The following is a 72,089-nucleotide window of genomic DNA, read 5'->3' as shown; positions in this document are numbered from 1 at the left end:
TAATATTCATGCCACACATATGCTGTTAAAAGTCATACTTCATATTCTAAAATCGTGAATTTCTTACATCTCATACATACATATACATTTTAATCATCATAGCAGTATTTTCCCAATCGTACATTTCATTCGAAATACACAATATAGCATATATTTTTCTGAAAATAAATTTACTCATAATCAATAATAATTTGTATGAAAAATTACTGCTTTAGTTTATTCCATTACCTGACTATTGAGAAATTCCTTAGGACCCAAAATTTCACGCCCTTAACGCCCGAAATTTAATTCCTGCAATTTACATTCTTCCCCAGATTAATTAATCTATTTCTCCAAAATAATACTCATCTAGCCTTCCTTAGGCTCCATACACTTCAAATTAATATTTAAACTATTATTTAATATCCCTACTTAATTTTTCCAAATTTTACCTACGGGTCCCAAAATTACACCCGCGGCGCTCACCCGAACCCTAAATTTCAGAAATCCTATTTCAGTCGCAGATGCTTAATATTTTAGCATTTCTAAATTAATGCTAATTAATTAAAAATAAGCCCCTTAATAATAGCCGCACCCCAAATTTGGAGTTTTGGTCCGACACCCCCACGAGAATTCCGTCCCACTAGACTTGTAGAGAATCATCCCTAGATTCTCGTGGTGGTGTCCGTTCGTCAATTGGGCTTATATTTTGCAAGAAATTAAAGAAAAAAGGGAAAATGGCTTACCCTAGGGAATATGCCTACGCCGCTCCTACCATCGATCCACTCCAGTAGAAATGACGGCAGCAGCGAATGGAGTCCAGTGGTATCTTCGGATTTTCGATCGGGCGAAAATCCGTCGTGAAATCGAGGAGAGAGGGAGAGAGAACGTGAGGAGAGAGAGAGCGTTCTGAGAGTTGCAGAAGAATAAAAATAAAGAAAGGAAAAGTAAAGAAGAAGAAGAAGAAGAAGAAAGTAAAGTAAAATAAAATAAAATAAAAAAAGAATTCATTCCTTCAAGAAACGTCCTGAAGGTTTCTCTTTTTACCTATATAATTATATTATATTACATTATTTTTTTTTTTCCTTTTTACTTTAATCCTTATATATATATATATATATATATATACACACACACATATATCTTTAATATTATTTATTTAATCAATTCAATTTAATAATATTTAATTAATATTAATAATATATTTTATTAACAAAAATAGAAATAAATTTTAATTATTATTATTTTTTTCTTTTTCTTTTAAATCCGATTAATTAATTAATTAATTAATTTTAATTATTTATTTTTATTTTTTGGAATTCATTCCACTAATATTTTATATCTCTTTTTGGGGTTTTTACAATTATAAAAAATATATTAAATTTCTTCTAAATCTACACAAATTAAAACATAAGATCTGAAATTCATACTCCAAACACTACCTTTGAAGAATTTACTATTATTTTATAGAATTTTAAAATTATTAATCTATATATCAATGCATTATCAATGATCATAAATATGCATGTGAAAATTTTATTTGAAATTTAAATTGTTTCTTTTCATAATTTGCATCTTCCAATTTAAAATTGAGGAAAGAAGACACTGCCATGTGAGCCTTCATAAATTTAGGAGTTTCTTGTTCTCCAAATATTGCAAAAGGAGGAGGCTCATGCCAGCAGCTTAGCGACGATTGGTAGGGAGAGTTTCTTCTTATCTTCAAGGTGTGTTTAATATTTGTGAATACTTTTTTTAATGATTAGGAACATTGAATTCAAGCTTTTAATTTGAATTGTGTGAATTTTAAAGTAATATATGATTTTAATAAATTAATTTTTAAATTCAATACATTAACAACGATCATGAATATGTGCATAAAAAAATTTTTTCACATTTATTTCTTTTTATAATTTGCTTTTTGCAATTATAAAACCAAAGAAAAAGACATGCACATGAGGTAATTAAAGAAAAAAAACAAATTTTTTTCTTCCTCTACTTGTGTGAAGAAGGCAAATGTTAATTGGATCCTTCCCCCCTATATACTAACAACCTTCTTCTACTTCTATATAAAGCTCTAAATATACCCAACAATACATCCATCACATCTCACAACGTTGTAGTCCAACATAGTTATATTAATATATACTTTAGTTTGAGCTTATGGATTCTTTTCTACAAGGTCTCTTTGCCTATATCCTTGTCTTTGGCGGCCAAGCAAGTTGCACTGGTAATGATACCTTCAATCCTCTTTCTAATCTTAGTAAGTTTGGAAACAACTATCTAATCGAATATGGTCAACCTCATACAACTCTCTCTAACAATGGATTGCAAATCCAACTTTTAGAAGATCGAAATGGAGGTCTCTCCCTCTCTCTCACACACACACACACACAACCAAGCACTTTATTTATATTTAGTTTGATTTTAAGAATTGACAGTTTGGTAACAATTTTAAAATTTTATCAATGAAACCATTGAGTTTGGATTGTGGTTCAGCCCATGTGAAAGCCGATCCAAAATATTAAACTAGGATGCATACATAATTTTATATTTTATGCTACAACTTTTTTAGCTATTATGTATATATATATATACTCATTCACACTAAAATTTTAAAATCTCAAACATTAAATTTAGGTTCATGATTTTAGTATCATTATATATATGTGGTCCTCGGTGTTGTCATAATCATTAAGTCAATATTTAATGAGACGTTGTACGAATGTACAGTTCAAGTTTTGCGGTAACCCATTAAAATTTAACTTTAATTTATAAAATATTTGATGAAAATCAAGTTTAAACAATTCACATATAACTTGGCAAGTTTATGGTTCAATTACGATTTGCAATTTCCCCAAATTACATGATTTTGTTTTACTTTAATCCAACACATGCTTGACCATAGCTTTTGAGCCTTCATTTAATATTTAAGTTTTGTAGGTCTGTAGTTCTTGAATAGGTTATGCTTTATCAATCTATAAACATCTCGAGTTTGATTTCTAGAACCTATGTTTTGTTTGTATTTTCAAACTCAATGACAATAAGCCATTGTTATAAAATATCTTGAAGTTTTACAAAGGCAAATTAAAATTTTATATGAAAATTAATTTTAAAACTAGGGAGTCTTCCTATATTCTTAAAATGTAAGACAAGACAATAGCCTGTGGGATTTGCATTAGTATTATTATCTAACACATTTACTGAGTAAGTTTTTTTTTTTTTTTGTATATTTAAGGGGTTAGGTTCAGATCAATAAACATGTATGGTTCCGGATTCTTTGCTATGAAGTTAAAGATTGTGAACACAGATAATGGAATTGTCATGGCTATCTATGTAAAGATTTCGGTCTTTTAAATTTGCTAAAAATAATTTTTCTTTTTGTAAAAAATTATTCTCCTCTTTAATTACTATTAGTTCAACTTGTGCTAATTATATAAATGCATTGTGCACAATTTCAGTTAATTTCGGTTCTTAAGAGCGATACGGATCCAGTGAATCATGATGAACTTGATTTTGAGTTCTTGGGTGGTTGGAGAAATCCTTACATTTTGCAAACTAATGTGTTCCTTGACGACTTCGGAGGAAGAGAGCAAAGGATTCCACTATGGTTTGATCCCACGAAAGATTTTCACTTGTACCAAATCCTTTGGAACCAAAAACAAGTAGTGTATACACGAATACCATGACCCCTTTTTTTGTTTATATATATATAAATACATATAGTTTATTATGATTATTACTTTTCAATCCACTAGCAGCTCCTTTGGTTAGACGAAATAGATGAAATATAGTTTAAATTTTTGGAATCGAAAGAATAGTTATTCCTTATTATGCACTTATAAAATGTCACATTGTTATTTGCTTTAATTGTAACTAACCTTCTAAAACTAATCTATTTCTGGAAATAGTCATTTCGCAAGCCAAACGTAATCTAAGGGGTCGTTTGGTTTACTATAAAAAACTAGAGAAACGAAAACCAAAAACCAAAAAGAGAAACTAAAAACTGAAAACTAGCTAGCAAGTTGTTTGGTTAACATTCATAAACTAAAACAAATTAAAAGCTTAATTAAAAATACTCATTTTCATCTTTAAATCAAATAATATTATGATAATATGATTAAAGTGATAAAATTACAAATAATACACACTAAAAATTACTATAGTAAAAATAAATTTTATTATAATTATTTCACTTAATTGTTCTATTTTCAAATTTTACTTCATAATAAAAATTTTATTACACATGACAATTGAAAAATAGTAAAAATATTTTTCTGTACATATTTTTAAAATTTCTATATATTTTTATTTTGATTATATTTAGATTCATATGATCATTTAATTCTGATTTTAAATTAAAAGTGTATTAAATGAATAATTTAATCCAAAAAAACTATTTCTAGACATCAAATTTTTTTACAATAGGTTGTCAAAATAACTGAAAATCATAAATTCTGGTTTTCAGTTTTTTAGTAAATAACTGTAAACTAGCGATAGAAACAAAAGACATACAACAAAAGGGTCTGTTTAAAATCATTGCTGTTTTCTATTTTCTAGTTTCTATTTCTCCATAGCTAAAAAGCATATTATAAAAGTGCGTTTGTTTCCTATTTTCAATTTCCTATTTCTATTGTCGATTTTTAGTTGTTTGCCAAAAAACTGAAAATGAGGTTTTTATAGTTTTCAGTTATTTTAACAACTTGCTGCAAAAAATGTTAATATCCAGAAATAGTTTTTTGAATTAAATTATTTATTTTATACACTTTTAAATTAAAATCAAAATTAAATGATCAGATGAATGTAAATATAATGAAAAGAAAAATATAAATATTTTTTAAAGAATAATAATAAAGTCAATTACAAAATGCTTTTACTATGTCTCAATTGTCATATCCAATAAATTTTTTTATTGAGTAAAATAAATTTTGTTTTATTATAAAATTTTTATTAGTTAAAATAATTATAATAAATTTTATTTTCATTATAGTAATTTTTTAAAATTTTTATTATTCGAAATTTTATTATTTTAGTCATATTTTATAATTTTTTGATTGAAATATGAAAATGAGAATTTTTTTAATTAGGTTTTTAATTTGTATCAGGTTGATCAAATAGATTGCTGGTTTATTGTTTTTAATTTCTATTTCTATTTTCGATTTTTCTTTATGACTTCCGTTTCTCTAATTTTTGAGAGTGATAACCAAGCAACCCCTAAATAAACGCATTTTTATACTCTGTTTCTTCACTGTGGAAGAACAGAAACACACAAAAAGAAAAAAAAAAAAAAAAAAAAAAACAACAACAACAATACCAAGCATGGACTAAGAGATTCATTGGGTCTTGAACTGCACACTAGTGAGAGTAATTCCTCTCCAATTTTCAATAGTGACTTCTAATCTTCTTTTAGTATTATTATTTTATTTTATTTTTCAGGTTTTTTGTGGATGGGACTCCAGTCAGAGTGATTAAGAGAAGTGGTGGATTGAGGTACCCTTCAAAACCAATGTATGTGAAAGGAAGCATATGGCAAGGACTTTGGGCATTGCCTAAAGGTACGACGACGGATTGGAGAAAAGCACCCTTCGCAGTCCAATACCAATCATTTGACATTGCTGGTTGCGTAGTCCCCCCAAATGGAAACATCAACTCTTGCCAGGCTAAGTCTAAAGGGAATTGGTGGAATCAGGATGGGTTTGGGCAGCTAAGTCCTACTCAACAAAAACTTTATAACAATGTGATGAAGAATCTGTGTTATAATTATTGTGTAGACCTGCCAAGATACAAGGGAAATGCTCCACCGGAATGCCGCGGCCAATTCAACCCAACTATTGCAAAGCCGTGGTGTTGGGTTTAGTGTCAAAATTAAAAGGATAGTTTGGAGGAGTTATGCAGTGTTATCATCATCCTGTCTTCTTCTATTGAATAAATAATGAGTAAAAGGAAAACTCATTTTCTATTATATTTTCTCTCACTATTCAATAATATTAAAGATAAAAACTTATCATTATATATATATATATAGTCATCGGTGCTGTCACAATCTCAAGCTGACATTTAGCTTTATATGTACAAAAGTATTATAATATTGTTGACAAATGGTACGCTAGCTCAAAATAAGCTAATTAAGTTGGCAATAATATTTTTCATTTTTTGCATGCAATAAAGCCACTTGTGTGTGTATGTGGAAATCACGCTAATATTATTATCTAACACATTTACTAAATAAGTTTTTTTTTTTTGTATGCTTAAGGGGCTTAGGTTCAAATCAAGGAGCATGTATGGTTCTGGATTCTTTGGTATAAAGCTAAAGATTGTGATCTATTTAAAGAATTCTAACCTTCTCATATTTAATTATTACTTTTAGTTCAACTTGTGCTATTACAAATGCATTGTGCATAATTGAAATTAATTTCGGCTCTCAATAGCTATGCGGATCCAGTGAATCACGATGAACTTGATTTTGAGTTCTTGGGTGGTAGCACAAATCCTTACATTTTACAAACTAAGGTATTCTTTGATGACTCGGGAATAAGAGAGCAAAGGATTCAGCTTTGGTTTGATTCCGGGGCATATTTCCACTTGTACCAAATCCTCTCGAGCCAAAGGCAAGAAGCATATGCACGAATACCATGATCTCTTTCTTTTCTTCATTGTTTACTTTGTCATGATTCTTACCTCTTAGGTCTCTCTCCTCCTTCGCTACCTCAGCATACCCATGATATCAATCTTGTGAATTCTTTTCTTCTTTCTTTCTTTCTTCTCACTTTCTTTGGATACTCTCTCTACTAGCTTCCTTCTCACTTTCGTTATTCATAAAATCTAATAACCCAAGATCATCATGTTATTCAATTAAGAAAACTAAATGTGGAAAAAATACTTGGATCCTGTTGTGCAGGGCACCTCACTTGTTCCAAACACCAATACCACAACTAATGCTATTAAATATATAAAAAAACTAAAGAAAATGCAGAAACTAATAATAAAAGACAGTAAAAAGAACAAGGCAAGAATTTAACAAGGTTCAGTACAGAATTACCTACGTCGTCGGCCGTCGACGATCAATCCACTACTTCTTGATAAAGTACAACTTTGAGGTGTGTTTTACAAATGGAGAGTTGAGCTCTTTATATAGCTTCAACCTCAAGTCCAAAAAACACTTATCACCAATGTGGTACAAACATAGAAAAAATTCAAAATAACTTTTTATACCAATGGGGAACTATTCTACTAATGTGGAACAAAAAACGACAAATATCCACCTTGACGATAAATTTAACAAATTTTTCAGTCACCAACGTTTTCTGGAGTTCCACATCATCGGCGTCTTCCAAAAAAATATTCAGACTTGTAGGATATTGATCGAATCCAAACAATATTTAAACTTGATTGTTGTCACAATCTTAGTCAACATATCTGCTAGATTTTTATCTGTAGCAATCTTCTGAAGAAGTATCTTGCCTCTATCAATAATATCTCTCATAAAATGAAACCAAACGTTGATATGCTTCATTCGTGCATAATAGAATTGATTCTTTGCCAAATAAATAGCACTATGTCTATCACAGAACACAACAATGTGCTTCTGAACAACTTCCAAATTTTCAAGTAAACCCCGCAACCAAATAGCTTTCTTAACAGCCTCTGAAGCTGTCATATACTATGCTTCTGTTGTAGACAAGGTAATGGTAGACTGTAAGGTAAACCTCCAACTCACTAGACCATTAGCAAATGTAAAAACATATTCAGTAGTTGATCGACGTTTATCCAGATCACCTGCAAAATCAGAATCCACATATCCAAGAACTCGTTGTTCAATAGTATTATTTTTCTCAAATACTATACCAACATCAATCGTATTCATAATATATCTCAAAATTCATTTCACAGCTTGCCAATGTCCTTTACCCGGATCATGCATATACCTGCTCTTTATACTAATAGCTTGTGAAATATCAGGTCTAGTACAAACCATTGCATACATCAGACTACCAATAGCACTTGCATACAGAACTTGTGACATATACTTACATTCGTCATCTGATTCAAGAGATAAAGCTGCACTAAGTTTGAAATGAGAAGTAAGAGGAGTGCTTACTGGTTTTAACTGTTCAGACATGCCAAAACTCTATAGTGCCTTCTTCAAATACTATTTCTGAGATAAACTAACTCTTCCTCTCATTCTTTCCTTGTGAATCTCTGTGACAAGTATCTTCTTTGCTTCACCAAGATCTTTCATCTCAAACTCTTGATTTAACTGACTTTTCAACTTGTTGATTTTTTCCTTACTCTTTGAAGCTATCAACATATCATCAACATACAAGAGTAAATATATAAAAGATCCATTTTGTAGTCTGCGAAAATAAACACAATGATCATGTTTATTTCTGATGTACTTCTGACCCATCGTAAACTGATGAAATCGTTTGTACCACTGTCTTGGAGACTGTTATAAACCATACAACGATTTACCCAGTTTACATACCCAACTTTATTTTCCAGCAATCTGAAATCCATCTGGTTGAGTCATATAGATTTCCTCTTCCAAATCACCATGTAAAAATGCAGTTTTTACATCAAGCTGAACTAGTTCAAAATCAAATTATACTACCAAAGCCAACAAAATTCGAAAGGAAGAATGTTTAACAATTGGAGAAAATATCTCATTATAATCAATGCCTTCCTTCTATGCATAGCATTTAGCTACCAATCTAACTTTGAAACGAACATTATTTGCATATGGAAATTTTTCTTTCTTTACATAAACCCATTTGCAACAAATTGCTTTCTTACCCTTGGGCAGCTGTGCTAGCTCCCATGTAACGACCTGAAATTCCATACAACTTTATTTTTCCAAATAATATATAAAATATACTGATAATCATTTTACCCTGATACCCCTGAAATCCCCTATACAATGGAAAGCATAAAGTTATACATCCATAATTAAAATACCAGAATCCAATATTAACCCAAAGCATATATACATAATTATACATCATCCTAGAAACTTCTACCCAACACTCCTGAATACTACTCAAAAAAACAATCCCCTGATAACACTTACCCTTCAGATAAGGTAGTGTAGATGACCTTTTTACTTGAAGCCTGATCCGTTCGTCTAACTGGATCACTTGAAAAATGTTATTTTACGAGGATGAGACAACACTCAGCAAGAAGAAATATGTTATTACTAGTGTATGACAACTGAGTCTACATAAATAATTTACTGATAAATAATTGGACTGAGAAATCATGTAAATATTGTGCAACCCACACCTACATGGCTTAAAATACGATTGTATTATCTGAGTTTTCTATTTATCCATACTGATAAGAATATAATAAATCTGCTGTTCTTCTATAAATCTGTATATATATAAATAACTGGGAAATATCCTTGGAAATCAGTATATCATGATTTAACCCCTCATGACAGGGTTGTGCGGCCCATAGGCTGGACTTAACTCTGGTTAGCCTACCATGATAAGTCACCTAAATACTCTACCAATCCTCAGTCTGGCCTTTACTGCAATCTCTCCAAAGGCACAATACTGGTATCTACCTTGTCGAATTGGCCTCCTCAACCCATAATATTAGGGAGATTGCAATCCCTCCATAGGCACAGTTGACGGAATCCACGCACTATCTGAGATATATGGTTGAACTCTGATATGAAAATAGCAACGGTAGCGTGCTCTGCTGATTGAATTTGTCTGAAATAATTCATCAAGGATCTGATACTGTGTAATATTAATATATATATATATAATTATCTTACTATTTCATTATAATTCTAAAATAACCATAACACTATAAATTTGATCTGAAATGCTAAAATATCTTACTAAAATAACTGTACTATCTAATTGAAATATCTGACTGAATAATCTGTAATATCTAACTGAATAATCTATAATGTCTTAGTGTTATAGTTTTGGAAATCATGGAATGTTGTAAATGCTGTAAAATATCTATAAAATATCTGTCTATATATATATATATATATATATATATATATACACTATAATTTATAATTCTGTATAATCTGGCACAACATATTTTTGTGCTAAAAATACTGTAAATCATAGTATTCTGAAAAACTGCATAAATTCTGAATTATCCTAATATTAACTCATGCCACACAACTAAATAAAAACTCCCTAGTTATACTGAAATCTTTATTTCTGATAATAAAGATAGCTTATACCCCATAAAACATATCCCAAAAATACACATACATTACTGATAATATTTCTGAAATTTCTAGCATAACATATTTTCCTTACCTAGCAAACTAAGCTCATCTACTATTTCTAATTCACACCTACGGTGTTCATAATTCCAAAATCCTGAAATTATACACATATATATTTCACAGTCAATCAATTGAAAACCCAAAATAACTTTCATACTTATATTTCATGAATTATAAATTGTTCATTATCTTACCTGAGTTCCTGGGAACACACTCTAGGTTCCCTAACCTGCCTGCAGGGATCCCGAAATTATACCTGCGATGCTTACCCGAACCCTGAATTCATAACCTTAGTTCAATCAATTTAATCTCAAATAAAATATTATTTTAAAATTTACTAGGTCCATAAACTTCAAATAAACAATTAAACTCCCAAAAATAACCAATTTGTTTAATTCCTTAAATCTCACTATCGCTTTGAAGTGGTGTCTAGGACCCCCAAATTGAAAATAAACTTTAGCCAAAATATCGACGATCGAGACTAGGATCCCAGGGTGGTGCCCGATCATCAATTTAATTGAAGATTGAAGGAGAAATTGATAAAATAGAGGGAGTATACCTTTCCCCAAGAGTGGTGCTTATGTCGCTCGTACGACAAATCCGCTCCAGTAGAAATGTCGGTGGTAGAGATAGGAACCCAATGGTATCTTTTTTTTTTTCGACCGGCCGAATGTTGGAGAAGAAATTGAGGAGAGAGGTAAGGAGGAACGGAGGAATGAGACGCGAGAGAGAGAGAGAGAGAGAGAGAGAGAGAGAGAGAGAGAGAGAGAGAGAGAGAGAGAGAGAGAGAGAAATGACGGACGCAGAGAGCTTTCTGGGAGGTTTGAGAATCCAATTTCAATTGGATTCAAATGATTTCTAAAAGAAGCTTTACTAAGTACTTCCACCTTGGAAGATGTTTTTTGATTAGGTAGCTCGTAAAGATGGGGTTGGAGCTAGTGTAGTGTGTCGCGACGTCCCGGAGCGCGTGTGCCCCGAGGTGGCGAAATAAAAAATGGGGTTTAATTTTTCATGAAAAACAATGAATTGTGGAGTTACCACTAACCTTTTAGTGTGCTTAAAACACATAATTACTACCCTGTTAGGGGTAGATGGGTCTACTTTACCAGAGCTGGGGTCGGGAGTACGGTTACGAGAGGGGAAGGTACAAGCACCCCCTACACGCCCGTTCTTACGAACGTTACCTAGTTAATTCGAAATTATCCCTAAGTTATTCTAATAAGTCTTTCAAATTACCCCTATAGTGAATTTACTAATACATATGCAAAATGAACAAAAATATACATAATATATAAATATTTACATATTCCCTCAGAACAAAAGGGACGTGAAGTCCGAAGGCTCATACACTCCCAAATTTGGAAATCTTATAGGATTTTTTTTATAGGAAAATACTAATATGGGAAGTTTTAATATATGGTAATAAGGTAATAAGCAACACATACCTACTAAAATATTATGAATGTCAAAATAAGTAACAAGATACCATAATACTATATATATTATTAAGATACTAAAGATACTATGAAAAGAACGTAATACCATAAATATCAGGATACTAACAAATATACACTAAATAATAAATATACTCATAATGATAATATGTAACCTAGAACGAAATACTAAAAATGACGTAGTATTAAAATATAACCATATTCTTAATATAAATAGTAATTATGAAGAATAATAACCTTACATGTGTACCTAAACAAACGATAACGCCCTTTAGAAAATAAGTACTATGATAATAAGAATATTAAACACATAATGGACACAAAGAAACGAAAACCCTAGAAACGAGTATCAAATATTATGAACAACATACACCTTATAACATGAACATTAATATTTTAATGTATACAACCACAGCCCTAATATTAGGTATGCAACTTGAATATTATATACTCAAATAAATACAACATTTAAATACCAAAACTCATATTATAACTTTAAAACTCCTATATCAATATGATTAATGCAACAAAATTTCAAACTTTAACTATTAAAATGAATTTCCACAATAAAGATTCTACAACCATGTCTAATGTTTAAGAATAAATGAATGAATAAATAAACATTAACAAGTATCATAAAATTAACTTATTTAATATATATACAATAAAATCATGACCACAAGATTCAATCTTTGAACATTGAAATAAGCCCCTAACAAGAATCCTACAAAACAAAGAATAAACGAATTAATATTGACATTAATAATAATAATAAAAATAAAACAGAACAAGAGGGTGATAGCAAAATAAATAAAAAAATAATCTTTACAGTGAAACCAAAATAAACAGGGGCTTGTGCACGTTTGTGGGCTGTGGCTGGCATGCAGAGGATTACCTGGGAGAAGCCGGAGCTCTGGGTGCCGGTGTAGCTGGAGCAGCGACCAGCAGCAGAGGGGGTTCCGTGGGGGGAGCAGATGGCCGGAGAGGGATCGTGGACGGCGCTGCGGGCTCGTTCCTGGTTGAAGCTCCCAGCTGTGCTGTGTCTGGCAAGTGGTGACGGAGTCGTGATGGTTGTGGAGTTGCAGTGGGTGTTGCTGGGACCTGAGGGGCTGCAAGGTCCGCCGGAGACTATGGGGCTTTTGTAGCTGGTGCTCCAATGGTCTGTAGGAAGAGGTGGTCTGTCCTGGTGGTGGCTCGTCGGAGTTGAGGGAGATGGAAGGAAAGGATAGAGAGAGAGGGAGGCTGGGAAACTGAGAGCTGAGAGCAGAAAGGCCAAGACAGAAGGGAACGAGGGATGAAGGAAGAGAAGGAGTTGGGAGGAGGACTTGGGCTAGCAGGGAACAGAGGGAAGGCTGCGCAGCAAGAGGGGCCAAGATTAGGTTTTTTTTTTCTTTGTTGAATGGTTCCCGAGAGAGGGAGGCTGGGAAACTAAGAGCTGAGAACAGAAAGGCCAAGACAGAAGGGAACGAGGGATGAAGGAAGAGAAGGAGTTGGGAGGAGGACTTGGGCTGGCAGGGAACAAAGGGAACGCCGCGCAGCAAGAGGGGCCAAGATTAGGTCTTTTTTTCTTTGTTGAATGGTTTCCCTCCCCCGCCCCCCCCCCCCCCCAATTTTTGGTTTTTTTTACTTTTTTTAATGGTTCGCCCCCCCCCCCCCCCCGGGGGGGGGGAGGCGGCGGGGGCCTATTCCTGTGCGAATGAAGCCTTTATATAGTCATTCCCCAAACCCTAAAAGTAGTAATAATAATAATAATAATAATAATAATAATAATATGAAAAATACATAATAATAATAATAATAGTAAAATAAATAATAATAAAAATAATTATAGTAAAGTAAAAATACTAATAATAATAATGATGATAATAAAAATACTAAAAGTAATAATGACAACAAAATAATAATAATAATAATAATAATAATAATAATAATAATAACAAAAATAAATAATAATAAGTAATAATAATGATAGTAATAAAAATAATAATAATAATAATAACAAAAATAAATAATAATAATAATAATAATAATAGTAATAATAATCATAATAATAATAATAATAATAATAATAATATTGGGCCTGAGTAAAAATGGGGTGTCTACATAGTGTTTGTTGCACCACAAAGACAAGTACTACCATATTATTTTGTACTTAGTGTACTTTGTTCAAACTACGTTGCTTCAAACCTTGATTATTGGGTTGTTGATGACTATAAAAATGGAAATTTCACATTTGGAGGTTTATGAAGATTTCAAATTAATAATCAATCAGCTTCTCTCATATCATTATGTCAAAAAGGAAGATTTGATTTCATAATGTAGATATGCTTAACAACATCAGAAGAAATTTGATCATATAACAATAAAGCATGTCCCAAAAAAGGAAAATAAGCAAGTTGATGCCTTAGCAAATCTCGTTACTACTGTTGCTATATTTGAAGAAGAAATTATTATGATGTCTATATGCTAGGGATGGGTATTACCAATATTGATGACCAATAGGAAGAATTAGATTTGATCTTCATTTATGTCATTGACAAGCAAGATTGGTGGCAACCAATAATTGATTTCCATTAACATGAAAAGTTTCCAAATGATCGATGACCTCAAATTGAAATTCATTGACAAACAGCAAAGTTTATCTATTATAAAGAAAAACTTTATCTTCGTTCATTTGATGAATTGTTTCTGTAATGCTTAGGAGAAAAAGAGGCTAAAAAAGCATTAAGAAAGGCGCATTCAGGGATTTTTGGTGCTCACCAATCAAATCTTAATTTGCATTGTAGGATCAAAAGAATGAAATATTATTAGAAAACAATGGTGTGGGACTCCATAAAGTATGCAAAGAGTTGTCAACCTTGCCACTACCATGTTAATTACATACATCAACCCTCAAAGCATTTACATCTCATAGTGGTATCCTGGCCCTTCAAACCTTAAGGACTTGACATTGTTGGGTCTTTTCCAAAATCATCACGTGGACACATATATTTTATTAGGCACAAATTACTTATCAAAATGGCAAAAGTTATTCCATTACTTATCAAAATGGGAAGTTATTCCACTTAAAGAAGTGAAAAAAAAAAAAAGGATGTTGTTGAATTTATTCACTCATATCATCTATCGATGTGGTGTTCCTTGATTTATCATAACTAATAATGGGAGGCAATTCTTCAAAAGTTTAATGGATAAGCTACGCAAGAAGTCTGACTTCAAATAGTATAATTCTTACATGTATAATGCTCTAGCGAATAGGCTTGCAGAAGCATTCAACAAAACACTCTACAATATTTTTAAAAAATTGTGTCAAAAGCAAAAATAGATTGGCATGAAATAATTGGAGAAGCCTTATGGGCATATCGTACAACATATAGCACACCCACATAATCGACACATTACGCACTTGTCCACGGATTTGAGGCAGTACTTCCATTTGAGCGATGAATTCCACTACTAATGATGGTTATCTTGGAAGGATTGAATCAATAAGAGAAATGCTCAGTTGCAAGTATAAGAATTAGAAGTCTTAGATGAAAGGAGGCTTCAGGATTAGCAACATTTGGAGTGCCATCAAACATGTCTCTCCAAAGCTTTCAACAGGAAAGTTTGACCACGATGTTTTCAAGTGGGTGACATAGTACTAATCATGCATAGACCAATCAATATGAAACATCATTTTAGAGATAAATTTACTTTCAAGTGGTGTGTCACGAGGTGGTATGTGAGAAATCTTTCAAATAACACTTCGGAACCTAGTTTCGGGTTTGGGGCATTTCAAGATGGACATAATGACGATATTCCTTCATGGTGACCTAGAGGAGGTGATTTACATGACACAACTAGAAGGGTTCAACCAATTTGGACAAGAGCATTTAGTCTGCAAACTGAACAAGTCACTGTACGGGCTAAAACAGTCTTCGAGGCAGTGGTATAAGAGGTTCGACGCCTATATGACCTAGATTGGCTACAGGAGATATGAGTACGAATGCTGCATTTATGTGAGGGAACTTATGGATGAATCTCTCATTTTTCTGCTACTATACGTAGACGATATGCTGATTGCTGCTAAAGACATGATTAAGGTAAATCGATTGAAGACTCTTTTGGGAAAAGAGTTCAACATGAAATACTTAGGTACAACCAAGAGAATACTTGGCATGGAGATTCGCAGGGACTGAGCTACGGGGAGACTGTGATTATCTCAAGGCAGCTATGTGGAGAAGGTGTTAGCGAGGTTTAGCATGGTCAATGCCGAACTGGTGAGCATGCCTTTGACAAGTCATTTCAGGTTGTCTATCCTCCAATGCCCAAGTATGGACAAAGAGGTTCATGATATTTTGAGGGTCCCCAAGGCTAGTATAGTAGGGTGTCTGATGTATGTCATGGTGTGTACAAGGCCAAACCTGGCACATGATGTCAGTGTGGTGAGCAAGTTCTTCTCAAATCTGGGTCCATAGTACTGAGATGCTGTGAAGTGGATTCTTAGGTACTTAAGGGGTATGACCGGGTATAACATAGAGTTCAAAGCAGGACAGAGTTATCCGACAGTGGTGGGATACGTGGATGCTAACTACGCAGGTGACCTGAATGACAAGAGGTATACCAAAAGGTACGTATTTACCCTTGTTGGGGGACCCATCTGTTGGACGTCTATGGTACAATTGCTCGTGGCTTTGTCTACTACCAAGTTGGAGTACATGGCACTAGCTAAGGCTGCCAAGGAAGCGTTGTGACTTACAAGGTTAGTCAGAGAGTTGGGTGTCCAGCAAGGTGGATTTCAACTACAATATGATAGTCAAAGTGTCATTTACCTGGCGAAGAATCAGATGTGCCATGCGATGATGAAGCACATTGATGTACGGTATCACAGGGTCATAGAACTGATTTCTTTAGGGGAACTTCTCTCTGAGAAAGTCCATACATATGATAATACAATGGATATGCTCACGAAGTTGGTCACGACGGACAGGTTCAAGCATTGCTTGGACTCTTGATCAACGTCTCCAAGTACTAGAGGGGAGATAGGCCCAATCTATAGGCTAGAAAGAAGAAGTAGTTGTGATTTCGTATTTCCAAGGTGGTGAATATTCGCCAAGGTGGAGATTGTTGGAGATGTAGCTCACATTCAGAGCAGATCACATGTACTGAAGAAAGTTACATGAAGTAAGGGACAATTGCATGTGAGGAGTATGCAGCACTGGGGCAAACCGTCGACTAATTGGGCCAAATCGTCGATAGCTTCAGGAAGTACGCAAGAGTATTTTCTCAGTACCAAACAGTCGACTGCTTGCCCTAAATAGTCGACTGTTTCAGTCGGCGTGGATCATGTATTCAGGGGCTTGTAGATTGAGCTTATCTAGAGGATTTTCCTCAGTGGGATCACTATAGATGTAGTTTAGTTTTACTAGAATTCTTCTATAGTCATTGGGTTCTTACAGAAACACAATTGTAACCCAAAGATATAAGCTTTGACATTGTTCATAGTGAAAACCAAAGTGCTGCTCCCATGAACATAGGCAATTGCTGAACCACGTATATCTTGTGCATTCTAGTTTTGTTTTGGTTGTTCTTGTTATTGTTTGATTGCTTCTTTAGTATTTTTAATCATTGAGTATTTGTATTAGTGATTACTGAGTGATTCATGATTCATTGTGTGCTTTCGCTAGGCGTGTTCGAGTTAGAGGAAACACCAACATTTAGGTTCAACGTATTGATTCTTTTCTACAAGGTCTCTTTGCCATTATCCTTGTCTTTAAAGGCCAAGCAAGTTGCACCAGTAATAATGCCTTTGATCCCTTTTCTAATCTTAGTAAGTTTGGAGAAAATTATGAAATCAAATTTGGTCGTTCTCATACAAGTCTCTCTTATAATGGATTGTGAATCTAACTTTTACAACATCAAACACACACACACACACACAACCAAGCACTTTATATAGATTTAGTTTGATTTTAAGAATTGGCAGTGTGGTAACAATTTTAACATTTTACCAATGTAACCATTCAGTTTGGATTACCATCTCTCTCTAGCTCTTTCTCTCTCTCTCTCTCCCCCCCCCCCCCCCACACATATACACACACCCACAACCAAGCACTTTATATAGATTTAGTTTGATTTTAAGAATTGGCAGTTTGGTAATAGTTCTAAAATTTTACCAATGTAACCATTTAGTTTGCATTACTTGGAAAATATAGGATCTATGGAGCAATTACTTAGAAGTACATTTTGTGTAATAGTCCTTCAGTATCCTAGTAGGGAGTCTGTTCTTGTCTTCAAGTTGTACTTAATGATTAGTTAATACTATTGCCCAAGGTTTAGGAGGGTGGAATTAAAACATTAAATTTTAATCTATGTGCATTTGGACAAAACATTATAAAAAATATATTAAATTTCTTCTAAATCTACACAAATTAAAACATAAGATCTGAAATTCATACTCCAAACACTACCTTTGAAGAATTTACCATTATTTTATAGAATTTTAAAATTATTAATCTATATATCAATGCATTATCAATGATCATAAATATGCATGTGAAAATTTTATTTGAAATTTAAATTGTTTCTTTTCATAATTTGCATCTTCCAATTTAAAATTGAGGAAAGAAGACACCACCATGTGAGCCTTCATAAATTTAGGAGTTTGTTGTTCTCCAAATATTGCAAAAGGAGGAGGCTCATGCCAGCAGCTTAGCGACGATTGGTAGGGAGAGATTCTTCTTATCTTCAAGGTGTGTTTAATATTTGTGAATACTTTTTTTAATGATTAGGAACATTGAATTCAAGCTTTTAATTTGAATTGTGTGAATTTTAAAGTAATATATGATTTTAATAAATTAATTTTTAAATTCAATACATTAACAGCGATCATGAATATGCGCATAAAAATTTTTTTTCACATTTTTTATTTCTTTTTATAGTTTGCTTTTTGCAATTATAAAACTAAAGAAAAAGACATGCACATGAGGTAATTAAAGAAAAAAAACAAATTTTTTTCTTCCTCTACTTGTGTGAAGAAGGCAAATGTTAATTGGATCCTTCCCCCCTATATACTAACAACCTACTTCTACTTCTATATAAGGCTCTAAATATACCCAACAACACATCCATCACATCTCACAACGTTGTAGTCCAACATAGTTATATTAATATATACTTTAGTTTGAGCTTATGGATTCTTTTCTACAAGGTCTCTTTGCCTATATCCTTGTCTTTGGCGGCCAAGCAAGTTGCACCGGTAATGATACCTTCAATCCTCTTTCTAATCCTAGTAAGTTTGGAGACAACTATGTACTCGAATATGGTCTACATCATACAACTCTCTCTAACAATGGATTGCAAATCCAACTTTCACTAGATCAAAAAGGAGGTCTCTCTCTCTCTCTCTTTCTCTCTCTTTCTCTCTCTCCAATCACTTTATTTATATTTAGTTTGATTTTAAGACTTGGCACTTTATAAAAAAAAAATAACCATATATATATATATATATATATATATATATATATATATATGTATATACTCATGCACACTAAATTTTTAAAACCTAGAACATTAAATTTAAGTTCATGTATATTTAAATGTGGTCCTCGGTGTTCTCACAATCATTAAGTTAATATCAAAATTCAATTTTAATTTCTAAACTATTTGACCAAAATCAACCGCATTGGTTTAAACAATCCACATATAACTTGGGAAGTTCATGGTTCAATTATGATTTGTAATTTCCCCAAATTTTGAATGATTGATTTTTTTAAAATTTCTATAACAAAACTAACCCAATCCCCAATCCAACACATGCTGGACCATAGTTTTTGAGCCTTCATTTAATATTTAAGTTTTGTAGGTCTGGTAGTTCTTGAATAGGTTATGCTTTATCAATTTATAAACATCTCGAGTTTGATTTTTAGAACTTATGTTTTGTTTGTATTTTCAAACTCAATGATAATAAGCCATTGTTGTAAAATATTTTGAAGTTTTACCAAGGCAAATTAAAATTTTATATGAAAACTAATTTAAAAACTAGGGAGTCTTTGTATATTCTTAAAAGGTAAGACAAGACAATAGCCTATGGGATTTGCATTAATATTATTGTCTAACACATTTACTGAGTAAGCTTTTTTTGTATATTTAAGGGGCTAGGTTCACATCAAAAAACATGTATGGTTCCGGATTCTTTAGTCTGAAGTTAAAGATTGTGAAGACGGATAATGGAATTGTCATGGCTATCTATGTAAAGATTTCGGTCTTTTAAATTTGCTAAATTATTCTCCTCTTTAATTACTATTAGTTCAACTTGTGCTAATTATATAAATGCGTTGTGCACAATTTCAGTTAATTTCGGGTATTAAGAGCGATACGGATCCAGGGAATCATGATGAACTTGATTTTGAGTTCTTGGGTGGTTGGAATCCTTACATTTTGCAAACTAATGTGTTCCTTGACGACGTCGGAGGAAGAGAGCAAAGGATTCCGCTATGGTTTGATCCCACGAAAGATTTTCACTTGTACCAAATCCTTTGGAACCCAAAACAAGTAGTGTATGCACGAATACCATGACCCCCTTTTTTGTTTATATATATATAGTTTATTATGATTATTACTTTTTAATCCACTAGCAGCTCCTTTGGTTAGATGAAATATAGTTTAAATTTTTGGAATCGAAAGAATAGTTATTCCTTATATATATTCCTAATAATTTCATTCAGCACATAATAAGAAAAAAATAGACATCCAAATGATGAAATTTGGAAATAGTTATTCATTGTCTAATCCTTATTATGCACTTATAAAATGTCACATTGTTATTTGCTTTAATTGTAACTAACCTTCTAAAACTAATCTATTTATGGAAATAGTCATTTCGCAAACCAAACGTTTGGTTTACTATCAAAAATTAGAGAAATAGAAATCAAAAACCAAAAACAGAAACTAAAAATTGAAAACTAGCTAGCAAGTTATTTGGTTAACATTCATAAACTAATACAAATTAAAACCTTAATTAAAAATGCTCATTTTCATCTTTAAATCAAATAATATTATAATAATATGACTAAAATGATAAAATTGCAAATAATACACACTAAAAATTACTATAGTAAAAATAAATTTTATTATAATTATTTCACTTAATTGATCTACTTTCAAATTTTACTACATAATAAAAATTTTATTACACATGACAATTGAAAAATAGTAAAAATATTTTTCTGTACATTTTTTTAAAAATTTCTATATATTTTTATTTAAATTCATATGATCATTTAATTTTGATTTTAAATTAAAAGTACATTAAATTAATAATTTAACCCAAAAAAACTATTTCTAGACATCAAATGTTTTTACAATAGGTTGTGAAAATAACTGAAAATCATAAATTCTAGTTTTCAGTTTTTTAGTAAATAACTAAAAACTAGCAATAGAAACAAAAAACATACAACATAAGGGTCTGTTTAAAATCATTATTGTTTTCTATTTTCTAGTTTCTATTTCTCCACAGCTAAAAAGCATATTATAAAAGTGCGTTTGTTTCCTATTTTCAATTTCCTATTTCTATTGTCGATTTTTAGTTGTTTGCCAAAAAACTGAAAATGAGATTTTATAATTTTCAGTTATTTTGACAACTTGTTGCCAAAAATGTTAATATCCAGAAATAGTTTTTTGAATTAAAAATTTTAATTTATCAGATGAATTTAAAAATAATGAAAAGAAAAATATAAATAATTTTTTAAAGAATAATAATAAAGCCAATTACAAAATATTTTTATTATGTTTGGATTGTCATATCCAATAAATTTTTTTATTGAGTAAAATAAATTTTGTTTTATTATAAAATTTTTATTAGTTAAAATAATTATAATAAATTTTATTTTCATTATAGTAATTTTTAAATTTATTATTTGAAATTTTATTATTTTAATCATATTTTATAATTTTTTGATTGAAATAAGAAAATGAGAATTTTTTTAATTAGGTTTTTAATTTGTATCAGGTTTGTAAACGTTGATCAAATAGATTGCTGGTTTATTGTTTTTAATTTCTATTTCTGTTTTCGGTTTTTATTTCTAGTTTCCATTTCTCTAATTTATGAGAGAGATACCAAACAACCCCTAAATAAACGCATTTTTATACTCTGTTTCTTCACTGTGGAGAAACAGAAACACACAAAAAGGAAAAAGGAAAAACAACAACAACAATACCAAACATGGACTAAGAGATTCATTGGGTCTTGAAGTGCACACTAGAGTAACTCCTCTCCAATTTTCAATTGCTTGTCGAGTTATCTTTGGTTTAGGGGGGGGGTGGGAGGAGCGTGGGTAATTCTTTTATCCAAGTATTAGTGACTTCTAATCTTCTTTTATTATTACTATTATTATTTTATTTTTTTTCAGGTTTTTTGTGGATGGGATTCCAGTCAGACTGATTAAGAGAAGTGGTGGATTGAGGTACCCTTCAAAACCAATGTATGTGAAAGGAAGCGTATGGCAAGGAAATTGGGCATTGCCTAAAGGTACGACGACGGATTGGAGAAAAGCACCCTTCAAAGTCCAATACCAATTATTTGACATTGCTGGTTGCACAGTCCCCGCAAATGGAAACATCAACTCTTGCCAGGCTAAGTCTAAAAGGAATTGGTGGAATCAGGATGGGTTTGGGCAGCTAACTCCTCGTCAACAACTACTTTATAACAATGTGACGAAACATCTGTGTTATAATTATTGCGTAGACCCGCAAAGGTACAACGGACGTGTTCCACCGGAATGCCGCGGCCAATTCAACCCAACTATTGCAAAGCTGTGGTGTTGGAATTAATGTCAAAATTAAAAGGATAGTTTGGAGGAGTCTTTCAGTGTTATCATCCTTTCTTCTTCTATTGAATAAATAATGAATAAATAGAAAACTCATTTTCTCCAATATTTTTTCTCATTATTCAATGATATTAAAAATAAAAACTTATCATATATATATATATATATGGTCATCGGCGCTGTCACAATCTCAAGCTGACATTTAACGTTACATGTACAAAAGTACTATAATATTGTTGACAAATTGTATGCTAGCTCAAAATAAGCTAATTCAGTTGGCAATAATATTTTTTCATTTTTTGCATGCAATAAAGCCACTTGTGTGTGTCCGTGGAAATCATGCTAATATTATTATCTAGCACATTTACTAAATAAGGTTTTTTTTTTTTTTTTTTTTGTATGCTTAAGGGGCTTAGGTTCAAATCAAGGAGCATGTGTGGTTCTGGATTCTTTGGTATAAAGCTAAAGATTGTGATCTATTTAAAGAATTCTAACCTTCTCATATTTAATTATTACTTTTAGTTCAACTTGTGCTATTACAAATGCATTGTGCACAATTGAAATTAATTTCGACTTTTAATAGCGGTGCGGATCCAGTGAATCACGATGATCTTGATTTTGAGTTCTTGGGTGGTAGCACAAATCCTTACATTTTACAAACTAAGGTATTCCTTGATGACTTGGGAAGAAGAGAGCGAAGGATTCAGCTTTGGTTTGATTCCGGGGCATATTTTCACTTGTACCAAATCCTCTCGAGCCAAAGGCAAGAAGCATATGCACGAATACCATGATCTCTTTCTTTTCTTCATTGTTTACTTTGTCATGATTCTTAGTCTCTCTCCTCCTTCACTACCTTAGCATACCCATTTTCTACCAATTTAAGACATTTTTACCTTTTTTTTTAAATCCATTTTGACAATTAATATTTTAAAAAATCTCAAAATTGATTGATTGATTGATATATTTATAGTCACTAATAATAATTGAATTACTATTAATAATTTCGGTGACCACCAATAGTTAAATTATAATTTTTATTTTTAGTTTAATGTTTAGTAGTTAATAATTAAATTAATTAGTAACAATTGCATGTTTTTCATTTAATGACTTACCTTATTCTACTTAATTACTCCCACAAGTCATCCTCCCTGAGCCCCTTTATATATGATTCCTTCTTCCTTCCCTTCCCATTTATTATTCACCACTACTCTCTCTATCTCCATCTCTCCAACACAAAATGGCAATTCCTCTCTTTTCTATGTGCCTCATGACTCTTTTAGTTGTTCCATTAGCACTAGTTACTTCTTATCCAATTTATCAAGATATTGAACTTGTAGCACAAGAGTAAGTCTCTCTCTCTCTCACTCTCTCTCTCCGTGAATCGATGAGTGCATGTATGTTTATGAATATATATTTCTTTGTATTAACATTCATGTATATAACACTATCTAGAATTTTAGCTTTTGTTGCAATGTATAAAATATGATTTTATTTTCTACTTCCTAGTTTTCTAAATAACTATATTGATGCATGTCACTTTGCCAAACCTTATCAAAAAGTTAAAGGAGTGGGTCTCTAACCTTTGAAAAGTATATAAAATAAAAGGTTGCGAATAAAAAATAATTTCTTTATTAATTGAAAAATTTTACAATATAATGATAGTGTCAAATCATGAGAAAATATCTAACAAAAACAAAAAAAGCTGAAGTTAATCTTATGAATTTTTTTCTTCTTTCTTTCTTTCTTCTCACTTTCCTTGGATACTCTCTCTACCAGCTTCCTTCTCACTTTCTCTGAATAACTTGTACCCAAATAATGAACACTTATATATCTCTTGTAAGGCTACATAAATAAAAAGTTTATTAGAAAAAACTAGATGTGCCTTCAAACTTGTTTATTTCATTTGCTACACGAGTTGACAAACCAGCGAAAAACATCCCATCCTTCTGTGCTAGCTATGGTGAGAATTTGGAAATGGAAACAAATGCAAGCATTACAGCGTATCCTTCCATTAAATCCTACAATCATTTTGAGTCCCAAATTATTCAATTTGCAATAATTTTTTTTACAATCATTCATAAGCATTTAATCTTATGAATTCTTTTCTTCTTTCTTTCTTTCTTCTCACTTTCTTTGGATACTCTCTCTACCAGCTTCCTTCTCACTTTCTCTGAATGACTTGTACCCAAAAAATCCCTGGGCAATCCTTTATCCAGCCGATATTTATAGGCCAATTAGCATTCGGAACCTCTCTTGGAATGGTAGAGCATGGGAACCAACTATATGGGGAAGGGGAATGGAATAGCATGCCACAGTTGTTATTTATAAAATCTAATAACCCAAGATCACCATGTTATTCAATTAAGAAAACTAAATGTGGAATAAATACCTGGATCCTGTTGTGCAGGGCACCCCACTTGTGCCAAACACCAATACCACAACTAATGCTATTGAAAATATAAAAAACTAAAGCAAATGCAGAACCTAATAATAAAAGATAGTAAAAAGAACAAGACAAAAATTTAACGAGGTTCGGTACAAAATTACCTACGTCCTCGGGCGTCGACGATCAATCCACTACTTCTTGACAAAGTACAACTTTGAGGTGTGTTTTACAAATGGAGAGTTGAGTTCTTTATATAACTTCAACCTTAAGTCCAAAAAACACTTATCACCAATGTGGGACAAACATAGAAAAAATTCAAAACAATTTTTTCTACCAATGTGGAACTATTCTATTAATGTGGGACAAAAAACAGCAAATCTCACATTGATGATCAATTCAACAAATTTTTCAGTCACTAACATTTTTTGGAGTTCCACATCATCGGCGCCTTCCAAAAAAAATATTCAAACTTGCAGGATATTGATCAAGTCCAAATAATGTTTAAACTTGATTGTTGTCACAATCTTGGTCAACATATCTGCGAGTATTTTAGCTGTAGTAATTTTATGAAGAGGTATCGTGCCTCTATCAATAATATCCTGCATAAAATGAAACCAAACATCGATGTGCTTCGTTCGTGCATGATAGAATTGGTTATTTGCCAAATGAACATTACTCTGTCTATCATAGAACACAACAATGTGCTTCTGAACAACTCCCAGATTTTCAAGTAAACCCCGTAACCAAATAGCTTCCTTAACAGCCTCTGAAGCTGCTATGTACTATGCTTTTGTTGTAGATAAGGCAATGGTAGAATGTAAAGTAGACCTCCAACTCACTGGACCATTAGCAAATGTAAAAACATATATAGTAGCTTATCGACGTTTATCCAGATCACCTGCAAAATCAGAATCCATATATCCAAGAACCCGTTGTTCAATAGTATTATTTTTCTCAAATACTATTACCAACATCAATCGTATTCATAATATATCTCAAAATTCATTTCACAGCTTGCCAATGTCCTTTACCTAGATCATGCATATACCTGCTCGCCATACTAATAGCTTGTCAAATATCAGGTCTAGTACAAACCATTGTATACATCAGACTACCAATAGTACTTGCATACAGAACTTGTGACATATACTTACATTCCTCATCTGATTTAGGAGATAAAGCTCCACTAAGTTTGAAATGAGAAGCAAGAGGAGTGCTTACTGGTTTTGACTGCTCAGATATGCCAAAACTTTATATTGCCTTCTTCAAATATTGTTTCTGAAATAAACTAACTCTTCCTCTCATTCTTTCTCTGTGAATCTCTATACCAAGTATCTTCTTTGCTTCACCAAAATCTTTCATCTCAAACTCTTAATTTAACTGACTTTTCAACTTGTTGATTTCTTCCTTGCTCTTTGAAGCTATCAACATATCATCAACATACGAGAGTAAATATAAAAAAGATCCATTTTGTAGTCTGCGAAAATAAACACAATGATCATATTTATTTAAGATGTACTTCTAACCCATCATAAACTGATGAAATTCTTTGTACCACTATCTTGGAGACTGTTTTAAACCATACAACGATTTACACAATTTTCTTTTCCAGTAACCTTAAATCCATCTGGTTGAGTCATGTATATTTCCTTTTCCAAATCACCATGTAAAAATGCAGTTTTTACATCGAACTGAACTAATTCAAGATCAAATTGTGCTACCAAAGCCAACAAAATTTGAATGGAAGAATGTTTAACAATTGGAGAAATACCTCATTATAATCAATGCCTTCCTTCTGCGCGTAGCCCTTAGCTACCAATCTAACTTTGAAGCGATCATTATTTGCATATGGAAATCCTTATTTCTTTTCACAAACCCATTTGCAACAAATTGCTTTCTTACCCTTGGGCAGCTGCGCTAACTCCCATGTAACAACCTGAAATTCCATTCAACTTTATTTTTCCAAATAATATATAAAATATACCAATAATCATTTTACCCTGATACCCCTGAAATCCCCTATATAATGGAAAGCATAAAGTTATGCATCCATAATTACAATACCAGAATCCAATATTAACCCAAAGCATACATACATAATTATACATCATCCTAGCAACTTCTACCCAACACTTCTGAATACTACTCAAAAAAACAATCCCCTGATAACACTTTCCCTTCAGACAGGGTAGTGCAGACAACCTCTCTACCTGAAGCCTGATCCACTCATCTAACTGGATCACTTGAAAAATGTTAATTTAAGGGGATGAGACAACACTCAGCAGGAAGAAATATGCTATTACTAGTGTGTGGCAACTGAGTCTACATAAATAATTTACTAATAAGTAATTGAACTGAGATGTCATGTAAATACTGTGCAACTCACACCTACATGACTTAAAATACAATTGTATTATCTGAGTTTTCTATTTATCCATACTGTTAAGAATATAATATATCTGTTGTTCTTCTGTAAATCTGTATGTATATAAATAACTGGGAAATATCCTTGGAAATTAGTATGTCATGATTTAACCCCTCATGATAGGGTTGTGCGGCCCATAGGCTGGACTTAACTCTGGTTGGCCTACCACGATAAGTCACCTGAATACTCTACCAATCCTCAGTCCGACCTTTACTACAATCTCTCCAAAGACACAATACTGGTATCTACCTCGTTGATGTGGCCTCCTCAACCCATAATATTAGGGAGATTGCAATCCCTCTATAGGCACAGTTGACGGAATCCACACACTATCTGAGATATGTGGTTGCACTCTGATATGAAAATAACAACGATACCGTGCTCTGCTGATTGAATCTATCTAAAATAATTCATTAGGGATCTGATACTATGTAATACTAATATATATATATATATATATATATATATATATATAATTATCTTACTGTTTCATCATGATTCCAAAGTAACCATGACATTATAAATCTGATCTAAAATGCTGAAATATCTTACTAAAATAACTGTAATATCTGATTGAAATATCTAACTGAATAATCTATAATGTCTTAGTGTTATAGTTTTGGAAATCATGGAATTTTGTAAATGCTGTAAAATATATGTCTGTAAAATATTTGTAAAATATATGTCTGTAACATATATATATATATATACTATAATTTATAATTTTGTAAAATCTGGTACAACATATTTTTGTGCAAAAAAACACTGTAAATCATAGTATTCTGAAAGACTGCATAAATTTTGAATTATCCTAATATTAACTCATGCCACACAACTAAATAAAAATTCCTTAGCTATACTGAAATCTGTATTTTTGATAATAAAGATAATTTATACCCCATATCCCAAAAACACACATACATTACTGATAATATTTCTGAAATTTCTAGCATAACATATTTCCCTTACCTGGCAAACTAAGCTCATCTGCTATTTCTAATTCACACCCATGGTGTTCATAATTCCAAAATCCTGAAATTATACACATATATATTTCCAGTCAATCAACTGAAAACCCAAAATAACTTTCATACTAAAATTTCATGAATTATAAAATGTTCATCATCTTACCTGAATTCCTAGGAACACCCTCTAGGTTCTCGAACCTGCCTGTAGGGATCCCGAAATTATACTCGCGATCACCCTAACCCTGAATTCAATAACCCTAGTTCAATCAATTTAATCTCAAATAAAATACTATTTTAAAATTTCCTAGGTCCATAAACTTCAAATAAACAATTAAACTCCCAAAAATAACCAATTTGTTTAATTCCCTAAATCTCACTCTCACTTTGGAGTGGTGCCTAGGACCCCCCAAATTGAAAATAAGTTCCGACCAAAATGTCGACAATCGAGATTAGGATCTTGTGGTGGTGCCTGATTATTAATTTAATTGAAGATTTTAGGAGAAATTGAGAAAATAGAGGGAGTATACCTTTCCCCAAGAGTTGTGCTTACATCACTCGCATGACAAATCCGCTCCAATAGAAATGTCGGTGGCGGAGATAGGAACCCAATGATATCTTTTGTTTTTCGATCGGCCAAATGTTAGAGAAGAAATTGAGGAGAGAGGGAAGAAGGAACGGAGGAGTGAGACAAGAGCAGGAGAGAGAGAGAGAGAGAGAGAGAGAGAGAGAGAGAGAGAGAGAGAGAGAGAAATGACGAACGCAGAGAGCTTTCTAGGAGGTTTGAGAATCCAATTTCAATTGGATTCAAATGACTTCTAAAAGAAGCTTTACTAAGTACTTCCACCTTGGAAGATGTTTTTTGATTGGGTAGCTCATAAAGATGGGGTTGGAGCTAGTGTAGTGTTTGTTACACAACAAAGACAAGTACTACCATATTATTTTGCACTTAGTGTACTTTGTTCAAACAACATTGCTTCAAACCTTGATTATTGGGTTGTTGATGACTATTAAAATGGAAATTTCATTTGGAGGTTTATGAAGATTTCAAATTAATAATCAATCAGCTTCTCTCATATTATTATGTCAAAAAGGAAGATTTGATTTCATACTGTAGATATGCTTAACAACTTCTGCAGAAATTTGATCAAATAACAATAAAGCATGTCCCAAAAAAGGAAAATAAGCAAGTTGATGCCTTAGCAAATCTCATTACTATTGTTGCTATATTTGAAGAAGAAATTATTATGATGTCTATATGCCAGGGATGGGTATTACCAATATTGATGACCAACAGGAAGAAATAGATTTGATCTTCATTTATGTCATTGACAAGCAAGATTGGTGACAACCAATAATTGATTTCCATTAACATGAAAAGCTTCCAAATGATCGATGACCTCAAATTGAAATTCATCGACAAATAGCAAAGTTTATCTACTATAAAGATAAACTTTATCTTCATTCATTTGATGGATTGTTTCTTCAATGCTTAGGAGAAAAAGAGACTAAAAAAGCATTAAAAAGCATTAAGAAAGGCACATTCAAGGATATTTGGTGCTCACCAATCAAATCTTAATTTGCATTGTAGGATCAAAAGAATGAAATATTATTAGAAAACAATGGTGTGGGACTCCATAGAGTATGCAAAGACTTGTCAACCTTGCCACTATCGTGTTAATTACATACACCAATCGTCAAAGCATTTACATCTCATAGTGGCATCCTGGCCCTTTAAACCTTAGATGCCAATTAATCAATGGCTAATAAATTTCTAGTAATGTGATATAAGAAGGCTTTTTACAAGCTCATTTATAACATTTATTGCTTATGATAAATACTTTTGATCAATTAAGGATAATACTATGAGTATCAAAAAAATTTACAAAGCAATTGCATCCTTTGATTTAGAAATGTATTTATTTATTTTTTTTAAAAAGACTTTTAAATACTTAGTTTAGTCAAACTCAAAGATGGCCCTTGTTGTTTTTTATCCCACATTGGTATAATAGTTCCACATTAGTATAAAAGTTGTTTTGAATTTTTTGTATTATTTGTTCCATATTGGAGAGAAGTGTTTTATGGACTCGAGGTTAAGGCTATATAAAGAGCTCAACTCTTCATTTGTAAAACACACATCAAAGTTGTACTTTGTCAAGAAATAGTGGATTGATCATCGGCGCCCGAGGATGTTGGTAATTCTATACCGAACCTTGTTAATTTCTTGTATTGTTCTTTTGATTATTTTATTATTAGTTTTTGCATTACTTTAGTTTCTTATATATTCAATAGCAATATTTGTAGTATTGGTGTTTGGCACAAGTGGGGTGTCCGACACAACAATTGGCATAAGAGTTAGGTTGAATAGTGTCGATACGGAGTTGTTCCTCTGTTAGGATCCTTGATTCCATATTTGAAGTCTAAGAAAGATCTTGTCTAAGCGAGTGCTCAGAGACCATTGTGGCTCAATCGCTCCCTAGAGGTCGGTCTGGTCAAAGTGAAATTTTATAGGATAAAACAGAGTAAACACAATTGATACGTACTATTCATCTTAGGCCTTTTGCTTTGTTGGTTGCTATTGAATATATAGAAGATGGTAGAAACTAGTGCAGCAGTAGAAGAAACTCTATCCACAAGAACTCCAGCCCCTTCGGCTTCAACATCATCATCAAAGACGATAGCTAATGCTCAATTTGAGGTGGAGAAATTTGATGGTATCAATAATTTTGGTATGTAGCAATATGAGGTGATGGACATCTTATATCAACAAGAACTAGCTATTACTTTGGATGATAAACCAGTAGATATGGGTGACAAAGATTGGGAAAAGATCAATTGCCAGACATGTGGTACGATTCATCTATGTCTCGCTAAAAATCAAAAATATTGTATTATGAGGGAGACATCTGCAAAGAAATTATGGAAGACATTAGGAGATACATTTATAACCAAGAGTCTGGAAAATCGGCTCTATTTGAAAAAGAAATTGTTTCGCTTCTAGTTTCAACTAGGTATTTTGATTAATGACCACATAAATGCTTTCAATAAAATTTTGGCCGATTTGTTAAATTTGGATGAAAAGGTAAAAGATTAGGATAAAGCCATATTGTTACTGAATTCTCTCCCTGATGAGTATGAACATTTGACCACCACTCTATTGTATGGGAAAGATAAAGTTACTTATGACGTTGTTTGTACTGCATTGATTAGTACTTAATGCAGAAAGAATGATCAAAGGGTCCATAAGGAAACAGCAGAAGCACTAACAATAAGGGGATGTTCTCAGAGTCGTAAGCCTGGAAGGAAGAGTAAATCTCATGGGAGACCTACTAAAGATGAATGCGTCTTTTGTCATGAGAGAGGGCATTGGAAGAAAGATTACTCTAAATTACAGTAGAAGAATAAAGGCAAAGCATATTATAATGCAAATATAGCTAATGATGATAGAAGTGAGTCAGATTTTTCTCTTGTTGGAACATCCTCCTCACATTATTTTGGTGAGTGGATTTTGGATTCTAGTTTTTTTTATCACATATGTCCCAATAGGGAATGGTTTTCTAATTTTGAAGATTTAGATGGTGGGTTTGTTTTTATGGGAAATGATAATACTTGTAAAACAACAGGAATATAATCAATACAGTTGAAATGTTAAGATGGAACTATTAAGACCTTAATTGATGTTACGTATGTTCCAAGCCTAAAGAAGAATATGATTTCATTGAGTGCCTTAGAATCTAAAGGGTTCACTATCACTTTGAAAGATGAAACCTTAAAGATTAAATCAGGTGTGCTAGTGGTGATGAAAGGAATAAGGAAAAATAACTTGTATTATTTATAAGGTAGTACAGTTATTGGATCAGCAACTGTTGTTTCTGAGAAAAATGCAGGTTTAGATACAACCAAGTTATGTCATATGCAATTAGAGCACATGCAGGAAAAAAATTTTTGCAACAATTAGCTAAGCGAGGTTTGTTAAAGGGTGCAAAGTTGTGCAAACTTGAATTTTGTGAGCATTGCATTATGGGAAAACAAACTAAAGTGAAATTTGGCACTGCAATCCACTAGACTGAAGGTATTTTAGATTACATCCATGTAGATGTATGGGGGCCCACAAAAACGGCTTCATTGGGTGGTATGCATTATTTTGTTACTTTTGTTGATGAATTTTCCAGAAGAGTTTGGGTGTATTTTATGAAGCATAAAAATGAAGGGTGTGATATTTTCCTTAAGTGGAAAAAATTAGTTGAAACTCAAACTGTCAAAAAGATTAAACGGCTTAGATCAAATAATGGGAGTGAATACATGAGTGACCTGTTTATAAAAGTATGTCATGATGAAGGTATTGCTCGACACTTCACAGTTCGAGATACACCACAGCAGAATGGGGTGGCAGAGCACATGAATCGAACTTTACTAGAGAAAGTTCAATGTATGTTGTCTAATGCTGGGTTAGACAAAAGGTTTTGGGCTGAGGCTGTTAGATATGTGTGTCATCTCATCAATTGTCTACTATCATCTGCAATAGGGGGAAAAACACCCTATGAGGTATGGTCTGGAAAGTCTGCTAGTGATTATGATTCTTTACATGTATTTGGTACTATGACTTATTATCATGTTAAAGAATCTAAGTTGGATCCAAGAGCCAAGAAAGCAATATTCTTGGGGATAAGTGCAAAAGTCAAAGGATACCTTCTTTGGTGTCTAGAGATGAAAAAAAAAAATGATTTTAAGTAGGGATGTGACTTTTGATGAAGTTGCGATGATAAAGAAAACAATACACAATGAGTCATGAGTTGAAGAGAAGACCAATGTTACTCAACAACAGGTGGAGATTGAGACAATTTTGGGAAACCTAGTGAGAAATGATACTACACAAGGTAACTCTCTAGTTACGGTGGGGAATAGTTTATAAGAAGAGGAGATTTCAATTCGAGAATCTTCACACTAATAAGAATCAATTGTTTCTCAAAGGCCAAGACGAGAAATTCGAAAACCTGCTCGGTATACTGATATAGTGGCATATGCACTTCCAGTTGTGGATGACAATGTTCCTTAGACTTTCAAAGATACAATGAGGAACTCTGAATCAAACAAGTGGAAAAAAGCGATGGATGAAGAAATGCAATCTCTTCATTAGAATCATACTTCGGAGCTAGCCTAGCTGCCCAAGGGGAAGAAAGCAATTGGTTGCAAATGGGTTAATGTGAAGAAAGAAGGATTTCCAAATGCAAACAATGTTCGCTTCAAAACTAGATTGGTAGCTACGCACAGAAGGAAGGCATTGATTATAATGAGGTATTTTCTCCAGTTGTTAAGCATTCTTCCATTTCGAATTTTGTTGGCTTTGGTAGCGCAATTTGATCTTGAACTAGTTCAGCTCGATGTAAAAACTGTACTTTTACATGGTGATTTGGAAGAGGAAATCTATATGACTCAGTCAAATGGATTTCAGGTTGCTGGAAAAGAAAATCAGGTATGCAAATTGGGTAAATCGTTATATGGTTTAAAATAGTCTTCAAGAGAGTGGTACAAACGATTTCATCAATTTATGATGGGTCAGAAGTACATCAGAAATAAATATGATCATAGTGTTTATTTTCGCAGACTACAAAATGAATTTTTTATATATTTACTCTTGTATGTTGATTATATGTTGATAGTTTCAAAGAATATGGAAGAAATCAACAAGTTGAAAAGTCAGTTAAATCAGGAGTTTGAGATGAAAGATCTTGGAAAAGCAAAGAAGATACTTGGCATGGAGATTTGCAAAGACATAATGAGAGGAAAAGTTAGTTTGTCTCAGAAACAGTATTTGAAGAAGGTAGTATAGAGTTTTGGCATATCTGAGCAATCAAAACCAGTAAGCACTCCTCTTGCTCCTCATTTCAAACTAGCAGTTTTATCTCCTAAATCAGATGAGGAACGTAAGTATATGTCACAAGTTCCTTATGCAAGTGTTGTTGGTAGTCTGATGTATGCAATGGTTTGTACTAGACCTGATATTTCACAAGCTATTAGTATGGTGAGCAGGTATATGCATGATCTGGGTAAAGGACATTGGTAAGTTATGAAATGGATTTTGAGATATATTATGAATACGATTGATGTTGGTATAGTATTTGAGAAAAATAATACTATTAATCAACGTGTTATTGGATATGTGGATTCTGATTTTACAGGTGATTTGAATAAACATAGATCAACTACTAGATATGTTTTTACATTTACTAATGGTCTAGTCAGTTGGAGGTCTACCTTACAGTCTACTATTGCCTTGTCTACAACAGAAGCAGAGTACATGGCAGCTTTAGAGGCTGTTAAGGAAGCTATTTGGTTATAGGGTTTAATTGAAAATTTGGGAGTTGTTCTGAAGCACATTGTTGTGTTCTGTGATAGCCAGAGTTGTCACACCCCGAACCCCGAAATGGGACCCATGGGTGAAAATGTAACCTAACCTATCCCTGTATCATACAAATCATCACAGATACAGTATACTGGATGAGGGTCCGACTCCGTGGGGTTCCCAAGCACCCTAAACAGATCCAATCATAAACATATATGCAGCGAAAAAAGTCATTCTATATCAACATATGCAGTACCATACCAGAGTCTATACACGAACCAAACACAACTCTATCCAAACATACAAACTGGGTGCCCAAATACAACTCAACATGGCAACCCAAAAAAACTACAGTCCTAGCACTTACCCAAGTGCTAACGCAGTACACCGGTCACTACGCTCCCTACACCAGGACGCTAGTTCCGGTTACTTGAAGGACCTATAAAAATGTACGTACAACAAGGGTGAGACACCTCTCAGTAAGGAAGAACACAGGTTATATCGGTGTGTGGCTTTTGAGTGTTATCATAATGCAACATACACGCAGTTAAATGCAGTCTAGTACTAGTTTACACAGTGCATACACGGACACATACACATGATCAGTAATCTTGGTGTCATCACACCCTTCGGCCCGAAGCTGGTTCGACATTCCGGCGTTGGCCCGTAGCCAACCCGTGAAGCAAGGCACCACCGGCACATGGCTAATCCTCGACTCCCATGGCATCATACTGACGCTAACTGGTGGATCCACACCCTTCGGCCTGATCTTCCAGCATAGGCTCACGCCCTCGGATATAGAGCCGACCACTCTTGCCTATATGGCAAGCCATAAACACACGCCCTCAGATATAGAGCCGGTCACTCTCAGTCCCTAGAATCATTGGAATCGCGGTCCCATAAGCAATTCCGCATATCACACACACATGCATGCTCATATAACCAAACAAACCACACTCATTTGGTAATCTAAATCATGGTTTTCCAAACAAATATAGTTTAAACAAAGTCAAGGCACGACCATCCCAATATCACAATATAAAGCACACATATACTCGATTTTCAACAAAACCTGGGATTCAGCCCATCGCCCCCTTTTTCCCAAAACTGCAATAATGAAAAACCCATAGTTTTCCCCGTTAGATCCCCCCAAATGAGTAGCCAAAACACACACACGACCGTGGACCACAGTTCCACCGAGTCCGATTTCAAAAATAACCAATATAACACAGTTTCCCCTTACCTTTTCCCCAAAAGCAATCCTGAACTCCAAAGCCCCTAAATAGCAAACCGAGTTCCAAAACCTACAAATCATAGTACAGCATATACTCACAAGACTGATACCTACAAAACTACTAGATCAGAATTAAAAACTGAGCCTTACCTCAATTTTTCTCCAAAACCCGAAAACCTCCGAAATGGGATTCCGATCCGTAGAAGTTGTAGAGAATCCTTCCACGATCCTCGTGGTAACTCCGTTTCCTGATTCTAGCAACGATCGGCGAAGAAATCTATAGAGAGAGAGAGAGAGAGAGAGAGAGAGAGAGAGAGAGAGAGAGAGTAGGGAGAGGCTTAGTGAGAGATAAGTTTGAGATTTCTTAATGAAGAAGTAATGAGAATTTCCTTTTATAGCCCATTGACCCGAGGGAATTCGTCGACGAAATGCTGCCTTCATCGACAAATCTTTCACTGGCTTCGTTGACGAATCAGTGGCCTTGTCGACAAATCTGAGAATGCCGATTTTTCTTAGACCCCTTGGCTTCTCCTTGTCGACGAGTCTCTAAATTTTGTCGACGAAATTTGGCTTCGTCAACAAGTTTGCTCTTTTACCAAAATGTCCCTCTATATATATATAAACTCATTATCATGGTTTGGGTTCTTACAAGAGTGCTATTCATTTGGCAAAGAACCAAATCTATCATACACAAACGAAGCACATCGACGTTTGGTTTCATTTTATGAGGGATACTATTGATGGAGGCAAGATACCTTTTCAGAAGATTGTTACGACTGAAAATCCAGCAGATATGTTGATCAAGATTATGACAACAATCAAGTTCAAACATTGTTTGGACTTGATCAATATCCCGCAAGTCTATTTTTTGAAGGTGCCGATGATGCGAAACTCCAGAAAATTTTGGTGATTGAAAAATTTGTTGAATTTATCGTCAAGATAGAGATTTGTTATTTTTTGTCCCACATTAGTAAAATAGTTCCACATTAGTATAAAAAGTTATTTTGAATTTTTTTTATTAATTGTTCCACATTGGAGAGAAGTGTTTTTTGAACTCGAGGTTTAAGCTATATAAAGAGCTCAACTCTTCATTTGTAAAACACACCTCAAAGTTGTACTTTGTCAAGAAGTAGTGGATTGATCGTTGGTGACCAATGACTTAGGTAATTTTATACCGAATCTCGTTAATTTCTTGTCTTGTTCTTTTTACTATTTTATTATTAGTTTCTGCATTGCTTTAGTTTATTAAATATTAAATAGCAATAGTTGTAGTATTGATGTTTAACACAAGTGGGATGCCCGACACAACAACCCTATCCACCCAATTTTAGTTTGAAGCTTTATAAATTGATTAAATTTATAGACGCCAAGTCCAACTTTAACTTTACTTATACACAATATCCCAAGCAACTTCAAAGGGGAAAAAAAATGGTAGGGCATGCTTAATATGATTATCAATTATTACTATTAACTTTTAATTAATAAATCATTTCAAATGATTTTTTTCTCCCTCAATTTCCTTTTTTTATTATTTAACCCTATATTATGAAATGTCTTGATTTTGGATAAAATATAATATAATTGTATTAAAATTTGTTCATATTCACCCAAATTTAAATCTAAAATCTGAAATTCATACTTCCAAACGCAATGTAAGAATATTTAAAAAGGATCAATATCAAAATTTATTAGTAATAGTCATGCAAATAATTAGTTCGTGAATAGTATTAATTAGAGAATTTATTTTTATTTAAAAATTATCGATCTATCAAATACATTAGCAATGATTTTGAATTATGCATGTGAAAATTTAACTTCTTATTTTAAAAAAAAAAAAAAATTCTTCTTATGATTCACATTTTTATTTTAAAAGTCTTAGGCCAAATATGACATACTTGACAAGATAAAGTTAAACTTCTTCTCTCTCTTCCTTATATTTTTCCCTTCATACGTGTGTGCGCGTGCGTGCACGTGTGCTTACCAAAAATTGTTATTGCATTTTGTGGTTTCTTAGGCATGTGTGTGGGTGCGCACGCACGTACCGAAAATTGTTACTGTGGTGTCTTAGGCATATTCAACTTTCATTGGTTCCTTATTAGCTTAGACAATCAAATATACAATAACTGCTACATAAAACTTTCTTATGATCAATACACATGAAGCACATATCTTTTCTAAAATCAAAGTGGATTTTTATAATTCGCAGGTTTCTAAAATATCTTTATCTTATTCATTTAATTATTTATTGAAATATGTAGTTCTTTATTGAAATATTTCTTTAGGACTCATTGAGTTTAGTTTTCTAAACTAAGACTACACAACATTTAAAAAACATTTGTTTATATACAATGCAAATTTAATTTAGAGCAATACAACAGTATAGACACATAAATGCATTCATACGTGTAGATAGACGCACACGTGTGTGTGTGTGTGTGTGTGTGTATAACTTCTCTTTGTTGAAAATTTCACTTGTGAATTTGTCTCATATTGGAAAAATTTAAGTGGATGATGGGTGCTTACATATATGGTTGGACCCAAGACCCAATAGGCTTAAGCTTTTGGGTCAAGTTGGTATTCACTCATGTGTATCAAGTCCACTCATGGGCTCCTCTGGTTTTAACAAGTGGTATCAGAGTCGACGGTTTATAACTTTTGGTGTGGGAGTATGTGACCAAAGTTAAGAAGAATCATCTAAGTTGTCAAGATTGATACAAATTGGGTCAAGATGTGAGAGGTAAGATTGGTTTAAGGTGCCATTTGGAATACAATTTGAGACACATAAGACGGCCCACTTGAACAAACTGTTGGAGAATTTGTCCCATGAGCAAGACGGTTTCCGTTTTAGGGGGAGTAGTTAGAACTCATAAGTGAGTGGGAGATTATTGAGAATTCCACTTGTGAGTTTGTCCCATATTGGAAAATTTTAAGTGGATGATGGGTGCTTATATACATGGTTGGGCCAAGGCCCAATATGCTTAAACTTTTGGGTCAAGTTGGTGTTCACCCATGTATATCAAGCCCACTCATGGGCTCCTCCGGTGCTAACACTCTTGCCAAGGTTTATATATATATATAATCATTTAACTTCTTCATTTTAATGGGTTCTTCGATGGTTGGTCTCATTGCATTACTCCTTGTTGCTACATGTCGTGCAAGTACTACTGATGTCGTTAGCTTTGATCAAAATTACCAAATCATATATGGGAATGATCATATCGCATTCCTTAACAATCAAATGACAGAATTTCAACTCTCATTTGATCAATCTTGAGGTTTATACTCTCTCTCTCTCTCTCTCTCTCTCTCTCTCTCTCTCTCTCTCTCTCTCTCTCTCTCTCTCTCTAACATCTAGTTTTCACTAAATTTAATTGATGACACCTTTTTTATAAGATGATACTAGGTCGTTTGTCTTTAGAATTAAAATTCATATCGTGCCTAATTTGTTGAGCTTTGACCCCATGCAAGCAACACCTCTATATGATGAAACTCAAAATATTAGCAATTTAAGAAAGATGATTAGCTATTAATTTGGCAATCGAGATCTTTTCTGGTGAAGCTACCTATATTAATGAGCCCACAAGAAAGGCTAATATGACTAAACAAAAACTCCTAGATATCAACTAATTAAGTATCACCTTGTGTGGTCTGACTTGTCATATATGCTTAGATATTTTGTTTCGTGCTAATATGGACATAAGTATAGATGTTCAATAGCACAAATTGAGTGAAAACTATGATATCTGGAATTCTTATATATGCGTGATATCCAAGGTTCTGGATTTGGGTCTAAGGAGGGTTACAGCTCTGGATTCTTTCGCATAAGGATGAAGATTCCTGACAAAGATAGCTATGCAATTATTACAACTTTCTACATAAGGGACCATTTCAACCTTTCCTTATGAGTTTTATATATATATATATTTTTTTTAAATTCCCCCATCCTAAAAAAGAAATATGTATACAAACACAAACATTCACATTTTATTAAAAAACTAAAATATGATCCATGGTAGTTGACTTCCCACACAAGCAACCATGACGAGCTTGATTTTGAGTTTTTAGGTAACTGCACAAGACCTTATTCTCTACAAACCAATGTGTATTCCAACGGTATAGGAGAAAAAGAGCAAAGAGTTTTACATTGGTTCGATCCTACAACGGATTTTCATACTTATGAAATTTTTCGAAACGAAAAACAAGTAGTGTAAGTAATAAAATATTTCTTTTTGTCACTTTTTCGTTCTTTCTAGACAAAGAAATACATACACACACACACATGGACGCATTGATTCGATCCTCTTCTTTCTAATCTATTTCAAGCAACTAGAGCAACTAATATACTTTTTCATAAATTTTGAATTTTATTTTAGGTTTTTTGTGGACGGTATTCCAATTAGAGTGTTTAAGAACAATGCTGAGATTGGAGTGAGCTATCCTTCACAGCCAATGCAGATAGTGGGAACTATATGGATGGCGGAATGGGCTTCTAATGGGAAGCCACCAAATTGGGCCGTTGCACCTTTCAAGGCCCAATATCAAGGATTCAACATTGACGGTTGTGAGGCCCCCGGCCCAAACGTCCAGCCTTGTTCTTCTTCCAACTATTGGTGGAATGGGGAGAAGTATTGGAAACTAGAATTAGCAAACAGCATATGAAGCTGTGAGAAGGAACAATTTGATTTGATCTATGACTATTTATTCTCAAGACTATACTAGTTGTAGTAAGTTGGTTACAGTTATATAAGAAATTGTAATGTTATTGTGAAACAAATAATAATGTGAAGCATTTTATGAATTCATAATAAGAAATAAATAATGAATAACTGTTCCAAACTTCATCATGAGAATATCAATTCATTTCTTATTATATATTGAATGAAATAATTAGGAATATATAAGTAATAATGATTCTCTTCATTCGTAAAATTTAAATTATATTCCGTATTATTCCAATAAATAGCTATTCTACCAAACCAAATGAGCTGTAGGTTGATAGACTTTCCACGAGGTTAATGTCTATTCTTTGGGAAGATAGGACCTAACATTTATATATAAAGAGAAAAAAGAAAAATTAATTTTGTGCCTTCATTAATTGCATATTCTTTTATTACAATGTTCATGGGTACACATTATTTGGCTTTTTAAATAGAAAGTACATTGAATGGTTGTGTCACAATCTCATACCGTTTGGCAATGAGCTGTATCAGTATATGTTGCCCCAAAAAAAGAAAAAGAAAAAATACTCTTACTAGAATGAAACCCATCATAGACTCTAATATTAGGTTAACGTTTCTATATTTATTTTACTATATGTATACATGTTGATTGAGCATTGTATTTTTTTTTTTTTTTTTGTATAATTCAGAAACTTCAACCATGATCGCGTCACTTTGAATACTATGATGCGGTATCAAACTTGAGGGGTGAAAGTTGTCTGCTCATTAATACATCCCTGACAATTCACTAGCGCTATCTTAAGGGAGAATTAAACCTGTGACCTTGGGTCACCAAAGTTACAAATCGTTCTTACTACTTAAGTTGGCTTGACTGGACATGTTGATTGAGCATTGTTACGTTACTAAAATACCTCACAACTTATAGACTTTATCGATTAATTTTCTCAACATTTTATTCCAAATTAAATTTATCTTGTTTTTTTTAAAAGAAAATAATAATAATCATATAACAGATGATATATCATGCTTTAATTTGTAGTGACCGATACAAAATCTGTCACTACTATTATGCATATTAATGGCGAAAATTAAAGTTGTCACTACTATTATGTATTAGTGACGAATCAAAATTGGTTACTAATACATTTGTCACCAGAAGGACCTTCCTGAGCTAATTTTAGCGAAAAATATTAGTGACTCCTTAGCTAATATTGTCTATTATTAGTTTTTTTTTTGTGGCAAATAATACTCTTTTTTTAGTACTAAACCTTTTAGTGAGTTCTAGAACTAGCACTACTAATCTTGATTTAAATTTAAATAAAATAAAAAAGAGAAAATAGTAGGGACAGTTCAAGAATAATTACTATCAACCTTTTTAATGATGAATATTAAATGAATTTTGACCTTTTAGTGATGATTTTTAACCTCTATTTTCTACTATGACATATTCCAATGTTTGATTAAGTTCGTGGTGATGGAAAATAATTGGTCACCATTAGGCTTTTTAGTGACCAATATTTCATGGGTCATTACTAAAACCTTTTGTGACTGTTTGAAAGTCGTCACTACTATTTTCATTTTTGTTTTTGACTATATTATGATATATATGACAGTCTAGTATTAGTCACTCTAAATACGCTAGACCTCCCATAATCCTAATCATACTATTAATTATTAAATTATTAATTAACTAATTGAATTTCTCAAATCTCAATTTATTTTCATTTAATAGTTTCCTTATTCGACTTGCAATTTTCAAAGATAAAAAAAAAAACTAGTTTGCTTAAAAAAAATTCTAATGATGTATTCATTTCAGCCATATCTTTTACGAAAGGAAATTAATTTGTCATAATTGTACTTTTAGATATATAATTAATAATACTATCACTACAAGAAATAAGGGTAATAGTGACGGTTTTAAACCGTCACTAATACTCAAAAAATCGTCACTAATACTATTAGGAACGATTCTATTAGTATTAGTGACGGTTTTAGCTTTGTCACCGTATCCGCGGATACTAATACTTATTACTTATTAGTGACGAAATATTCAAACCGTCACTAATAGTGGAGTATTAGTGACCGAAAAGAACAGTCACTAATAGCCTACGACCGTCACTATAAAATTGCACATATGGTCGGGTCAACTTCGTCACTAAAGCGTATGTATTAGGGACTAATTTAATAATCGTCACTAATATGGCTATAGTAGTGACGGTCAAGAAACCGTCACTAATAGTACATTTTTTAGTGATGATTATTAAAACTGTTATTAATAATTGACTATTAGTAACTATTATAGAACTATCACTAATATTTGGCCCCCATAAGGTTGATTCTATAGTGATAGTTTTGGTCATTTAGTGGCGGTTTCTAAACCGTCACTAATACTTCATCTTCCCATTATTGATAACGGTTTTACAAACCATCACTAATGCTTTGAAAAAATTATTTTTTTTAAATTCCTGTAAAAACCTTTAATTACATTTTAAAATACATAAAATTGAATCATAATTACTAAAACATCGATAAATTATTAAAATTTAAAATACAAATTGTTCAAAATTAAAATACATACAAGTACAAATTTAAATTAAAATATACAAATTAATTTTGTTCAGTTAACAAGAAATACAGGAAAAGTAAAAAGTTGCGTGCATTCAACCTGATTGAAGTGTCTAGCATCGTCATAGTGTTCTGAGAGCCGCAAACCCTACAAAATAATAATTTCACAAGAAATTAGTTAGCTAGTATACAATGTTTGAACATATATATATATATATATGTGTGTGTGTGTGTGTGTGTGTGTGTGTGTGTGTACATAGCATGATTTTGTAATTATAACCAAAGAACAATCCATATTTAATCACTTAATGTATGCACTTTATGACCATTTTATCATTAATTTTTTTTTCGAAAAAAATCAACTGAAATTTCGGCAGCATGTCATTTGTAAATAGAACATTTTTTCCATAACAAAACATACATACAAGCCTGAAGTAATTCAGTATACTCAATATTTCAGAAATAATCCATTCAACACAAGCAGTTCAGTATACTCAATATTTGACAATATTTCATTCAACACAAGTCGTTCAACATGATCAGTCCAAACATTTCATACAAACAATCAAGTTAAATAGGTCCTTGTAAGCATTAGTTAAGCATAATTGTTTTTCATTACAAAGTTAAAATAAATAAAAAGTACAAGATGATTTGCATCTATACACCAAAATAGATGCAAATAGTCAGTAACATCCTTAAGAGAAGCAATGAAAAAACTTTCTTGACTTTCAAAAACATCATCAGTTCAAGCACAAAAAACGAACACCATCCTCATTACCATCCATTTCTCTCCCTTTTCCATTATCAAAAATAGGGGGTTGTCACTGCTGATGATCTAAAGAATGGTACTCAGCTCCTCTATATATGTTCTTATGCATACATTTTCAATTTAGGATGAAGATCAATCTTCATTTAGCAATCACTCATCCTTTCAATAACAATTTAAGCATGCATCATATTATAAACATTTAGCACCTAATTTTTGGGCTTTGATTATTTTGGAAAAAAATTTAATAAAATTTCGACAGCATGCTGTCTGTAAATAGAACATTTCCCAAATATGTAAATCAAAAAGAGTATATTAGATAGCCTAACAGTTTTCTATAGCATACAAAACATAAATCACTGCATCAGCCATGCAGGTAGCATTCCAGATAAGCCATGCAATCCAGTAGCTCAAATAATAGGTCATACAAAATATAAATCATCCATCGAAGAAATGTAATCATTCACTCAGTTTGCAAAAAAGAGACCCAAATTTTCACCTGCTTATTTGAGTGGCCATCCAAGAACGCGTTTGAACTCTACAAGCACTTATGGGGCATATGTGTGCAGGATTTTTCTCTCTTCCGATGCAAGCCTCTTGTGCAGTTGCTTCTAATGATCTACAAACTCCACAAATAAATCCTTTAACTCCTTAGCTATTTGTATTCTGCAGTTCCTGAGTGGCAGAGCTTTAATTCTTTGCCAATTATAGCATTGGTGTTCTGTAATTCCTACTACAATATGAGAATCATAAAATCAATTATGCAATTCGACAATAGAGCTCCAACAGAAGCACAAAATCTCACTTTTATAGTTGATGATATTTCCTAAAAAAATAATATAAAAAAATGAAAGAACTTGTAAGGGACTTCAATTTCAACTTCCCAATTAATGGTTTAAACCATCCATGCCTTAGTATCTTTTCAGTTATCACTCACGGCCTGCAGAAAATGAACAAAACAATGAAAGCTAACTGACAAGGGAAATATGAGTTCTAATGAAAGCAATTACTCCAAATCCAATATAATTAGATATAGAAATAGAGAAAAAAGTGAGCATTGTACAATCAACAATAATAATGCATTTAGTTGATACCTTCCTGTTGAAGATGTTATAATGTGATTTGGATTATCTAAAAATTCCCATAATTTCTCCAGGTTCTCTTTAGAATCCAACACAATGATTCCCCTCATGTATATCTCTAAAACAAGCTTGGGAAAATGCAGACTTGTGTTGATATGGTAGTCTACTTCTGTATGAATTCAACAACTATTCTTGGGGACAAGTCTTTCTCCAAATTATCAATTAATACGAAATGGTTATAGCCAGTGATTCTATTCATAAGTGAAGTTTCCCCTCCCTTATCTAAATCTTGCTCTATAGATTGAGACAAAATTGACTTGTTCTTGATATTTGAACTATAAATATCCTCATGGTAGGAACCACTTCCAACACTAGAATCACTGCCTTCTTTTGAATCTGAACCAGACGCTAGTAGGGCGGTAGGCCAATTCTCCATTGTTAAATTGTGTCTAAGAAAAATATGCCCAACTCTGAACAAAGTAAAGTACATTAGTTCAAAAATCGAAAAAAGAAGTCAACCTCCTACCATACAGAACAATAAGGAGTTAATTTGTAGTTTCATTTTGACCAGTAAACCCCCTTTACAAGATTATACAAAAAAGAATATCCATTATTTTCTAACACAAGATGTGCTGAAAGGATAAAAACATTCACAAAAGCAATTAATCAAAGTACATGTTTTGGGCACCTTGAACATCCTCCCTCCTTTCATTGCCTGCACGCATGGGTAGGTTGCTCGTGAAGAGGATTACATTTTAGTACAGTCATTATAAGACTATCTTCGTAGAAGTGGACAGATGAAAACAATTTCTGATATTATCCAAGAAGCGAAACCGAACATATATCAGGTGATATATTAGCTATCCTCGCCAATGTGGTTGACACCACATATGAGAATTTGAACGAGTTGACGATAAAATAGAAAATGAGTCATATAATTAACTTAACTAGTAGTTGTACATCTTAATTACCTTTCCTAGTAATATTTTATGACCCTGCTCTTGAGGTGCTTTTATTAATCCTTTTCATATTCACATATTCTTAATTTGATGTTTTGTCTAATAAGGTGTTCTAAAAGACGCCTCATTTATTTGGAACTCAAATTATCCTTATATGGCCGAGATGTCCATACTGCAAACCCAATGTGGGACCCTTACACAAAGGCCCTATATATAAAAAAAACTCTTATAGGTTTTTGGCCTAACATGGCTTACTAATCTTATTTTGATGATAACAAATCAAATGTCATTTAACATGTTTTAGTGAAAGTGATGATATTTCAGGAATCAGGTTTTTAAACTCAAACCCAAGTAATCATGAAGCTCATTGCAAGACTACATGAAAAGGAAATGAAAGCTTAAAGGACATGAAAACATGAATTCCAATGATGATTTGATGAAAGCTTAGAGAATTAAAGCTTAAAGGCAAGATGGACTCAGAAAATGACAAGCATAAAGACTGTAAGCTTATAATATGTTTAAATCTTAAGAGAGCCTCTATATAAGTACTTAATTCAAATGATGATATGGTTGGATTTGAAGCTTATTAGGAAAATCATTGACTTAGAGACCATATTTTAAAAAACTCTGGAAAATATTTTTCAAAAGTCTTAAATTACTTTGGGGAATATAAAAGAGCAAAAAGATTTTGGAAAAAAAAACAAAGAAAAAACAGCAATTCTGTCTATCCAGGCACCTGACTGTGATGGCCCAGGCGATTGACATGCAGACAAAATGAATTTCGGAAAACCCGAGAAGACCTAGTCGACTGACTCTTGACAGCTCAGTCAACTGACACCTTATTGCCTTTGAATTTTTTGTGTGTTAAAATATCCAGGCGACTGACCCTTCGTAACCCAATCGTCCGACTCTTCGAAAATTCAAATTTTAAAGTTAACGGGAAGTTTCCAAGATTGAGTTTTTAAAAAGTATTTGTTATGAAAACTTGGGAAACACTCCAAGTCACTTGGGGAGCACAAAATTAACCTTTTTACTTCATATTAATTGTTAGATAATATAAATAAGGTGGTTGATAATAATTATATCAATATCAAGTTAAATTGAATTGTGAGATTAACTTAAAATTTGAAAAATGTTATACTTAACCAAAAGTTTACAAAAAAATTTTAATCCCATTTCACCCCCCCTTTTGGGAGTACACCTTACTTTTCAATTAGTATTGGAGTGAGGTTGTAGTAAATTTTAATCTAGAAGCTAGATAAAGATTTAAATGACACACCTAGGTGTATCTCCTTTTGCTGAAGGTCAATTCTCATATAGACCACCTCTTTTCTGCAGTCTAAACTACACCTTTCGGAAACAAAGAATGAGAATATATTTACAAATTATGGATTGGAAAGCTTGGAAAGTTGTCACACATGATGACCTTATCCCAACAAAAATTGCAGACGGTAAAGAAATACCTAGAGAAGACAAAAAGATGACCGACAATGATCTTAAAATGTTACAAGTAAATTCAAGTGCAATGAATGCACTATATTGTGCTCTTGATGTAAATAAATTCAATAGGGTCATGACATGTAAATCAGTTAAAGAAATCTGATAAACTTGAAGTAACCTATGATGGAATAGTTTATGTTAGAGATAGTAGAATCAACATGCTCACAAGCGAGTATGAAGCTTTTAGGATGAACCCAGATGAAACCATCACTAGTATGTACACTAGGTTCACCCACATAATAAACTCCCTCAACACCTTAGGGAAAAGTTACTCAACTTATGAAATGATCCGAAAAATTCTTAGAGGACTTCCACCAATTTGGGAACCTAAGGGCACTGCAATAACTGAAGGAAGAAATTTGAAAAACACCTCCCTAGATGAATTAATAGGTTCTCTCCTCACATATGAGATAACAATAAACGAAAGAACTAAAGGAAAATCTAAAAACAAGGAATCCATTGCTTTCAAAACCTCAAGTGAAATCTCTAGTGATGAAGATGAAGAAGTGATGGATGTAAATGATATAGCTTTCATAACCAAGAAACTTGCAAAAATACTTAGAAGGAAGAATAAATTTACTAGAAAAATCCGGAACTCAAAATCATATGAAGATGAAGATGAAGAAATCAGTAAGAAGAAAACAAAGGTTGAACTTCCAACGTGTTATAATTGTAAGAAAGTTGGGCACATAAAATCGAATTATCCACAACTTAAGAAGGATTCCAAGAAGAAAAAGAAAAAGGCACTGAAGGCCACTACAATGGACAATATAAGTACAAGTAGTTCAAATAGTGAATCAAGTGATCAAGAGGTTGCTAATACTTGTTTTATGGCATGGGACAATGATGAAGAACAAAGCTCCTGATCCAAATCATTGAATTATTCTTATGATGATTTGTATGATGAATCCAATGATGAGAGTATGTCATCTTATGAAGAACTACAAAGTGAACTATTCAAAGTTCATAAGATTTTAGTTAATATGACTAAACGATACACTTCGTTGAAAAATAAGAATGCAGTTGTAATGAAAGAATTAGAATCTAAAAATATTGCTGAAAGAGAAAATGATCTAAAAATCAAGAGATTAGAAAGCAAGAATGAAAAGATGATGAAAGAACTAAAAGATTTAAGATCCCAAGCTTCGATTGAAAAAGAAAAGGACCTAGTCATTGATGATCTTGAAAGAAAAATATATGAGATGACTAAAGAACTAGTAAGGTTGCAAGCTAACTGCAAGGGAATTAAAGATTCAGAAATACTTTGCCTTGAAAGTAAAATTGAGGATAAAAATAAAGTAATTTACAATTTTACTAGAGAAAATGTGAACTTTGATAAAATGATTGGATCACAAAGAATGTCTTTGGATAAAGAAGGCATAAGATTCAATGGAGTTGAGAACACAAGGAAAAAGAACCTCTATATGGGATATTTTGCAAAAGCCTCCAAAGACTATGCTAGCATCTCCCCAAATGCTTACACTCGCACTACATGCTTCCTATGTAAGAAGAAAGGACACATAAAGTTTGAATGTCCATTAAAGAGAAAGGGTGTGAAAGTTAAACAAGTTTGAAAAGTAAAAGAAAACTCTCCATCAAGACCCAAGAAAGTATGGGTACCAAGATGAAAGCATAGTTCACAAACTAAGGACTCCATAGGTCTTAGGAATAGTCACTCCCTTTTTAGGAATTAAGAAACCAAAATTTGTACTAAAATAAAAAGGGATGGGAATGCCTTCATAGCCTACAGGGTTTAAAGTAGCCAATCTTAAGAGATTTAGCAAATAACTATAAATATGCTCTGATAGTAGATAAATGCTTTGAATGTAAGTTACTAATAAAAATATCTACTATAATAGAGAACCTGAGAAGCTGAGAAAATCTAAAAAAGGGAGAGATTGTTACCCTAACATGACGTGTTAATTTTATTTTAATGATAACAAACCAAAGGTAATTTAACATTTTTTTGGTGAAAGTGATGATATTTCAGGAATCAGGTTTTTAAACTCAAGTTCAAGTAATCATGAAGCTTATTGCAAGACTACATGAAAAGGAAATGAAAGCTTAAAGGACATGAAAGCATGAATTTTAAAGATGACTTGATGAAAGCTTAGAGAATTGAAGCTTAAAGGCAAGATAGACTCAGCAAATGACAAGCATGAAGACTCCAAACTTAGAATATGTTTAAGTCTTAAGAGAGTCTCTATGTAAGTACTTCATTCAAATGATGATATGGTTGGATTTGAAGCTTATTATGAAAATCATTGACTTAGAGACCATATTTTAAAAAACCCTGGAAAATATTTTTCAAAAGTCTTAAATTACTTTGGGGAATATAAAAGAGCAAAAATATTTTGAAAAAAAAAATGAAAAAACAACAATTTTGTCTATCCAGGCGCCTAACTGTGATGGCCCAAGTGACTGACATGTAGACAGAATGAATTTGGGAAAACCTGAGAAGACCCAAGCGACTGACTCTTGACAGCTCAGTCGACTAACACCTTACTGCCTTTGAATTTTCTGTGTGTTAAACTATCCAGGCGACTGACCCATCGTAACCTAGTCGACTGACTCTTCAAAAATTCAAATTTTAAAGTTAATGGGAAATTTCCCAGATCAAAATTTTAAAATGTATTCATTATGAAAACTTAGGAAATACTCCAAGTCACTTGGGGAACACGAAATTAACCTTTTTATATCATATTAATTGTTGGGTAATATTAATAAGGTGGTTGATAATAATTATATCAATATCAAGTAAAATTGAATTGTAAGATTAACTTAAAATTCAAAAAGGGTTATACTTAACCAAAAGTTTACAAAAAAAAAAAATTTTAATCTCAGTTCACCCCCCTCTTGGAAGTACACCTTACTTTTCAAGGTTCATGTAATAAATTTATGATGCTAAATTGTTAAATGAATTCCATGAAAACTATCCACATTAGATAATCCAGGACCTGATTGAAATACAAACATCACTTTCAAGAATATTTTATTTTAGCATGCAGTATAGCATACTCATTTTAGTGCATGGTTTATGGACTTTTGATTATTTTGGGAAAATTCTAACAAAATTTCGGCAGCATGTCGTCCGTAAATAGAACATTTCCTATAAAGACATGCTTCGAAAACCTGGTTGTTTACAGCAAGTAATTCAGATTAAGCATGCGAGAACCTAAAAATATCTACCAGCATGCAATACACAAGTCACTGCATCATCCATGCAGGTGGCATTCAGTTCAATTAGCATACACTCCTATTACTTGAACTATCAGCATGCAATGCACAAGTCACTGCATCAGCCATGCTGTTGGCGTTCCAGACAAATATGCAATCTAGGATATTTAAGTGATTCAGTATAGTCCAATATAGTTCATCTCAAAATATAAACTATCCATCAAAGAGATATAATTATTTAATAAAATATGGATCGTAGGTTATCGTGCTGATCTCATAAGGCATATAGGAAAAGATGGAATTGGGATGCCTTTGGTGATGTGTACATTTGAAAGTCTAATACTCTAAGAGAGAGTTGAGGATATTGATCATGCAAAAGACTTGGGGTAAATATCTCAAAGGGTTTAGTTAGTAGGGGATTTTCTTTTAAGAATGATTTTGAGGCTTTGATAATAAAGGAGGAGATAAGTTGGAAATAAACAGTAAGGGTTTAAATGGGCCAAATTCAATATATGTGATATTGGATTGGGGAACCAACGAGAACAAAGCAATATAGAGAAACTTTAAAAACATATTACCAGGATAAAAGTTAAAACACAATTCAATTAACCTTGAACCTAACTTTGCGCACATACGTGGGACCCTGTTTTGTACTTCATTTCCCCACCTCATCAACAAAGTCATATCCTCTTTCAAGTACAAAACCCTAACCTCTAATTCCACAAACCGCTTCTTCCAAGACTTAACCTCAGCCTTGGCTCTCACCTTCGCGCACTCTAAATCCTTCATCTTATTCCTCAGGCGAGCAACAACCTCCTTCTCACCTTCACGAGAACTCCTCGAAGGCCCCTAATAACCTCCCGCATCCCTCCTTCCTCCTCTTTCCCTATCGCTTGTTACTTTGTTATCCTATCGCGAATGAATGATCGTCTCTTTAGTGTCTCTGCACTTTTTCTTCAAGTATCCCAATTGATCTTCAAATAAGCATTTACTGAACGCCAGCACTTGATCAATGTTCCTATATAAGTGCAATCTCCACTAGAAGATCACTCACGAATGGAGAGTAGTTAGTTATTTAAGAAATGAGTTTCTATGTAAAGTGCTGGTCCCTAGGATCATTCTATGGTCATTTTGAGCCTACATTCATATCATGCATGCCATGCAATTACAGACCAAATTAAAACAAAATGCAATACAATTGAAAGTAGATGTCTTCTTCTTCTTCTGTCTTGCTCTTCAAGCCTTATGGAATACACCAAGATGTATGATTTTGAGGTCCTTCTAGCTTCCATTTTCCTTTACCTCATGTGCATGTTAAAATATAGACTTGTTTACACACTAAATGTACACATGAGATACAGACGCTTTGTCAGCATCAAAACAGGGATTAGATTCAAAAAGTCAACAGAGCGGCTTACCTATCTTCTCCTAAAGTAGAGTTTTCACTTCCAAAAATAAGCCCAACAACCCTTTGCACAATAATTAGTAACTTGATCACATATTAATGCAACATATAAAGCATAAAGTCATAAAAGACAACTTAATTTGACTCTGTTTTCATGTTTAAAGAGCTGAAACAAAGAAGAAAACAAGAGTCAAGGGTTTGTTTTCATCAATTTTAACTACTTCGCTTTAAGTCATAAATTGAATTTATAGAATGAACACTTAAAATTCCAAGTAAAGAATTTGAGTATGAAGCTTAATTACTATTTTATATTGCATGACATTCTAAAATAGAAACCCAAATGAAGAACTATCTAATACAATATACACCTTTTTTTTTTTTTTTTGTTTGCTAGGCTAATTGCATAGTAAAAGAGAAATGAAAATGAACACATCATATAATATAAGATAAACACCAATAAGACCGCAGGTCATTTTCATGCAAGCAATGCCACCATTGCAAGTTCATCTAGGTGCACCAACACCAAAAGCACTTTCATTCAAACATAATGGAAACCTAAGCTTCATTGAGTTTAGGCTTGGACACCACATCCTAGATAAGGAAACCTTGCCCCAAGCCTTCTAACTTTATAACCATATATGTTTTATATGTAGAGCTACATAAGCAGCAAGAACATTATGGATTTTATTTATTTTTTGGTCATTTTTCAGTGTGAACCAATCCCAGCATCATTGTCCAAATGGAATTGCAGTTCCGAAACACACAAAACCAGAGATTCAACATGGCTCAGTATACCAAACCAGTACAAACAAGCACTCCCACCATAGTAAAGTGATATAAGCCTTATCAGTCATCATATGAGAAATATGTTTTACCTTACCATTCATGCCTTCAACCATTCACATCACAAGGAGCCAAGCATTCCACATATGATGCTTCAATGCAACTAATATAATTTTGAGTTCTAAGTACAAAACTATTAATAAGCACCTTACACAAAATAATCAAAGCATGCACACAAGCACACAAAAGCAGATAAAACAATCCATACCCACTTTGAGGTTAATAACCTTAAATGCAGTATCTAGTTGCAGAGAAAATTTGGAAAAACACAAAAATAAAAATTTTGAATTTCAACACACTATTATCTCAAAAGAACTATTTAGATTAGTTGGGGTAATTTTTTTCCTATTTCAAAAAACCCAAAAAGTGTAAAATGCTCATTGAGAATCTTTTTTTTTTTTTTTTTTTGTGCTTCTCGAGCCTATGGAGCATAGAAGAAAAGAGAGGAATGAGGCAGAAGAGGAATACAAACCTTGTGGGAATCATTGGGCATTGAAATCGATGGCGAGAGGCTACGATAGCGACGGCAACGGCGATGGGCAAGGGGCTTTGCGAACGGCAATGGGCGAGGGGCTGCGATGGTCTGCAAATGGCGATGGGCGAGGGGCTGCGATGAACAGAAATGGCGAGGGGCTGGGGCTACGATGGAGAGAGGAGGATCGGGAGGAGAGGAGGGAAACAGATCAGGGAAAGAAGGAGGATCAAGAGGGGAGGAGGGAAACAAATAGGGAAAGGAGGAAAATGAGGGAATTTGGCCAAGTAACGCGAGTAACTATATTTATGTGTATTAGTAATGAATTTAAACCATCACTAATACCTCATAAACCATCACTAATATATTTAATTAAATTATTTTTATATTTTTTAAATAAAGAGCCTATTAGTGACGAATCTAAACGATCACTAATACCATCTTATTAGTGATGAATCTTCCCGAACCGTCATTAATATTATAAACTAAATTATTTTAAAATTTTTTAAATAAAAAAGACTATTAGTGACAAATCTAAATCGTCACTAATAAAATGTTATTAGTGACGAATTTTCCCAAACCGTCACTACTATTGTTTACAAAATTATTTTAAAATTTTTTATATAAAAAGACTATGAGTGACAACTCTAAACCGTCACTAATACATGTTATTAGTGATGGTTTTGAAAATTCATTACTAATAGTGTTAACTATATTATTTTTATATATTAATACAACAATAGTAGTGACGGCTACCTAATCGTCACTAATAACGACTTTTAGTAACAGATTTCATTCGTTACTAATACCCATAGAATCGTTGTTAAAATTTTTTCGGGATAATTTCTGCGCGAAAAATGGTTTTCCGCGATAATTTGAGCGGAAAAATCAGTTTGTAGTGATGAAATTATTAGTGAGGGTTTTAAAACTGTTTACTGACGGTTTTAAAATCCTCACTAATGCTTACACTATTAGTGAAGAAATTGAATCCGTCACAAATAAATTTGTTACTAAAAAACAATTTTTTTGTTCTGTCTAAAAATAAATAATTATATATATATATAAATATATATCATGTTGATACCACCGGTTGGACTATTAGGTTGACCCATCAGTTAAATCAGTCCGACCAATATAATGACTTTATTGGGTTGGTCGTGGATTCGATTTTTAAAAGTATGTATGAGAGTGCATTTTATTGGTTATCAAATAATAATATCTCCATACAAAGGAGTCTTGTTTTATTTCCATTATATATATTCTCCAAAGTAGAAATTCACTACCTTCGACGACTTGCCAAACAAAGAAAGATAAGCTCTCTAATGAATTCTTGTTGTTTCCAACACCTTGACAGCTCTTTGGATATTGACATTTAAAACTGTGCAATGCCCATTCAATTAAAGCAAAGCAATACATAGTCTAAAGTTACCAAATTATTCAAGTTATTACCATTCCCATATTTATACATGCTCTATTTTTTACTTAATAGCATTTATGAATGTGTAATTAGCACATAAAAACTTTAATTCTTGAATAAAAAAGTTCGATGTTACCGACAATAAAGTGCTTTCACAAAAAAAGAAAAAAAAAACGACTTTGCCAATAATATATTCAATGTATATTCCCTACTACCTCTCGTAAAAATATAGCTTATCCTAAAAATTAAATATAAATAATTTCAATTAAATTCGCTGATTCAATAAAAACAACATCTTTCAATTAAAGGATTATAAATTTCTAGTAATAAAAGGCTTTTGCTTAAGGATAATACTATGAGTATCAAATAAATTGATTTAGAAAAATCTATTTTTCTTATTAAAAGAAACAGCTTTTAAATACTTAGTTTCAACAAGTCAAACTCAAAGATGGCCCTATCCATCCAATTTTAGTTTGGAGCTTTATAAATAGATTAAATTTATAGATGCCAAGTCCAACTTTAACTTTACTCGTACACAACATCCCAAGCAACTTCAAAGGAAAAAAAAATGGTTGGGCATGCTTAATATGATTATCAATTATTACTATTCACTTTTAATTAATAAATTATTTCAAAAGATTTTTTCTCCCTCAATTTCCTTTTTTATTATTTAACCCTATATCTGGAAACGTCTTGAATTTGGATAAAATATAATATAATTTTATTAAAATTTGTCCATATTCACCCAAATTTAAATCTAAAATATAAAATTCATACTTTCAAAAGTAAGAATATTTTAAAAGGATCAAAATAAAATCTATTAGTATTGGTCATGCAAATAATTAGTATGTGAATAGTATTAATTAGAGAATTTATTTTTATTTTAAAATTATCAATCTGTCAAACATTAGCAATGATTTTGAATTATGCGTGTGAAAATTTAATTGCTTATTCTTTTTAAAAAAAAAATCTTCTTATGATTCACATCTTTTATTTTAAAAATCTAAGGATATGATATACTTGACAAGATAAAATTGAACTTCTTCTCTCTCTTCCTTGTATTTTTCGATCATACGTCTATGCTTGGCTATAGAAAATTGTTATCACATTTTGTGATTTCTTAGGCATACTCAATTTTCATTGGTTTCTTATTAGCTTAGACAATCAAAGATACAATAATTGCTATATAAAACTTTCTTATGATCAATACACATGAAGCACATATCTTTCCTAAAATCAAAGTGGACTTTTATAATTCGCAGGTTATATCTTTATCTTATCCATTTAATTATTTATTGAAATATGTTGTTCTTTATTGAAATATTTTTTTAGGACTCATATTGAGCTTAGTTTTCCAAAACTAAGACTACACAACATTTAAAAAACTTTTGTTTATATACAATGCAGATTAAGAGCAATACAGTTGTATGCACACATAAATGCATACATACATGTGGATAGACACACACGTGTGTGTGTGTGTGTGTGTAACTTCTCTAGCCAATATATATATATATAATCATTTAACTTCTTCATTTTAATGGGTTCTTCTATGGTTGGTCTTATTGCATTTCTCCTTGTTGCTACATGTCGTGCCAGTAATGCCAATATCGTTAGCTTTGATCAAAATTATGAAATCATATATGGGAATGATCATATCGCATTCCTTAACAATCAAAGAACAGAAATTCAACTCTCATTTGATCAATCTTCAGGTTTATACTCTCTCTCTCTCTCTCTCTAACATCTAGTTTAAATTTTCATCTTTAGAATTGAAATTCACGTGGTGCCTAATTTGTTGAACTTTGACCTCATGCATGCAATACCTCTATATGATCAAACTCAAAATATTAGCAATTTAAGAAAGATTATCAGCTATTAATCTGACAGTCGAAGCCTTTTTCTAATAATGCTAGATATATTTATGAACCCACAAGAAAGGCTAATATGACTAAACAAAAATTCCTAGATGTCAACTAATTAAGCATCACCTTGTGTGGTCTGACTTGTCGTATATGCTTAGATATTTTGTTTTGTGCTAATATGGACACAAGGATAGATGTTCAACAGCACATATTGAGTGTAAACTATGATATCTGAAATTCTTATTTATGTGTGATATCCAAGGTTCGGGATTTGGGTCTAAGGAGAGTTATGGCTCTGGATTCTTTCGCATGAGGATGCAGATTCCTGATAAAGATAGTTCTGCAATTGTTACAACTTTCTATGTAAGGAACCATTTCAACCTCTTGTCTGTATAAAAAAAATAAAAAAGCTAAAATATGATTCATGGCAGGTGACTTCCCACACAAGCAACCACGACGAGCTTGACTTTGAGTTTTTGGGTAACTCGACAAGACCTTATACTCTACAAACCAATATATATTCCAACGGTATAGGAGAAAAAGAGCAAAGAGTTTTACTTTGGTTCGATCCTACAACGGATTTTCATACTTATGAAATTCTTTGGAACGAAAAACAAGTAGTGTAAGTACTAAAATATTTCTTTTTGGTACTTTTTTGTTCTTTCTAGACAAAGAAATATATGCACACACATGGACGCGCCGATTCTATCCTCTTTTTTCTAACCTATTTCGAGCAATTAGAGCAACTAATATACTTTTCCATAAATTTTGAATTTTATTTTAGATTTTTTGTGGACGGTATTCCAATTAGAGTGTTTAAGAACAACGCTGAGATTGGAGTGAGTTATCCATCACAGCCAATGCAGACAGTGGGAACTATATGGATGGCAGAATGGGCTTCTAATGGGAAGCCACCAAATTGGGCCGATGCACCTTTCAAGGCCCAATATCAAGGATTCAACATTGACGGTTGTCAGGCCCCAGGCCCAACTGTCCAGCCTTGTTCTTCTTCCAACTATTGGTGGAATGGGGAGAAGTATTGGAAACTAGACTCCAATCAGCAAACAGCATATGAAGCTGTGAGAAGGAACAATTTGATCTATGACTATTGCTCTGATCACAAACGATACCCTCAAAGCCCTGCAGAGTGCCAAAGCAACCAATAATACATATAAGGCTCAGTGAGATTGGCTCAAGTGATAATGACAACTTGTAACTTTAGTAATCCTAAGGTCATGTGTCGATTTCCCCTAAAGAATTATCTCGGTGAATTATTAGGAGTGCGTCAATGAGCGAATGACTTTCATCCCCCCGAGTTTGGTGCTGTATTATAGTGTTCAAAGTGGCGTAATGGTGACCAAAATCTCCAGATTATCCAAAAAAAAAAATACATATAAGCATGTGAAAAAAAAATAAAATTTTTGGGAGTTGTACTTTGAAGGTGTCATGGACCCTAGATAATATTATATGATTTTTTTTTTTTGGGTTGGCATTGTACCTTCTTGTTTATCATTGAATCTTAGTATTTGATAATTGATTGTGTTTGAGATTGATCACTCTTATATTCCATGAATTCTCTCTCTCTCTCTCTCTCTCTCTCTCTCTCTCTCTCTCTCTCTCTCTCTCTCTCTCTATTTTTTTTTTTTTTTTTTAATTCTTAGGTAACTTTTTGTTAGATCTTGTTTCTTATCAGCAAACTGTGTTGAGTTGTCATGTTATCTTAGTATATACTGAATAAGTTTGTCAAAAATATCGTATAAACAATTGATAGAATTTAGAATACTCGTTTTTTAAAAAATGGTTCAAGCTAAGTTTACATTTACTTCTAAAACTTGTAGTAAAAATGAGCATAAACTAAGACTTCCTTGATCTTCATTAAATTTATGCTTGATATATGGAATACATATTCTCAAGAATATATTAGTTTTAGTTAGTTATAGTTATATAAGAAATTGTAATGTTACTATGAAACAAATAATAATATGAAACATTTTATGAGTCCATAATGTTAGGGTTATCCCACATCGGTTGTGAAAGGGCTTGGTAGTTAGTTATTAGGTGTTAGGAAAAGTCTCACCCTATTGATCCTTAAAGGTCATACCCGATTTTGATAATGACAAATACTTTTAGTATTTGATGACTTTCAAGTTTGTGTGCAGGATCATACAAAGGTGGATCACATTGATAGTATGCAGCAACTTGAAGATATATAAAGACCCCGACACATTTATTATTTGTTGCAATATTATTGGATCTGTAATAATTTCATTTCAAATGGGTCTGTAATAATTAATGCATATCATGCATGTAGGACTATAAGCTCAAAGGACTTTGATTGACTTAGGACACACAATTCTGCCTAAAAATGTGTCCTATTGTCTTAAAATTAATCATAATATGAATAGGGACAATCTTATAAGAAGAAACGGACTGAATTGCCCAAATTGGCATGTTCGGTCGACCAAACCATAATACTCAGAGACCTTTGGTCGGCTGAACCTCCCTAAGGTCAACAAGTTTGACCCTTCAGTCGACCGAACCTAAAATGAGTTGCAACACTCTGGTCAACCGAACTGACACGTGGTGAGATCCCAACGGTCTGGTCGACCAAATATATAGAAGGAAATTGACCTAGTCGATCGAACACCCAAGTTAGGTCAACCGAGCTCATGTATGGTCGATCGAACCTCGGAGGTTCAAAAATTGCCATTGGACGGTCGACCAAAGCTGTAGTTCAAAAATCCCCCGATCGACCAAACTTAGTGGGATGGTCGACCGAACCTTAAAAATGGTCAACCAATCCTCTTTAGTTGTCAAAATTTTTACCGAGTTAAATGGGGTTAATTTTCCTAAACAGTTTTAAAACAAATTTAATAATTACCCCTATGTCCCCAACGGTTATAATTTTGTCTATGCCTATATATACAAGCTCATTTGCAACATTAAGAAATGATTAACACTTAGATTATCTTGAAAATCCTCTAAAATTTTAAGTGCCTATTTTTCACATACAAACCCAATACACTTTCCTATTGTGATTCCTTTGATAAACCAAGTTTATTGAAAGTGTTATTGCGTGATCTTGAGTAGCTACACTTGCTCAAAACTCTCCTTAGATTGATTGTTTGATTTTGATGGAGAGTTTTAGTTAAGGTTTTTCCTCGATATAATCTATATTCTTTGTGTGGGAAAGCCTTGTAGCTAGTGGGTCTTTGCATCACCATTGCAAGACTCACTAAGCTTGTATTTTGATTGTTCAAATACATTTTTACAAGCATACTTCTCAAATATCTCTTGAGCCATATTTTTTAGAAAATCATTTGTGAGATATTTTAAACACTAGTGTTGCAAATCTTTGAAACCCTTGCTATGATTGATCAATATTGATACTTGGTTTTAAAGATAAATTTATTGTACACTCTTAGTGGTTATTGCATATTGATGGTTGTAAGAGTGTAGTTGGACACTTAGTGCACAGAGCTTATAGTTTCGATTTGTTTGAGGTGCATTGATTATACTGTGTTGTATTGTAGTACATATCTGCTTGTGTAGAAGTATATTTCCTTGTACGCAAATTTTTTATATCTGTTGTATTCCATGTGTGGGCTTAAAGAGGGAGACTAACCATGTTGAATAGTCCCGAATTGACTTAGACCCGGTTGGGAAAGTTAGGTGCACCATATCGGTAAGGTGCGGTTGTAGGTTGACGTTAGTTCGAATAATTGACCTGGTTATAATCTGTGGCGCTCCACTCGTTAAGTGAACATTAGTGGAATCCTTGGGCTTGCGAACTAGAGGTGGGGACATAGGCACAGTTGGCTGAACCCCAATAACATATCGTGTGTGCACTATTTATATTTTTGCAATTTATATTTCCGCACGTGTATGTTATATTGTGAATGCTGCACATGATTTAATTTGCATACGTTAAATTTATCCACGCATTTGGAACTACATAGACAGACCCCTAGGTTTGTGTAATACTGGTTGTTGGATTAGTTGAATCTAGGACAAAATTTTAAATACCCAATTCGCCCCCTATTGGGAATACACTAAAGCCAACAATTGGTATCAGAGCCTCATTGCACTTGACTTAACAGCTTTTGTAAAAGATCGCAATGACTCTCATTGGTATATCCCAATTTGGCGAGGGACGATCACCTTCGATTCCTCTATTGTTTTGTGGTATAAATTACACTCACTGAAAAATTAGTATGAGCATATTTATAAAATCAATGGACTAGAGGGCTTGGTAGGTGATTGTTAGAGGAACTTGTATGCAAACGAATGAAAATGATACTACTTTTGTGCATGCAAATTCAATTGCCATGGACATGCTATATTATGCCTTAAAGTCTAACATCTTTATTGGGATTATGACATGTAAGAGTGCAAAAGAAATTTGAGATGAACTCAAAAAGAAATATGGAGAATCTTAGGAAAATAAGACCATCACTCCAAAGGTGTCATGTTTAGATCATCAGGGATTGGTAAATAATAGGGTAATTGCATTAACAAAAAAAGAGGTATATGATTCTCACTCTAACTCAATTGATGATTCTTGTGCCAAATCCTGTGATATGTCAAATGCTAAATCATCAGTTGAATATCATGATAATTCCGTTAATGATGCATGTGATGATTCTTATACTGAATGTTGCAATATATTATGGAATGAATCATATGTTGTATTTTGTGATATTACTATTGACATAGCATGAAATGATTCATATGAAAATCATTCTGTTAATTCATTTGATGAGTCATGTGCTAAATTGAATAATGAAAGCATGCCTTCGTGTGAAAAACTAGAAAATGCCTTATCGAAAATGCATAAGCTTCTAGTTAGGATGAATAAACAGAAAACACTTTTGAAAAATAAGAATGAGGGGATAGCTAAACAATTAAAAGAATTAAAGGAACATCATGCTATCCTTGTAAATAAAAAGATTAAGAAGGTCTTGAAAATCATTTGCTTGAATAGAAAAATTGAAGACTATTTTGAAATGATTCTTAAACCCAAAAATGAAAGAGATAATTGAAATCAACCCTTAGGAGTTAAGAAGAGAAATGTTCTCAAAAAGGGGTCACTTTATAAATCCAGATTTTCACTATTTATAGAGCCAGATTCATCAACGAGACACGTCACCTCGATGACAAGTCCTTTAATAATTTCGTCGACGAACTTCCTCTCTCGTTAACGAATTTCAAACTATCCCAAAAACCCTTCTCGGTATCTTCTCATCGACGAGGCGTAGCTTCGTCGATAAGGTCCCCTTATGCGCTTGTCGACAAACTCCCTGTGTTCGTCGACGAGGCCCTATGTATTACTTCTGAGTTATTCCATCCAAAATGCAATGTCCTCCTTCCATTTCTGTTTCCATTTGCCTCTCTCTTTATTATTTAAATACCATTATTTTTCGGGTCGTTACATTTGAGGTAACCTTGAATATTCACTAGTTGAATATATTATCTTGAATTAAATTTTAAAGATCTCACTTGAGCATAAATACTATTATCAGTGAGTGCATCGATTATTGTTTATGCGTATTGGTACATACTTGCTTAGTTAAAAAGCATTTGAATGTATGCAATTTCATTTTCATTGTTGTATTTCAAGCGTGGCTTGAGGGGGTGCTGATCTAGCCCGTAAGGATCAGATTATAAAAGTTGAGGTCAGCTCTGGTAATTTGACCTAGTATTGTAAACGGTATCGTTCCACCCGTTAAGTGAGCAATAGTCAAATCCTCGAGCTTGCGTGCTAGAGGCGGGGATGTAGGTAGTATTGGCCAAACCCTGATAACATTTATTGTGCCTGATTTTAATTTATGCAAATTATTTTCTGCATTTGAATGTTTATGTTTTTAATATTGTGAATAATTGAGAAATACTGAGTCAGCTTTAATTGTTTAAATACTTGCTCAGTAATTTACTAGCGTGATTGGGATTATATAGACAGACCCTAGGTTGTGTCTTACTGCTGCTGATTTGGATAAGCCAAGGAATAAATTTTTAATACCCAATTCACCCATACTCTTGGGAATACACCAATTCCAACAAAACAACTACAAGAATTGTTAGACAAGGGGTTTATTGGGCCCAGTATGTCACCCTCGAGAGAATTGGTATTATTTGTGAAAAAGAAAGATGGGTCGATGAGAATGTGCATCAATTGTAAAGAAATAAATAAAGTGACAATTAAGAATAAATACCCACTTCCCCACATTGATGATTTGTTTGACCAGCTGTAGGGGACATAGACTTTCTCTAAGATTGATCTATGATCTGGGTACCATCAAGTGAAGGTCAAGGCAGAGGATGTTCCGAAAACAACGTTCCAAACTCGGTATGACCATTACGAGTTATTGGTTATGCCGTTCGGACTAACGAATGCTCCTGCCGTATTCATAGACTTGATGAACAGGGCCTTCCATCAGTACTTCAATCAGTTTGTCATGGTTTTTATTGGCAGTATTTTGGTGTATTCAAAGAGCCCCGAAGAGCACGAAGATCATTTGTGAATAGTTTTATAGGTGCTGAAAGAAAGAATGTTGTATTCCAAATTCAAGAAGTGTGAGTTTTGGTTAGAGAAAATTACTTTCTACGAACACATGGTATCTAGGGGTGGCATCTCTATGGATCTGAGCAAGATTGAGGCGGTAGTGGACTAGGCACGACCGAAAAATGTGTAGGAAGTCAAGAGTTTCTTGGGATTGGCAAGATACTACCGCCGGTTTGTAGAGGGTTTCTCTAAACTATCAAGCCTGTCGCGACGTCTCAGAGCGCGTGTGCCCCGAGTGGCGAAAAAAAAAATGTGATTTAATATTTTTGGGAAAAACAAGAATATCGGAGTCGCCACTAACCTTTTAGTGTGGTTAGAATACATGATTACTACCCCGTTAGGGGTAGAATGGGCCTACGTTACCAGAACTGGGGTTGGGAGTTCGGTTACGCGAGGGGAAGGTACGAGCACCCCCTACGCGCCCGTTCTTACGAACGGTACCTAATTAATTTAGAATTATCCCTAAATTAATTTAAAAAGTCTTTAAATTACTCATTTTATGAATTTATAAATACACATGAAAAATAAATAAATAAATAAATGTAATATATACATATATATTCCCTCAGAACTTAAGGTACGTGAAGCTCGAAGGCTCATACCCCCGCATCAAAATCATAGGGATAAAAAATTAAGAAAATTCTTAAGAAAATACACTCCCAAATTTTGAAATTGTATTAATTTTTTTATAGGAAAATACTAGTATGGGAGGTTTTAATATATAATAATAGGATAACAAGTAACAAATTATAATAAGATAATATATGTATCAAGATACTAAAGACATCATAAAAGGTAATACCATATATATTAGAAATAAAAAAAATATATCTTAATAGATAATACCTAATATAAGTATAATAGTAATACCATAATATTCTAGATATTATAATAGCAACTTACCTAATGAGAACACACAATCAATACATATATAAACAAAATTACCAAAACTAAGAAAACAATCTACTCATCAAATTAAATTAAGTAACCCTAAGACTAGCAGGTAATTATACAAAGGGTAAGCAAACTGTGAAACTATGGAAACAATTTAAAGCTAATACTAATATGTAAATATCCAATATGACCATCAAATGAGAAATTATGGAAATAAATCAAATAAAAAATTAATGTATATATGATATAAACACTAAATATACAAAATAATAATAACCCCACATGTGAACCTTATTTATGACAAAAAACCTAAATGCAAAATAATCAACACATATTATAATAGCAATAAATACATGACAATACGGGAAAAACGAACGGACAGAATTTTACCAATAAATAATAAAACAAATAACGAGAATAACAATAAATCAATTAACATCTACAACAAATATATGTAAACAAGAAAATTATTAATATCCTACCACAACGAGAATAGGTTAGTTAATGTCTATGATAAATACCTCAATAATAAAAATCCAAAATTCAAGATAGATATATAAGTGATACTATGACTAAAAAGCAATTAACTTACTAACATATACACCTTAAAAGATCTTATGAATAATACAATATAATAGAAATATAAGAACTTGACAATATTATAATAAATATAATAATATACGGCCTATATTTAGCCTGTGCAGTGTACGTGTAGGCAGTGTGCTGAGTGTGTGTTGTGGATGTGTGAACAAACTGTCTAAGAGATGAAGATAAAATTACGAAACTCAAAGAAATTAATCCAACCAGTAAATATTAACAAGGGAGAGTAAAAAACAACAGAGTAAGGTTTCAGATCGATCAAATAAGAAATCGTCGCTCGATTGACTTCATCTAGTTGAATGTGCAGACGCCGATGATTCCACTGCTGCAGCGGTGAGACGGCTGTGCAATAAATTAAAATGAAGTCGTAAAACTCAAAATAATAATCTGAATGGTGACAATTAAGAAGAAAGGGTCAAAAATGACCTAGTAAATTTTCGCATTGATCGAATACGAAATCGCCGCTCGATTGGCTTTGTCCAGTTGAATGCGCAGATGTCAATGACTCCACTGCTGCGGCGGTGATACGGCTGTGCAATAAATTAACACAAAGGGGAAAAACTCAAAAGAAGAATCTGAACGGTGACAATTAAGAAAAAAGGCTTAGAAACAACCTCGTAAAGTTTCGCATTGATCGGATAAGAAATCGCCGCTCGATTGGCTTCGTCCAGTTGAATGTACAAACACCGATGACTCCACTGCTGCAGCGGTGATACAGCTGTGCAAGAAATTAACACAAAGGGGCAAAACTCAAAAAAGAATCTAAACGTTAAAAATTAAGAAGAAATGGTTAGAAACGACCTCGTAAAATTTCGCATTGATTGGACAAGAAATCGCCACTCGATTGGCTTTGTTTAGTTGAATGCGCAGACGCCGATGACTCCACTGCTGCGGCAGTGATACAGTTGTGCAAGAAATTAACACAAAGGGTAAAAACTCAAAAGAATAATCTGAATGGTGACAATTAATAGGAAAGGTTTAGAAACGACCTCGTAAAGTTTCGCATTGATCGGATAAGAAATCTTTGCTCGATTGTCTTTGTTTAGTTGAATGCGCAGACGCCGACGACTCCACTGCTGTGGCGGTGATACGGTTGTGCAGGGAATTAAAACGAAAGGGGAAAACTCAAAAGAAGAATCTGAACGGTGACAATTAAGATGAAAGGGTTAGAAAAGACCTTGTAAAGTTTCGCATTGATCGGATAAGAAATCGCTGCTCGATTGGTTTCATCTAGTTGACTGCACAAACGCCAACAACTCCACTGCTGCAGCACGCGACTGCAAGGTAAGGTTTTTTTTTTTCTTTGGTCTGTGCTTCCCCCGCTTTGGCTTGGCTGTGCCCCCCTTATATAAAAAAAAAATTCTGTAAACCCTAAAAAAAACTTCCTTTTTGATTTTATTTTTCCTTTTCTTTTCTTTTTCTGTTTTTACTATTATGGTAATAATGAAGATAGTAATAATAATAATTATTATTATTATTATAATAATATAAGGATCAATAAGGTAATAATAATAATAATAATAATACTACTACTACTAATAATAAATAATTATAATAAAGATACTATCAGTAAAATAATAATAATAATAATAATAAAAGTGATAATAATAATAATAATAATAATAATATCCAAAATAATAATAGTAAAGTAATACTAATAATACTACTGGTAATAAATAATAATAAAAAAAATAATTATAAGAAAGTAATAATGAAAATACTACTACTACTACTAATAATAATAATAATAATAATAATAATAAAAATAAGGTAATAATAATAATAATGAAAAAAATAAGAGGGGACCCCTTGTTCTATTTGGTTATGGCAAAAATAGGGTGTCTACAAGGCCCATTGACAAAAATTACTAAAAAAAGTGTGAAGTTTGAATGGACAAGTGAGTGTGAACAAAGTTTTTGGAAGTTAAAGCAACGACATATCACTACACCTGAAATTAGGATAGCTTCCCAATAGGAGGGGTGAATTGGAATTTTAAAATTATTTCACTTTTAATTCTTTGTTTTATATCAACAATCACAACAAGTAAATGCAAAAACAATTCAACCACAACCAATCGAAAAGATGATCAAAAACTCGATTTTTGTATCAATAGTCCTGTAATAAATTGTAAAACACGTTGAATTTATATTAGCCCTATGTTTATTTCAAACTCACAATTCTTCTTTGTGTTTAGCTTTTAAATAAACTTTTAGATTAATAAGTTTAGCTTGATCAACCAACGTAGTCCCTTTTGGTTTCTACAATCAATGTTGATCAAGCCAAAACGAATTACCCTCTGGCCTATTTAACAACCATACACTCAGAATTAACAATTTAAAGCATACACGCAGGTTGTAAGTATTGCTGAAAAATAAAAAGTAAGGAAGAAGAAAGACATAAGATTTTACGAGGTTTGGCTTATACCCAGCCTACGTCCTCGCCTTTGGCAAACCACCAAAGAATTCACTAGTTTAGTTCCATTGACGGGTGGAATAATACTGATTACAATCACTCCTTCCATTAGGCTAGAGCCTGCCTTTCCAAACGATATTTCCTTGTTTGGTCTAACGATTCAACAGCCCTAAATCATTTATAAACAAAAAACAATATAGAGAAGAGTTTGTGTACAAGAAAACACTCTCACAATAGAGTAGGTTAGTACAACATTTAGCACAATAATACTTCAAAGTAAATCAAATATAAAAGGATTGAAGCTCAATACTGAATTTAAATCACCAAATATCTTCCAAGTATTGAAAGATTTAGACTTTGAAAGCTTTATTTTGAAGTTTGTATCAGCAATAACTCAGTAGATGAAGATGAATGAGCATAAGAGAATTTGAGAACTTTTTAGAGAGCTTTGATTGCTGGAAATTTCTTGGTGTATAAAATCTTTGAAGTTTGGGGTTATTTATAGAAGTTTAAAAGTAATTCCTTACCCCCAAATTTTCCTTGAAGTAGTTTCCAAGTTTTTCAAAATAATAGTGCTAAAAAAATCCACTTAAAAAATCTTCTCGTTGAAAGTTTTTAAGCCAACGTTCGAGTGGCAGTCGCTTGCCACGACTTGGCAATCATCTGTCATAGAAGAAACTCACAACACAGAACACTGGCAGTCGCCTGACATGACCACCAAGGCGCCTGGTTATGTTCAGGCAGTTGCCTGGCAAGCTACTGTCTCTTTGAAAAATTATTCATTTAATTTGGCAGTCGCCTGCCACAAGAGGATAGTCGCCTGACCCTTCTGTTTTTTCAAACACTTTTCTTTTTCAAAAACCTTTCTTTTCTTCGATTTGAAAAACATACTTTATGGTTTTTCTAAAAATATATTTATGAGTTTCTTTTGATTTTATGAGAGCTTCAATTCAATTTATACTTGAAATTAACTTGAAGTACTTACATACAAACATCCTTAAAACTTTATTCCATTGATCTTCAAGTAAGTCCTTGTTCTTCCATCATCTTTGAGTTTCCGATATTTTCTTTGAACTTTCATCAATTTATCTTTAATCTTCATGCTCTTCAAGACCTTTTGTAATTCATAAACTTTATCATCATTTTTAGCTTTGTCACTACCCTTAAGTTTTGCCTTTTTCCTGAAAAATTTTCACTTAAACCATATTAAACACATCATGATTTGTTATCATCAAAATAAAAATTGTAAGTCTTGTTAGGCTAACAATCTCCCCCCTTTTAATGATGACAAATCGAGAGAAAAAATAATAAGAGATAATACTCATGACTCCCCCTTTCAACAAACATGATATATTGATAGTCATAGTCACATAAGTAATGAATTCATGATACTAGCAAAATGATCCATACAAGATCCATACAAGATAATCCATAAATGATCCATAGATTTTCATAGTTTTACAAACCATATAGCATATTAGCATTTTTCATTTTTGCTGCACTCCTTTCTCTCAAACATCTCCCCCTTTGGACATCAATCAAAAAGGAGAAAAGAGTAATATAAAAAAAAGTAGAGAAGTGCTGCAATACATAGTACTTATAGAGCTTACAAACATAAAAAACATACTATCCGGTAAAGCACTAATACATAAAAGTGATAAATAGCTCATAGATGAAGCACATCAATCGGAGGCTTCCATAGACCCACTTTCATCTTCTTCTTCTTTTTGTTCTCCAGATTTTTTAGCAGATTCATCATCACTTGATGGATCAAAGCTGATATCCATCGGAGATTTGCCTTTAAAGGAGCTCGCTAGATGTTTCTTAATCTTGTCAACACGCTGAACAAGGCTGGAACAATGAGTTTCCATAGTAGAAACCTTTTCCCTTAGTGTACTAAGTCCAGATTGCATTCCATCACTAAAGGTCATATAGTGATTAAAAAATGGAACAAACCAAGAAGGAGTTTCTAGATCAAGTTGAACTGAAGAGGCTGGTATAGAAGACTGAGGTGGTAGTGCAGATGATATGTGACGATGTCCCTTATGAAACCACCCTTGAGGAGAGTTCTTATATCCCATATGCTTAAGAATAGTATTAGAAAAAATATCGTAATGAGTTTTTCTAGTGAAGTTAAATGATGGTGTAAGAACATTGAAATGAGCAAATACCATATTCAACATCCTAGCATATGGTAGAATGACACGAGGGGCATCAACTTTCATAATAATCCATTTGATGATTTAGCTTGGAAGATTCAACTTTTTTCCTTTAAGAATACACCACATAACAAAACAATCTAAGAATGAAATATGATCATGAGAACCAGAACGTGGTAGGATATTATATGTAATAAGTTTGTGCAGGATTAGAGCTTGTAGATTGAGTTGTTTGTAAAGAGGTGGATGTCCAAAGTTGACAGGTATATCAGTTATGACTAAAAGTAAAAATTCATCTAGAGTAAATCTGTAACGCCCCGAACCCTTAATCCCGGGTTCGGTGCGTTATAGGTGATAAAATCCCCGATAATCCATAAACCAATATATACGCAGCGGAAAACATAACCATAATCTCCATATAACATAATACCAGAGTTTACTAATTCTAACTCAATTGCATTTCCATAAATCTATATAACTCCCAAAACAATTCAGTATTTTCACAATCATTCTTTACTCAATAGCCTTAAAATATAAAGGCATAAAACATAAATATTTACATTCCCTAAAATTAACATAGAAATAGACCATTTTCTTTTTCTATTTCCCAATAATGCTATAAAAACCTCGAGCTCTCAAAGCTCGATCTCGAGGAAATCTTGAAAAAAAGATAAATTCATATTTGGGCGAGACACATCTCAGTAAGGGAAGAAACAATATATTAAAATAGTGTGTGGCCAACATGAGTTTATATATGACATATTATTTAACATTTGAAAATCATTAACATAATTTCTAAAATCATTCCCTGAACCTAATCAAACACATGCAAATGTTTAACCCACGAGATTACCCGAGGATAGGGGTGATTACCCGCCCATACAAGTAGCACCCCTCTGCTCTGATATTTAGGCAATCCAAAGGTCGCAGCTAAAGCATACCAGGGCACTCACTTTACTCAGTAAGTCCTCAAGTGATAAATTGATCTCGTACTCACACATCTCATACGAAAGTTTATCGACGAAGGCCCTAAGGATAGGGAAATCTACCCGTCCATACAAGTAGGTTCCCTCTGCCCTAATACGTTATGCGGCTACTGCCACATCTCTAACTACTAGTGCACTCGCCTTACTCAACAAGTTCTCAAGCGAAAGGTACGCCTCGCCCAATCGTAACATGTTCTACGTACATACATGCTTCTAATATCATAATACATCACTCTTTCTATCATTATTCAATCATACACATTTGTTTATATTCATGGCTTAATATTGCATTGCATTTCACTTTACGTGACTCTTTCCCATTTTACATTGTTCACATTTCACATTTCATTTCTATTTCATTCATTTCCCTTTTCATTTCATTTCATTTCATACCCAACATCTTTCAGCTGTTTTACCAAGAATTTTTTAGCTGTCATACATTTACCCAACCACTTTCAGCTGTTTCACATTTACCTAACCACTTTCAGCTGTGACACATTTATCCAACCACTTTCAGCCGTGAGACATTTACCCAGCCACTTTCAGCTATGACACATTTACCGAACCACTTTCAGTTGTGACACATTTACCCAGCCACTTTCAACTGTTACACATTTACCCAGGCACTTTTAACTGTTTTACCTAACATATTTCAACTATTTACATGGTTGTATTAACACACATAAGCAATATAGTCCATATTATGTTTTATTCACAATACGTTACTTAACTTGTATCTCATACATTTAACATATATTTCCACACAACATTCTATTTACTCATGCCATACAATTTAGCAATAAAATTCATACACTGCCTGTAAAATAAGCCAACCAACATTTAATGTTTATATACTAAAAATACCTTTCATGTCTTACATAAATATTCTGAAAATATTTTTTCACTTTTATCAATTCATTTTCACACATACATATCTAATAAACAGCCTTAAACTCGAAAAAAATATAATTTAAACAGTTGGCATTTTACGCATACTGAAACATATACACGTACATATAACACAATTTATTTTTTTATTAAATTCATAAAAATTTTGATTTAATATATATTTTTTCCCTTGTCTGATTTCTTGAACTATGCCAACAAGGACTCCAAAAAATACTTGCGACACTCACCCAGACCCTAAAATTAAATTCCTAGTTCCAATAAATCATTCCTGAATAAAATATTATTTAAATATTTCATAGGGCCATAATTCCTAAATAAATAATAATACCCTTAAATTTAGCCAAATTCTCAAATCCCACTCTCGCTTTGGAGTAGGGCGTAGAAAATCCCAATTGAAAAATTACTTACGCCAAAATGACGACGACGACGACTTGGTGGTGTCCGATTGTCGATTTAACTGCATATTAACAGCGATATTGAGAAAATGGGAAAAAATTATCTTTCCCTAGGAGCAGTGCTTAAGCCGTTCCCATGAAAAATCTGCTCTAGTAGAAATGTCGGCAGCGGAACCAGAATTTAAATGGCACCTTTCGTTTCCCAATCCGCCACAAACTCATCGAGAAATTGAGAGAAGGAGAGAAAGAGGCGGAGACGAACGCGCAGGCACGCAGGAAATTTGCAGGGGGGGGCGGCGCGCTCTGACTCTTCTTCTTCTTTCTTCTTTCTTCTTATCTCTTCTTTTACTTTAACTTTACAATGTATATATATATATATATATCTTATTTCAATTAGTTTCTTTTTATTAAATCCAATGTAATAAAATTTTAATTTAATTACTAATTATTTAATCATTTAATTTATCTTTATTTAATTTAATTTCTTAAATTTTAATTAATAATTTTTTTCTTCTTTTTCCTATGTCATTCCTTTTATTTATTTATTTGTTATTTTATTTACATTTTTTTCTAATTATTTTAATCCTTTTAAATTT

The 72,089-nt window shown here is 32.9% G+C and overlaps 4 protein-coding genes and 1 pseudogene across 4 annotated transcripts in view; 4 read left to right on the top strand and 1 right to left on the bottom strand.

Moving 5' to 3' along the window:
• The window catches only part of LOC131153974 (xyloglucan endotransglucosylase/hydrolase protein 3-like), an 8,385-nt gene extending 2,552 nt beyond the window's left edge, over window positions 1-5,833 (top strand). Inside the window, exon 2 of the mRNA XM_058106418.1 lies at window positions 5,413-5,833. Within this exon, the coding sequence (XP_057962401.1) occupies window positions 5,413-5,833 (421 nt within the window). The remainder of the gene's footprint in view (window positions 1-5,412) is intronic.
• Window positions 5,834-12,982: 7,149 nt separating this feature from the next.
• Window positions 12,983-22,497, top strand: LOC131153973 (xyloglucan endotransglucosylase/hydrolase protein 2-like). Its single transcript, XM_058106416.1, has 4 exons — window positions 12,983-13,067; window positions 19,821-19,918; window positions 20,020-20,165; window positions 22,077-22,497. Exons 1-4 carry the CDS (start codon window positions 12,983-12,985, stop codon window positions 22,495-22,497), a joined length of 750 nt encoding a protein of 249 aa, XP_057962399.1.
• Window positions 22,498-38,958: 16,461 nt separating this feature from the next.
• Window positions 38,959-40,505, top strand: LOC131153972 (xyloglucan endotransglucosylase/hydrolase protein 2-like; annotated as a pseudogene).
• Window positions 40,506-44,176: 3,671 nt separating this feature from the next.
• LOC131153971 (uncharacterized) lies at window positions 44,177-54,752 on the bottom strand. Its single transcript, XM_058106415.1, has 3 exons — window positions 54,744-54,752; window positions 53,295-53,594; window positions 44,177-44,586 (listed from the first exon to the last, which is right to left on the bottom strand). The coding sequence occupies exons 1-3, from the start codon at window positions 54,750-54,752 to the stop codon at window positions 44,512-44,514; spliced, it is 384 nt and encodes a 127-aa protein (XP_057962398.1). The 3' UTR covers window positions 44,177-44,511.
• A 1,511-nt stretch (window positions 54,753-56,263) lies between these two features.
• On the top strand, window positions 56,264-57,742 carry LOC131153969 (xyloglucan endotransglucosylase/hydrolase protein 2-like). The gene is made up of 4 exons (XM_058106414.1): window positions 56,264-56,426; window positions 56,839-56,939; window positions 57,008-57,198; window positions 57,361-57,742. Exons 1-4 carry the CDS (start codon window positions 56,264-56,266, stop codon window positions 57,740-57,742), a joined length of 837 nt encoding a protein of 278 aa, XP_057962397.1.
• Window positions 57,743-72,089: the final 14,347 nt, after the last annotated feature.

This window comes from Malania oleifera, chromosome 4 (genome assembly GCF_029873635.1).
Source record: "Malania oleifera isolate guangnan ecotype guangnan chromosome 4, ASM2987363v1, whole genome shotgun sequence".
NCBI lineage: Eukaryota > Viridiplantae > Streptophyta > Magnoliopsida > Santalales > Ximeniaceae > Malania > Malania oleifera.
The sequence above is the reverse complement of the archived record's forward strand: the minus strand, read 5'-3'. Positions and strand labels throughout refer to the sequence as shown.

Excerpts from the sequence above, each read along its gene's own strand:
- LOC131153973 (XM_058106416.1), top strand. The coding sequence starts at position 12,983 with ATGAAGGAAGAGAAGGAGTTGGGAGGAGGACTTGGGCTAGCAGGGAAC. Across the intron at positions 19,919-20,019 it reads GAATTGTCATGGCTATCTAT|TTAATTTCGGGTATTAAGAG; the intron begins GTAAAGATTTCG and ends GCACAATTTCAG. Across the intron at positions 20,166-22,076 it reads GAGCAAAGGATTCCGCTATG|GTTTTTTGTGGATGGGATTC; the intron begins GTTTGATCCCAC and ends ATTTTTTTTCAG.
- LOC131153969 (XM_058106414.1), top strand. The coding sequence starts at position 56,264 with ATGGTTGGTCTTATTGCATTTCTCCTTGTTGCTACATGTCGTGCCAGT. Across the intron at positions 56,427-56,838 it reads CTCATTTGATCAATCTTCAG|GTTCGGGATTTGGGTCTAAG; the intron begins GTTTATACTCTC and ends GTGATATCCAAG. Across the intron at positions 57,199-57,360 it reads TGGAACGAAAAACAAGTAGT|ATTTTTTGTGGACGGTATTC; the intron begins GTAAGTACTAAA and ends ATTTTATTTTAG.
- LOC131153971 (XM_058106415.1), bottom strand. Across the intron at positions 44,587-53,294 it reads TGCCCAATGATTCCCACAAG|GAATTACAGAACACCAATGC; the intron begins GTTTGTATTCCT and ends ATATTGTAGTAG.